Source organism: Paramacrobiotus metropolitanus, unplaced genomic scaffold (genome assembly GCF_019649055.1).
Source record: "Paramacrobiotus metropolitanus isolate TYO unplaced genomic scaffold, Prichtersi_v1.0 Parri_scaffold0000013, whole genome shotgun sequence".
NCBI lineage: Eukaryota > Metazoa > Tardigrada > Eutardigrada > Parachela > Macrobiotidae > Paramacrobiotus > Paramacrobiotus metropolitanus.
This window is the reverse complement of record NW_026570233.1, coordinates 940379-1007018: the sequence shown is the minus strand read 5'-3', so window position 1 is coordinate 1007018 and position 66640 is coordinate 940379. Positions and strand designations below refer to the sequence as shown.

The following is a 66640-nucleotide window of genomic DNA, read 5'->3' as shown; positions in this document are numbered from 1 at the left end:
TTTCTAACCAGGGAACTTAGGCCGGCTCCAACTTCTGAAAATTCTCATCTTTTACATCAGGCGTTAAAAAACGAAGCATTATAGTTACTTCTATTGTAAGGGCGGGACGCCCCGCCCTCCTGAGTAGCTATTCGCTGTTTCTGGGGATTTCCCCCCCGCACATTGCTGCGCTGTTTTGACGGACCTGCAGCACAGTTGCACTGGCTGCAGGATCCTTCCTCATTAGTTTTGGTGTTGCTGCGCCACGGTGCGCATTAGATTCGGCAATAAAGCCTCATCCGGGTTCACCGCTGTTCGCTGTCGAGGATACGCGTGGCGCCCATACGGTCCCGCGTTATATGGTAGCAGAGCGTGGTTATCGTTTCCAGCTGCGCGCGCTCGTCGCGCCCGCAGCACCTCTGAGTTATGAACCCCATTTAACCCCGGGGTGTGGAGCTACATTCCCACCCCCCACGCGGAACGTGATGGATCCTCTCCCAACTGACGGAGATGGACGCCTCCCCGCGACGGATGCCTCCCAAACTGGACGGAGATGCCGCGGAGCGAGAAACGCCTCCTGCGATGCCGTGGAGCGAGAATTGCCTCCTGCGATGCCGACGGCGAACGCGACCCGGACCAGCGGGAAACCAGAACGGATACACCGCCAACAGCAGCACCAACTCCGATCCCAACGGCACGGATCGACCACCAGCACCACGCCGAAGAATTCCCCCACCAAAACACTGCCCGAACTTCCTGGGACGGCAACATCCCCCCGGACGGAGCAGTGGATTTCACCGCGGATTTGCGTGCTTTGTTTTTTTGCAGGGGTCACGGGCCACATAGACCCCAAACCCCTGCCCAAATTTCCCCAGAACGTGACCTTTCCCTTGCTGAAGAAACTACGGAATTCACCCGTTTCCGGGTTGGACCCTGGATCTGGCGCGACAGTGCGTTGACCCAGACGGTTGACTCGGACCGAACCGGAGCCGACCTGACCCGGAACCCAACCTGAGCCGAACTGGATTTGAGCCGACCAAACTGGAACCGAGCCGACCGGATTAACCGCCCGAACCGGACCGAACTGACCCGGAACCCAACATGAGCCGAACCGGCGGGGGGGTGCGGATCCTCCGAATCCTGGGAGATTTCGCTCCGAGGACGTAGCGATGTATAACGGGCAACGGAACCGGCTGATACTGCTCGAAATATTGCTAACCCAACGACTGAGGATACCACAGGAAATACAACGCTATATATACTGAACCGCTCGTACAGGAACAGGAAACACAAGAGGCGGGACAACCAGCACATACTCATACATACTAATACATAAGACAGGAATCCCCCGTTACACTCCCCTCTTACCAGACTGAAAACAGAATGTTTTCAGGAAAAAACAAACAAAAACATATAGAAAAGAGAATCAATGTGTGCAAAAACATTAGAGAAATCACGCTCAGATTTTTTTGGGAGTACAAAACGTAGATTTAGTGCGAAAACATTATTAGCAAAATTAGAATTAAATATGGCAGGTAACATCCGAAGCGTTCCACGTAAGACGATAGTTGCTGTATCCGACTATCCGTCCGGTTCCACGTAAGACGTTAATTATTGTATCCGTCTGACGATCCATCCGACGTTGAAGAATGACCACTTAGTCCACACAGACATGCGACATCGGGGTTCATAATGGTCTTGGGAAAGGAAGTGTAATATCGATGTCCACGATGTCAGTATTCCAGTAGAAAATCATTACAAACTTCTGGTTCTGAAAAACTTGAACACACATTGACGCAACCCTACCTATATTTACATGTATTTTTTTTCGTAATTTTGAATTAACGCGCTAATTTAATTCAAGGATTCAATCATTGCAATTTCCGCAAAACAAATCGGATATTCCCGAAACGCAATCTTTAAAAAAAATCCTCGCCAAATTCTTACAATCAGTGAAGTGTATGAGATTGTATGGCTTAATAATGCGACGATGATTCATGAATGCACAATGACAGGAGCGAGATAAGAGGACAATGCGGATGAGATGGGTTAAGAAGACAATGCGGATGAGATGGAGGAAACAAAGGCACGAGAGCAATACTGCGTAAAGCGAGCGCGTTACAATGGGGTGAATCCGAGTGATGAGTGGCAAGACAGAGTTATGAGGATCAGCAGTGCAGACAGAATGATAGGAGCAAGAGATAACCTTTGCTCTCAGTTTGTATGAAGAGATGCCACGGGTCTGCATGGACATATGAGAACTGAGAGGCGTGAACAAGAAAAAAGATAGAGCGGGGAGAAAGCGAAAGAGAGGAGGGAGAAAGCTGGGAATTGCAGTCGCCTAATATCGGCGACGCGGAGAAAATGCTGGGAATGAGAGGACTTTGAAATTTTCTGTGAGGCTTAAACAGTGAGCTAAGGATAGGCGCCATAATTATGTAAATCTGTACAAAGAGTAGTGTACTCAGTAGGTGCACTTATGTTCGAAAATAAGTATTTTGTTTTTCGAATTTTGGAGAAACTTTCCTAATAAAATCGAGAGGTGCTTCATCGGGCCAAATGGAAAACAAGTATTCAGCAAATGCAGTGCTCTTCCCTGTTCTGGCTATACAGATTTGCTGAGAATAGCACGACCGGATGAAAAAGGTGAACGACTGGTATGGCCAAGATTAAAAAAAATGGAAAATAGCGGACAAGATGTGACATACGTTTGGCTGCTAATAAAATTATGAGTGGCAGGAAATAACAAAAGATGCAGACCGTTAATATTACGGAAGTGGCACTACTCTCTGTTAAAATTGCTGTTCTTCAGTTACTGAAAATCATTTCCGCTTTTACACTATGACATAAACATTAACGAGACAAGCACAAAAAACTTTTAAAAAGTGAATCGATAATGATACTACTGTTGCCTTCCGCGGCTTTATGAAAATTTATCCGCAGAGTCAAAGTCAAGTCCAAACAATATCAGCGAAATACCCTCACACAATGCATGACTTCAGAACAAAAACTTTATTGTACCCGTACTATGGGAGGGACGCCCATCTTTCCAGTACCGCGATATACGCACGAAATATAAAAATTTTTTTAGACAGCTTTTACGTTTTAAAATAAACAAAATACTTACCTTTAGAAGCACTGTGCAGCAGCGATGATGGTAGACTACCAGCAGGCGAGCTCGACCGGGGTAACACAAAGTTGCCAGAAATTATTCGCTGTTGTGCATAAGGCAAGTGTTTCCAAAATTAGATGACTTTTTTAGCATTTGCTCATTGAAATCGTCAGATGTTTAGGGCTTAATTGAGAGAATTGAACCAACAGGGACCGTTTATAGGCGCACCTGGATGACGACACGATTACAATAGAGACAGAGGGCACGGACAAGGGCAAGCGTTTATAGCTGTGGCCCGTCTATATGATCTAGCATAAGATTACCACGCGACAAAACAAGGGTGGGCGTTTATAGCACGCACCCGTATATGAGCGAATATAAATAGGTTGATGCTCGTGCAAAGCCCTTTTTCATAAATTGTTGTTGATCTTCTTCAATTTCATTTTACGTGATTAGCGTTAATCAATTCAGCACAAATACTTACTTGAGCTGCCGTGGTATACAAGGGTGACCAAGCTGCGGCTTCTGTTCGACGAGATTATTAGTTAAATAAAAGAGCGCAAAATGTTTACCATACACTTTACAGTTTACACAACCATAAAATCGAACCATTCAGTTATTTTCTTCGTAGTCAGAACGAACATTCATAATTGTCCGTTGCCCAAAATCCATGCGCATATTGCCGTAGTAAAACATAACTGCACCAGTTAATGGGAATTTCGAAAAATAATATTTATGTTTTTGTGCCAAGTATGCCGTCATGTGTTGTGAACGCTGACATTTAAATTTATGATCTTGTTTTCCCTGGAATCGAAAAGCTTTAATTTATTTTTAACTTTTACTGGCAGTACATCTGGATTTTCAAGATTTTATTCAAAATTATATAATTTAAGTTGACATTAACGATCTCTGACTGCCCGAAACAAGACGACAACATCTGGCATTTTATGTCATTAGCCGAACCAGCGGCGAGAATTAATGATAAATAAGATTTAAGCGATACAGCACATATGCGATAACAGTTTAAATATATCCCAAAATCATTTCTGCACATGACATTGACATTAACGATTACCGTTACCATCGCGAGGCTTTTCACATCTGGCCATCATCAAACAAATCAAACAAATATTCAGCGAATCAGCGCTGTCAACCTCAAAAATTTCCTCACTCATCTGCCCTCTCCTCAATAACAATAAATACTGCTGCAGCCTTCAAAATCAACGGGCAGGCATCACTAATATAAAACGCAATATTGAAATACGAACAAAAGTTTCAAGAGCACGTAAGTCTACGAAACGAAAACAAATTCACACGAACGAACGACAATTAGACCAGAAAAGTTAAATCTGCCATCTCGAATACGCCGACTGTGCACTACCGGTGTCCTGAGATTCTGCAGACCTAAACTGTTGCGCCTGAGATGGTCATTTACCGGGTGTGTTAAGAGCCAGTTGCTGCGTCGTTGGCGGATGCTGTGCTACACCGAATGACATCGGATAACGATCTTCAGAATCTTGTTCTGCCTGTGCATACTGTGCCTGCGTAGAGTGGCCACCTCCAAACGGGCAAGCATACGAAAGATGATCATAGTTACCGCAATTAGAACATCCATTAACCTGGCCTGGCGCATCTGTGAGTCGAAGGGTTGACCGGTTCGCATTACCCGTTAAGTAATTCTGGGAAGGATCGTAACTGCCCTGTGATTCGTTATTCTCCTGTAAACACTTTATTTGTTCAGCAAGATGCTTTAGTCTTTCATCCAAACCTTTCATCAGGTTATGAGCGACAATCTCTATCTGATTAGAGCTGGGCGCTGTCGGCGAGCTGTTCAGCGACAAAAGACTTGACTGACCTGCGACATTGTTTAACAGTTGATACGACGAGTTCTGATTATGCAGCGAGAGTTTGTATTGTTGTTTAACGGACACATCACGTAAACGATTAAAAAAATCGGCTACGGTTCTGGGGCTGTTAGTCACGAATGCCGGTTTAAATTCAAGGGGCAAGGCTTCGAAGAGACGAACTGTTTTTTCTGCTTCGGTAGCTGCGGGATTACTGGCTTCCACGTAATCAAGGACACGGTGGACAAAAGTACGAGGATCTGTAAATGCTAATGTACGACAACCTTCATTCATAAGATCAAGTTCAAAACGAGTTTTTCCAAAAGCTGTTAAAAAATGTGATCGGAGGTCTGGCCATGTGATACCTGCTGGTTCTGCGGTATACCAGCGAAGAGCGTTGTTCCTCAAACAGAGCGCAAAATGTTGGATTCTGTTAGCTGGTGTGAAATTATTAGCAACGGCCATCGTCTCAAACTGTGTTAAAAAGTCCTGAGCGTCTTCGTAAGGAAAACCACCAAACTTCGGCAAATCACCCATTTCGAGAGATGTTATACGGGTAACTGCAGCGGCATTCTGGTTATTCAAAAAATTCAATAAATTCTGATGTGCAGTAGCGTTATTCTGTAGGCTTTGCTGTAAAGCTGCATTCTGCTGAGCGGAAGCGGCATTAACGGTGTTAAGCATATTCTGCAGTGCTTGCGGGTCTATAGCCATGATATTGACTTGCTGGTAATTAGTACTTATTAATTATTGCAAACAGCCTGCCAACTGCGGAAAGTTGACTATACGATCGTTAATTAAATTTTCTTGAAAAATGGCGCGTTAATACCGAATTCGAAAATAGTATTAGGATCGGTAACAGTTAAGATTGTTCTTTTTGGGCAAAAAATTGGACGTGATACATAAGGACTTACCTGTTGAAACAGGGAGGCGGAGGGGTAGCGGTGGTAAAGGCTAAAGGGCACTGTTCAACAGGGAGGCGGAGGGGTAGCGGTGGTAAAAGTTAAAGGGCACTGAAACTGTCGACTTGAAAAAAATTTCGTTCTCGGTATGCGACTCCAAGTATAACGGGCAACGGAACCGGCTGATACTGCTCGAAATATTGCTAACCCAACGACTGAGGATACCACAGGAAATACAACGCTATATATACTGAACCGCTCGTACAGGAACAGGAAACACAAGAGGCGGGACAACCAGCACATACTCATACATACTAATACATAAGACAGGAATCCCCCGTTACAGATGCCTGCAAAAGGGGTGTAAGGGCGGGACGCCCCGCCCTCCTGAGTAGCTATTCGCTGTTTCTGGGGATTTCCCCCCCGCACATTGCTGCGCTGTTTTGACGGACCTGCAGCACAGTTGCACTGGCTGCAGGATCCTTCCTCATTAGTTTTGGTGTTGCTGCGCCACGGTGCGCATTAGATTCGGCAATAAAGCCTCATCCGGGTTCACCGCTGTTCGCTGTCGAGGATACGCGTGGCGCCCATACGGTCCCGCGTTATACTATGTAAAAAATTAAGCCGGCAACAATCAGTAACCATCCAGCCTAAGGCCGGCTGGCGTTGTGCAAAACTGCTTAAAATCCTTATAATTTTTCCACCGAACAGACCCATCTAGCTCATTGCATGCGCTCTTGTCAATTAATCTCATTAATCTTCCAAAACCATGACATGCCAGACATGGGCTGCAAAAACACAGGAAAATTTTTTGGCTTTCCGGCCGCCTGTCTGATAGATGGTAACCAACAAGGTAGAGCCCGGGATTACCAGCTTTTTAATTTGCTCTGCCCAGTTAACTCTTCTGGTCCACCAACAAAAACAAGCGGATTGATCAGCATAAGTACAGTTTGACCTAAGAGAAATGTGCGAGTATGTACGGAAAAAAGTACGAGGTTTTATACGAAGGCGATACATTCGTCGTTCTACGCGTGTGTACAATTATTGCCAAAGGCTTAATACGCTTGTGGACTGTATTGCCGGTACGGCCGTTAATACCAATACAGATATATATCAGTTGCGTCATCCAAAAACAATTCGTCAACGACCGCATGCAACGCATTAATTTTTACATATACAGAAGTCAAGCCGTAGTCGTACAAATTGTGCGCTCATCACAGTTTCAGTCATATTAATTTTTTCTTTAAATTTTAAATATCTGTCAGTTCTTTTGCAAAAGAAATCACAGATCCATCCCGACAATCGGCAGTCGTCTGATCGATAGCACTGAGTGCATCCGCGAGTGTTTATAAACCACTATTATCCTTTTAGTGCTGTTCCGCAGTAGTGTTTGGCTCGCTGCAGAAACATTTTAATTACTAAAGGTATATTTTTACGTATGATTTATCTATTATTATTAGGTAACCAAATATAGAAGGTAACAAACTCGGTTCTGCTGTTATTTTTCACGGCCGCCACTTTTTTTTCAGATTGTTCACCGCCGTCCGGCGTCGACCTCAGATAGAGCTCTCCATCGGAAGGACTTTCAAGAAAACAGGAATTTTGTCGGTCACGTCGGTCATGCATGTCGGTCACGCATCAATAGTTTTAAGTAAAATATGGAAGAACACACCAAAAATTATTAAATAAAAAAGAAAAATTATTTTTAGATATAAAACAGGTATTTTTAAAGCAGTTCAAGTTTTAAAACAAGCTCAGCAACCAGTTTATTCAAACTTGGTTTCCGGCTTAACTTAGTTAGTGCAAGCCAACAGCGGTGAACTTTCCTAGTATACATGTAAGACCATAGAGCCTTCAGTACGGAATCAGACGGCGCTATAAAATTTTATACAAGCGAGAGCGCAGACTAGTCTAGTGTCTAGACGGTATCGAAAAATTTCTTTGAGGCACCAGGCAATGGAATCGGCATGGGCCGGTTTTCACTTTCGGCCATATTTTTTGCTTAGGAATCGGCATGGGCCGGTTTTCACTTTCGGCCATATTTTTTTTGCTTAGCAAATTAGAGCATCAAATAAACCTACGATAAATTATGTGGATCAAAAGATAGGATCAGAATTTTAAAATCTTTTTGCACCGTGAGCCGTTTATACTGTACTTTATAGCACTTTTGCCATTTTGAGCCGTGTTTGCGCGAGCTGTTTTGAGCTATAGTAGAATCTGAAATCCACCCCTAACTTGTAAGCTGTTGGACGCCCATTGAGTCGGATGAACAAGTCGATTTTTTCTTTTTAATTCATTTTATGAATATGATGATAATATTAAAGCATCAGAATCCGAATTGCTTGCACAGCGAGCAAAAATAAATTCGATTTAGTTCAGGAACAGTTTGGCCGGCTTCCGACAAATCGCGCAGTCATGTTGCACTTATGGCAAGCTGTTGAGATCGAACAGCTCGTCATAGCATGGTGAAGCGCTTAGACCACATTCCCCCGCTTTAGTATCATCACACTCACTACGGGTAGACGTTCGCCAGCCCGATTCACTGAACCAGAATTTCATGTCCACATGGCATTCGATAGCCCTTAGTGTGTAGATGGCATATCAACCATTGGCGGAGAACGTTTTCTGAGACGTTTTCTGAGACGGAGAAAAAAGTTTCTCGAGGGCCCGGCGTCGACGGAGTTTCCGTGGTCACGGATTTCCGACGACACGGTCACTCCGACTCACCGCCCCGTCGTGGTGATCGAAATATGTATTCCTCATAGTTGTCCGTGCTTCGGCAATATTAGTGACGCCCTTTTGACAGGAAGTAGGCAACCGCCCGCTGCAACGGTATGAAGTCACCGCCCAGGGCGGTTGTTTGCTGCATTATGGCAAGCCAACATTAGGCTTATGGCAAGCCGAGTATTATTCGGTATTACAGTGCAATACAGTGTTAACGTCGATTACCAGTAGCATGAGTGAGTAAAGCCTTTGCAATAGATGAAACAACATTGCAACAAGTAATTATGTACTGTACTTGCTGCCTAATTTGTCAAATCTGATCGTGAGAACCTAAATTTTTCGTAAATTTTCGATTTGGCAATCTACTCACTCCATACTGATTTTTGGCACAAAATACCTCATTAGTAGCTTTCCATATTTATTGGTGTCCCAATTCAAATGCCCTTGCAATACTTCACACAGCTGCTCTGAATTCCGAGTTTAAAGGCAATAATTTTTTTATGCTGCTAATGATTTACGAGGCATTTTGCCACAATGTAGTAAGCAGATGTAAAACTTACGTAAAACTTTCCAAATGGCTCACAGATGGAAAATCATGTTACTTGTACTGACTTACAGATATGGAAAAATATACGTACAGATATAATTATTTTAGTAATTAAAATGTCTATTAACAAAAAGGGGTTGTGTCAGATGTGCATTATGTAATAATTAGTCGGTACAAATTATATGCAAGATGTACAGGTACATGTACAGATGTACATATGTACAGGTACATGATATAAGAGTATCTGGGCGTCCAGGTGGGCAGTGGCCACTTGGGCAAACGTATGTATGATTGGGCGAAAGCAAACGGAGACTGTATTAGGGAGGAGCCATCCTCTCCTACACCGAACAAGTCGAAATCACGAATTTCGACGACTCGGATTCAACACGATCATGTTCCCTCATAGTCATCCGTAAAAATGGGACGGAGAGTCGAGGAATGGTGTCCTCATAGTTATTCGAAATTTGGACACCTTTTTAGTCGAAACTGCCGTTTTCGGTGAACTATGAGGCGGCCTTTACGGTGTTACGGTTCCACCCAATAACGAGCGACTTATTTTGGAATCCGATAACTGACAGGTTCACATCATTTGTATTGCCACCGCTAAAGGCCAAAGAGAGCAAAGGAGCTTTTTTACACGGCGACTCTTCATCCATATACAACATGGAAATGCGATTTATGTAATGGGTACAATTCCCGGTTAGGATAGCATTGATGAAGTGTTTGTGTTAAGAATTCTTTTTAATACTAAGTTTGTACTTATTTCGTGATACTCATTAAAGGCTGCATCGTTCACATATAAAGGAGAAAGTACTCTGCTATTAGTTAGTAGCCACGTGGTAACAGGTGCAGAATCTCTCCCACAACTGTAACAAAGATTTTCATCCCAGTTTACCGTTCCAGTAACTGTATGTTTCCTTTTTCGAATGCACATTCACATTCAAGGGGAACAGGGACGGCTGGGGCATGGATCTATGTAACACCAAACTTTTACTCTCCTGTACTTCCATTCAAACACTTTTATACTGTACACCGCATGCTGCATATTAGTGCAGTATGTTGCATGTACTCGTACATTCGTATACACCGTAGTGCAAAACGTACCGGGAAAACATTTTCTTGTGTGTTACTGTATGCTAAGGATTTGTCCTTACGTTACTAGTAATTGTTATAACATTCAGTTAATTTAACATAAATTATGCGATACTGTCGACGTTTTTCATGGCATTTATTTGTTATAGAAGATGACTTTGATCGCTTACGACTTCCCGTCGGGATATGTTGAATCGGAAGAATCGATCTTGAAATTGAGAAAAAAATCAACCAAGAACATAGAACGTTACCTTCAGGTACGGACGCCATTGCACGAGCTTGTAGAGTAGATTCGTACAGTTTTAATTGTTTTAGGACATCTTGGCTTCGCTGGAATCCGAAGGCCGTCGGTTGCTCGTTGAGAATGTAAGCCTGCAAAAGTATAAGGAACAACTCGGACTGGCTTCCGCTGTTAAGGCTGACCACAGTACCGACGGATGTTTCCCGCTCTTCCGAAATCATTTCATCATATCACTGTGGTACAATGTGCGCCGGGTATTTGTTGGAGGATTAAGGCGCCGTCGGGCAGCCAACGCTGCGGGAGAGGACGGTGTTGTACGTGAAGAGCTTTCGGGCATTCTGCGAAAGGACATTACTGTGCAAAAGTTGCAAGCATTTGGGAAAAAACGGGCGACGGTCGAAAGTATGCTGAGCCGGCTGGAGTCACAAGTGAAGGACTGGAAGTCCTCGACCCATGTATTTTCTAATATGCGGACTACCGTTCCGGACGACGTTCACGGTAGGTATTCACCAGAAAGTTGGTTCAGAGTACCGGGCCAAATCCCTTAATACGTATGTATGCACTTAATGCATGATTAAGTACGTGATGAAAATCAGTTGTCGTTTGGCCGATACTTAATACTGGGTTTACATTAACACAATCACTTTATAAAAAAATTTGATCTTTGTACTAAAGTTTTTCTGGAATATGAACATATTCAAACATGCTTAAAACCAACTTATAAAAAACTTCCCAAAAAACTTCGTCCATATATCAGACGTGCGAACCCATTGTTTTTGCCTTCGCAGTGCACTAAAACCTCCGCTTAATTAAGTCACCTACACAGCGCGAATAGTGGTGCCGCCCAGCATTCCTGTACTTCACTCGTCTGTGTTTTTGTTTTGCATACCTTGACTATTAAAATTTTCTTTCTCAGGAGGAACAAAGTTAGTGAACGGTATAGCAGCGCTTGGCCTGTTGGAAAAACGTTGCGTGGAAATTCAAATTCTGCTCCAGAAACAAGCGGTCATGGAGGCCAATATTCTGGAAATTCTCGCTGGGCCTAACGCTAATTAAATTAACTGAGCCCTTCCTGGACTGTTCTCTCATGGCGACGTTTTCGTGGTTTACATCCTAAAATTTACAGGCATTTTCTGGTTTTTCTGGTCCGCTTTATCTGATCTGTATCACTCTACGTGATGTGATTTCCGGTTCCAGCGCTCAACTACGGTTAAAAGAAAACGGTGCATTTCTCATTGGCCAGCTTTCTGTGGCCGTAAACTGTGTTCTTTTTGCATCTTCTGGTTCCTGCATTGACTGCCAGGACTTATTACAAGTGTGATCAAGAGATCTCTCATCACCTGGGTGTTCCGCTAGCGTTTGTACTCGTTCATTCTGGAACTGTAATTTTAAATTGTTCATAAGCGGCACTACAGCACTCGTACAACGTTAAAATGTTTCATAAGGTCTACCGAGTAATAATATTATGTAAGTCCGCCCAATCACGAGGTTAAAGTGTGTCCACACGCAATAAATATACTTCGTCTACTCCATCATTTTTTTAGAAGTTTTTATTATTGTTCTAATTGTAAGATATACAGCCGATATGGTACAGTATGCAATGCGGCAGTTAAAAAATTAAATTAAATACTGAACGCAGTGCAGCGCCAGTTGTACTGTTTTTTACAAGTGAACATGTGTTGTATTGTACAGACTTCTCACGTAATTTCTGTCACATAACACAGCGAGAAATACAAATTCACGGGTTGCGCCAAATTCAAAACCACGGTGAGCAACTCCAGATTGATGTTTGACTAAGGCATGCCGGATATTGATCTCAATTATAAAATACTAACTTTTCTACTTAAAAATTATCTTACATCTTGAGAGGAGTAATTTGTCATTGTAGTAAAGGTAATGTGGTGGCAATCGTGCATAACGAAACTGCGTGCTAGTAGATATCATCTGCACCTTTTCGACAGAAATTACGGGGCAAGCTTTTGCCAGAGCATGCGTTTTACGAGCAGGGCGTACCGGTTAGATTTGAGCAAACTTTATATTTACAAAGTAAAGACAGCGTCCACTCACTAACAGAAAAACTAACAAGTAAAATTATAGCATTCCCGTAAATCATTGCTTTTATTTAAATTACTTTGTTTCTGTTTCCTGTATTCAGTAATGTGAATCGAATAATTTCATAGAAACCAGCCCCACCAGAAATCTTTGGCATGCAAGCAAAAAACTTTACCCAAAAGAATTAGAAAAATCAAATTAGAAACCTCAGAAAACGCGTTCACTCGTCTTGCTCAGCACCAAAATGGATAAAAAAACTGAATGATTTTCCTGTTAGCTGGACTTCTATTTCTTTTTGTATCCCCATCCGCCGCCATAACCGCCGAAGTCACCGAATCCTCCGAACCCTCCGAATCCACCAAACCCTCCGAATCCGCCCAACCACGGAAATCCCAGACCCCAACCGCCCAGGAACGGATATCCCAATCCCCATCCTAGATCATAGCCGAATCCTCCGAAACCTCCGTATCCACCACCACCCCCGTAGAAGTCGCCTCCATAGCCACCGCCTCCATAGCCACCGCCTCCATAGCCGCCGCCTCCGTAAACGGATACTAATATCACACACATAAACATTACAAATCGGAGATCCACTATTTAAATTATTTTACCATGATCATTTGGGAAAAATTGTAGTTATCTTACCGAGCAAAGCACAGGCAACGACCAGCACGATTGTCATGGAATGCATCTTCTTATTGGAAGTCCAGCTGAATTTTGTATCGACGGGTATGTAATTGTCAGCGGTGATGGAGCAGTAGTAATGAAACGTTTCTTGATGAATTCATGAACAACTGAAGGCGTTTATATATATGTATCAAAAACTATTGCAAGATATTGCCTTAAACTATCCGCTTTAATTTTCAAGTCTCATAACAGTGACAGTAATGATAATGTTATAAAACTGTACCGGATTCTCACATGATATTAGTGCTTAATTACTCTTCTGAATCATAGCTAGAACTGTGTACTGTATCAGTGCAGTTTATGTAATTACATAACACACCGGATATAATATTAAATTTTACGAGTCCCGCAGCACAGCTACTGCATTCGTAGCCAACTAACAACTGTAACCCAACGCACGCCGCATACACTATGTACAGAATTATACGTAACCTATGGGTAAGTTACCGGTGTCTACTGCGTACTGCACGAGTACGTGTGCTAACATCTGAATAATTGGTGGCTGCCGCAATTACATTATATGGTCCTCGATCGCTGCTTATATCAGATATAGGCTAAATTAAACATTAGTTGCTGCTGGTCTCACGCTGTACACATAACTAGTTATTAAAAAAATTAAAAAGTAATTTTATTGCTAATGCAAGAAAAAAAATAATTATCATGGTTACAGCCGCAGATATTGTCGGTTAGGTAATTGGTGATTATGCGCCTTTTCATTCTCGCTGCGCCATTTTTGCAAGAACAAAAATCGCGGAGAGTTTTGGCATTAATATTTTTTATTTCGTCAAAAAAAACTTTCGTTTGTGGGAAAAGTCATATTCGCCCACTCTGAATTTTTCTGTGCAGGGATATTCAAGCTAGAACAAGAGATTTCGAAACAAATTAAGGCTAGAAAGGGGAGCTAACCGGCGTAAAATCTGATCGGCATGTGTTACGTCGTCTGTTAGTCCAGGTCTTCCTGACTGCGACAGTTTTCTCAATACTTTGCTGAGACACACTGCAACAATCGGCATTTTCGGGACCAAACGTCGTACAAAGAGCGCGGTACCATCATTAAAAAATGTAAACTTCTCTGTGCAAAAGGTTACTTCACTCCGTGTTTCTTTTCTGGCTATACTGGCCGACTTCCGGATGATGATCCCGTTATTAGTCTTTTTAGTTTCTTTTCCGGCATTGCATGACAGGAAATGAGCGGATTCCTGGAAACAATTGCAAAAAATTTCCATAAATGGTGATGTATTTGCGGTTTTTCAGCAGCTATTGGCGGAGCGTTGGCAGCAGTGCATTTTTAAAATAACATAAAGCAAGTGCGTATACAGGTACCTATCGGAAACTTGTAAAAAGGCATTCTTTGGTACATATCGTAGCGCGGTGGTCAAACATATCACATCAGCTATGGTCATCTTTCGAATGTCATCCAACTGATCTGCAAAAAATCTTTGGATACATGATTACATAAAAATAATTTTGAACAACAAAAATTAAGCGATGACTTCATCTAAGGAATTAAATTTTAGAACATTGGTGATCCCTTACTCATTGAGAAAACCTGAGGATTTTCATACCACAGCCGATCCCCCAATTTCTTATTTCGAAACTCCAACCCAATAATGCAGGCAAACGTTGGTCCGACGCTGGCCTCTTCGTTGATCACATTTTCCAATAACCCGCCCACCATTAGTTCCTACATAAAAGGTCACGCCAGTAACGTTGTAAAATCCGTTTTATAATATGTACACGCTCGTACGAACCACGTCATCAACGCTCCTGCAAAGCAAATACAACACATACTTATAATTATGAAAAAACAAATACAACAGTAAAGTTAGGGTCAAGAGCAATCGAGCCAACCTGTACAGCTGCTGGAGAAGCTCCACGTGATGAGCCGGCATGAAGCCCGTGGCATCGCCGAGCTGCTCAAAAGTCTGAGCCCGTCGGTATCCGCAAATTTGCCGTATATCGTTGTAACTGGCTAAACCTGAGGGATTTGGACAAGCAGAATATTTAGCAAAATGCCAAATACGAGTACAATTTAATTTGGATTCAATATTTTACCGTGATCGCGACCGCGCTGTATATCAATAGCCATCAAGTCTAGCCCGAACGGACGATGCCCACGAAATAATCCGCCCTGGAGATCGCCGGCCATCTGCGAATCGAATGCGAGCGCCATTTCTTCCAGCATTCCGTTGATTAATGCATCCGCATTTCCTTCTGGTTTCAACAAGTACATTATATCCGTTAATACAGGGTGTATTTAAATACTGTACATTGCGTTGGTACGAGTGACAATACACTGTATAAGTCTGTATTATATACCTTCATGTAAAAGTGTTAGGTTGTTAAACTGACTGGACAGTGGGTTATCTTCCGAAAGACCGGTAACAAACAGCAACCGTGGTACGCTTTCGTCTATTAATGTATGCAACCTACATGCAAATAAACAATCAGATTTCATATTTATTTCACATATTCTCGTATTATTTTCAGCCGGAAAGTGGTACCTAAATGCAGACGACGTGAACTCATTATAAACGTGTGGATTCACCGCATCGTCGTAATCCCGAAAATATCCGCCCTCCAACGGCTGCAACTGCAGTCCACCCTCCCCATACAGCGCATTCCCGGCAACCTTACTCCCCAACAATACAGGCAAGAACTCCTTATAAACGATATTCTGCCACACTGCAATCAGCAGCTTCCGCGCCTGTTGAAACACCTCCTCATCCATTTCTGGTGTGTTTTCTCCCGGCTGCGCTCCCAACCCAGCGGCTAGACTAGTCGCCAAAGTATTATGGAACCGCAGCAAGATGATGTGGATGGCAGCCAATAGCGGATGCTGGTTGACGCGGTTATCCGCAGCCAGGAAACAGCGGTTGGGCGTAGGACAGGGATAGGGTGGATTGTGCGGCGGTAGAGGAGGAAGGACCTGTTTGGTTATATGGGCACGCTGGTAATTGTGCATGCCGGTCTCGATATCCATGAAGCTCAGCTGGCCGTGGTACAGGTTACGAATCCCGCGGTTGACGGTGTCGGTGGTGCCGTAGAGAAACGAAGAATCCAACCAGTGGGTGGTTTGGGAAAATTGCTCGCGTGGTTGCTGAGGATTTTGTCCAAAATAGCCTGTAGAATAAACTGTGAGGACGTTTCTATTTATTGAACTACAGAAATTGCAATTGAATTGTTTAACTCCTTATCACATGTGTATGACTGCGTATTTACATGTTATTTCAAACTGGCAGCGATTGTATGAGTGTTTAAGTATACTTGTTGTCGTTAGCGCATTTTAACTCTACCAATAATACTGGATGTTCTTTTCTACTTTTTATTATAAATTAACAGTTAGTAGGTGCCGGATATTTTTTTGAATTTTTTTACGCTTTGTAGTCTTGCACTCTTACAACCAGATTTAAAACGCTATATATATTATGGTAATTAATAAGAGTTCCATTACTTCCTTCACGTGATTGCACAAATTCATTAATTTATACTTCTACGGTACGAGTACTTTGTAAAAATAGCACTGCCCGTACTATGCATACCGTTACTGCATGGCGAGAAGGGCGTTGACCGTGAGAACTGATGGCAGCTCACATTAAAGGCCGAGTACAAAGGATCCTTTCGGTGCAGCGAGAACTGAAAGCATTCCGGAATGGAGCAATCGGCATTATGCAGGCAGCAGTCGATGCTTTTCGTGTCTTTGCCGGAAGTCAATGATGGTGCTTACAAAGTGAAAAGGCAAAATGCAAGAACGTTTTTTAATAAGATACTCGTACAGTACTTCGTTAAGGCAGCTGCGGATTAAATTGCAAATTATTGATAGTTTTAACTCACTATATGCCAAATCGGAAGCAATTACTTGAGCAACAGCCGGCATTAATAGATTGGCCGTGGAATGTGGTCGGAGGACATTCTGGCTTAATGCCAGGCTTATAAAACGCGGGTTTAACAACAATTCCCTTTCACCGTTGCGTTTTTTCACGGAGTACAATTTTGGTCGGCTTATTCCTAGGGAGAAATCAGGTTCCTGCTGGTTTTAAGAAACGTCTTGTTTATAAAACATCTTCAGTTATTCCTTTATGTGTCATACATCGTAATAATAATAAGTGAACAGTTATCTGTTTATTAATTTTTAAATGGTGTGAAAGTATATAATTGTAAAATAAAGTTGCACTAACTTTGAATCATGCCTTTTTCAGAATATACTCGCTGCGTCACCGCATAAAAATTGTAGAAAAAAACCATTAGTCTGCCATCATTTAAAACTAGCCTGTTGCGTAACAATACCGTCGGAGTAGGCATGTCGTCCCAGCCGTTGGTACGGCTGCATGGTGCTGCCCCACACCGGATTACGCAGATTGTTACAAGTGCCGTCAAATGAGCGGACAAACAGCTGCTTGTCACCCGTACAGGCGATCAGCGGCTGAGTATCCACGCAAGGTCGTTCCGGTTGATCCAAGGGATTAGCCACATGTAAGCTGCAAATAATGAGATAAAGTACAGCCATCCACCAACACAATCGCATGTCAAGCTTTACAATGTGCTGGACGCTTCTTCCATCAGTGGTGGCTGTATTCTGGTGTTCATCATCTGCTGGAACATGGTGGACGCAATAGTGCCCAGTGCCAAGATTTGCTGGAGGTCCCTCCAGTTCGGAGCGAAATGCAGCGGTGGCGGTAAACCGAAACTGCGGTACTGGGCACCGTTTCGTGGCCGGTTAATACTGGGTGGGAATATGTGACGCGGTAGCGTATCCAATAAATCCGTCACAACTAACATATTAGAAAATGATTTAAAACAAAACACTTCTAGCGTAAAAAGAATCAGGTGATGTAAAGAGGAAAGAGATACACAAAATTTATCTCGGGACCACCACCTGATGGATCCAATTATACGATAAAGAAATAAGTATTTGATGCCGTTATATTTACTAGAGATAAGCGATTTAAAATAGAAAAAGAATACGCCTATGATACGACTCGTATGTGTATCACATTAGTAAGTGAAGGAATAAAATCACAGACACTCGCGTAATACATTAGCTAGACACTTGCAGATAAAAATGTCAGAACATGTTACACAAGCAAATACAGCGAGCGCTGCCCGTGATGACGTACTGCAGCGATCCACATCGCTCATCCTATCTATCATCGGGAAAAGTTGGCTGTTTTCCGTAGCCGCGGTTTCCAGTGATCCTGGGTCTTTTCTAACATCCCCACGCAATAACTCAGCACTGGTCAGTGTCGTTGCTGCTTCCTGCACACGACGCCGTGTCTGTGGTCGTACAGTATCTGGCAGAAGTGTACGATACTGTTTGGAGGATTGCACCGGCAAGAATGCTCGGCCGGCAGACGGTTCATTGCCAGACTGTAGTAACGGTTCTTCTGGACCGATCTGAGAGTATGGAAGAGTGCTCCATGTCTCCGAAGGAGGAACCGAGCTGACAATGATTACGCGCAAGATGCTAATGAAGAATGCAGTTATTATCACCAGGGAAAAAATATCGCACGAATACATGTCTTGGATGAATTAGTGATTTATGAAATTCAGCCTGCTGCACTTGCAGCCGTTAGGTGGTAGAAACAGCTGGTGGTCAGGTAATGCCATAATGTCGTTATCGCATTGACCGTGAATTACGATGAATACTACAATAGAAGTGGCTCAGACCGGAAAGTTTGCATTTGGGCTTTATTCGCTGAGGTATTGTCTACCGGCATTATCTGGACAGCGCTGCTACGGTAGTAGCGGTACAACCTGGTAAAGCTCATATATCTATATGCACGCACACAGCATTAGCGAGTAAAGCATCGTACCAGTACAGAAGTTGAGTATGAGACACCAAAACAGAAGTGAAATGCTGATTGTAGAGAAGTTAAAAAGGGCTTCGTCTTGGGGTCACATTGATTTATTTCAAGTGCTGCTGTATTTTGTACGAGAACAATAACATTCACGGATTTCAGACAGACAGTACAAGAATGTATACAGCAAACAAACCCAGCATGCAGGAGCTCCTCGAGGACAAACACATCATCAGGATAATACGACACCGTGTTAAAATGATCAGCCGCATCCTGTTCTCTTCTTCAGCAATAAGAAAATCCGCAACAGCAGCCTATTATGTCATACTGACATGATATTCGTGCCTTCCCTAAAACCCTCGGAATCCTCCGTCCAATCGCACAGTTGTCGCATTTATCAAATGGTTTTCAATGGTGAATTCCACCATATGTGCAAACTCCTGCGGCTTGCCCGGCCGCATGGGAAAAACGGTCTTGGCTGCGTGACCTTTCAGTACCCAGCTGTACTCCTCGTTTTGCAACATCGGAGTTTCCGACGCCCCTGTTTTTGAAGTTCAATGTTAGTGGGTTTTATACATGTCCTTTACTTAATAATAATATTAACTTTTTTTGTAAACAATGTATTTATTTCAGTGTAGTTTTCTCTCATTATTTCTAGTAAAAACATCCGTCTTATTGCAAGGTAGTTTACTGCGATATCATCAGCAAATTGTTGATGTTCAAAATAAGCAGATCAGACGGGTTGAGATGTGTTGTTCGTTAACTAAGTTTGTCAATCCAGAGAATCGTCTGACTTACCCGGCGCAATGGCCACAACACGAATTCCAACCGCACCAAACTCTCGTGCCAACGGGACGGTCATCGCACTGACAGCGCCTTTACTGGCGTTATAGGCAACCAGTCTTGCCGCTCCGTCTTTCCTAGCGCGACTGGAGGTGTTGACAATGACACCGCGCTGTCCATCGTCTCCCGGCGGGTTGTCGGCCATCAGTCCCACTGCATGGCGTATAACATTGAATGTTCCATACACATTGACCTTTATTCAGCACGGATCGGTGTTAACCATGTTATGTATTTCACTACTGCATACGAGGATGTTTACTTTATGAAAGTTTCCCTATAAGTCACTTAGCTACGCAATATTATTTCACATAAGAGACCCCTCCTCGCATTTGTTAAATTCCGAATTTCCTCACAATCCTTACCCGAAATATGTCCATGAACATTTGAGTGGAATGCATCGCCTCCGTTTCGAAATCGTACACCGGCTCGACATGGCCCAGAATCCCGGCACAGTTGACCACAAAATCCAGTCGGCTGTGCTTGAATTTGATTTCACTGATTACATTGGCAACGTCGTCTTCCCTGGTTACCTGTATACCCGTCAGTGATAAAAACAGGTTTTAACAAAGCGCTCATACTCATATTTTCAGTGCTCACATCACATTTGCGGTACTTAATTAAGCCCTCCCGTGGTTCCTCCTCTTGATCGGGAATTACTAGATCCACCGCGTAAACGATGGTTCCCTTTGCGGATAAACGCTCGGTGGTTGCTTTTCCCAAGCCGGACGCTCCGCCAGTCACCAGCGCAACCTTTCCCTGTAGAACGGCTTCTAGATAATGCAACGTGTAGATATATATTCCTTTACAGTCTACAGATCTTGGCAGTTATACTCACCATAAAAGAATCTGATGACATTTTTGTAAAACAAATTTTGCAGCGTGATTTTACTCGGTTATGGCTGTGCTAAGTCTAGAGAACTATCATTTTTGCAAACAAAATACCACAATTTCGCGGGGAACTAAATATCTGCACAATAATTGCAGTAGCACAGCCTACCGGTAAACAGCTGAACAAAGATAAGCGTTGCTGCAAACAACAGTCAAAGTGATGTTATTGCTTTCAAAGTCCCTGGAGCCATATTGATAAGCGTTGTTTATTGCTTGCACTTACTTTCCCACGATGTTTGTCACTTGTAGTTCTATTAATCTACCGTAGCGTACCTATATGCGCCCGATCTAAGACTAAGCTGCAAACGTATGTCGGCGGACTACGATTGAGAGCTCTTAATTTCTCGATCGTCACACGTCACTGAAACATTAAGCGGTGCAATACAGATAACGAAATGGCAGATTTATAAAATTCTGCTTAACTGTTGTAACATTAAGAGTTTGGGCGATGACCGTCTGCTATAAGGAACAGCATCGCAAAGGAAGTTGTAAATCATAATTTTGTCTTTGATCACAGGATCATGAAGCGAGCCGATTCGCAAAACGGGCGAAAGTATAGCCACCAGTCAGGTAAAGTAAAAAGCACAAACTTTTCCGCATCGAAGACATACCAAATGTCGTCAAGCTGCTCTCTTTAACACTGCGAAAAATTCTTTAAAAACATCGAAATCCTCCGTCCAGACGTACGGTGGTCGCATTAATCAGATGATTCTCGATAATAAACTCCACCATGTGGGCAAACTCCTGTGGATTCCCCGGTCGCTTAGGGAACACCGCTTTATCGGCATGACCGCTCAGCGCCCAGCTATACTCGTCGTTTTGCAGCATCGGAGTTCCCATGGCCGCTGTACGGGCAGTGCATTTCACAGATAATTACCGTAAACACTTTCCACTAAGGGTGTAGTGTTAGCTCTATTACCTGGAGCAATCGCCACCACCCGAATCCCCACCGCGCCGCATTCGCGCGCCAGTGGAACGGTCATGGCGCTGACGGCGCCCTTACTGGCGTTGTACACCACCATTCCTGGTGGGCCGTTGCTGCGTGCGATACTCGAGACGTTGACAATTACACCGCGTTGGCCGTCGTCATCTCGCGGATTGTTTGCCATCAGACCCAGCGAATGACGGATGATGTTGAATGTGCCAAAAACGTTGACCTGAATCGAGTGCTTATGTATTACTGTATTAGTAATTTAGTATGCCATTATAACCCACGTGCAGATAATCTTTTTTGTCATAATTACGTTGTTCGTTGCGAAATCGAGCATCGTGCAAAATTTATTTTATTTTATTTACTAGAAACATTGTCAAGCAGCTTACCCGAAATATATCCATGAACATTTGCGTGGAATGCATTTGCTCCGTATCGAAATCATACACGTTCTCGACATGTCCCAAAATTCCGGCACAGTTAATTACAAAATCCAATCGGCTGTGCTTGTACCTAATTTCGCTGACCACATTCGCCACGTCGTCTTCTCGTGTAACCTGCATGTACCGATGAGAAATAAGCAATTAAAAACAGCAGCAGATTAGGATTGTTTACATCGATTTTACGATATTTGATGGACCCATCCCGGGGCTCTTCGTTATTTTGATTGGGAATTTGCAAATCCACAACGTAAACAGTTACTCCCTTCGCAGCTAAACGCTCAGCGGTTGCCTTTCCCAAACCGGACGTACCACCGGTAACAAGCGCCACTTTCCCCTACACGAAATGAACCATCATGGGCTATATATGCAGTTACAAAACCAAAGCCTGCACTATATATGGTATCATTTTACACTAACAAGGCGTACCGTGAACGAGTTTGTCGCCATTCCTTATTTTTATCAAGACTTAGATTTCTTTCTCTAACGCAGAGAGGTGAATTACTTTTTGCAGCTACAAGGTAGAAGAAGCGCTTGTAGTGCGTTTTGCCATTTTTGCTCGGGGCTGTCCAGTTTTGCAATTGTTTTGTGGAAAATTGCTGCAGAAAGTACGGATAGCAAAAGGAACCGGTACTGAGAACGTGCACCGGATAAGCAGTGCAGTATGGAAGCGTCTTTAGTACTCATAATGCTACACATACAAAACCCTCCAGGAGATGATGTTTTTGTTAACCGCTTACCAGACAATCCTTTGTCGATCCCACCCACCCTCACGTCCAAAGAGGTTCGACGGCCGTTTCGGACAAAACCCGACAATCTACAGAAAATCTGTTAATTCAATCTACGATATTTCTAGGAAGAAGATGCAATAAGGAACAGATGAAATAAAAGCAGAAAGATATCAGCTGATATTCGGACAGTAGGTTAGCATGGAAGTGTAGTGACAGAACGCAGTATCCATATCGAGAACAACATCACCGGTGGCGCGTTTTCTGGCGAGATTCTTAGTTATTCGCCCGCATACGACCTGTACACGTTGAACGCAGCGCTGCCGATACAGAATTTGTATCATTAACGAAAATTTTTATAGGCATGTATGACACAGAAAATCGATTAAATTTTTCAACAGATTGGACAAAGGCGATTCATTACAGTACATGCTGCAAATAAAATTAAATTATTGCATATCCGCGCACCGTTTGGCCATATACATACATACACAGGAGTACAAATGTGCACAGAAAATCTCGTTTTGAAATAATTATTATGCAATGAGAGGTTACGTGTCAGTGCAACTATGCACATACAGTATTGCCGATTTTTTAGATCAACTTGTATAATCATGGATGCATCCGCAGTCGAGCAAGCACTTGGGCAAATTACGTAAACTTTAAGTACATATAATATTTGCCGTTCGAAATAAACAGTTACCGCAGATTTATCTGTAAATTCCAAGCCCCAAAACTTTGCGATTTGCGCACCTGCAAGTTAATTTCCTTCAGTTCATCTGAATATGCGGATTCCGTTTGCGATACAGATACTTTTCCTAGCGTTAGCATTAAACACCGGCCGAGCAAGCCGATATGGCACGGCATATAGGCAGAAAGGAATAAATTATCTGGACAATATCCCACTTCATAACTACCTAGCGCCGCCGTACCAACCGGTGCCTTCCTACTTTCCCAGGCCCTACGCGGTATCGGAGGTCATCGGTCCGAAATGTTATCCTGATTATCCAAAGAAAAGCACTCATCTTGCCGGCTTCTGTCTTGCAAGGAGTGCCGTTGATCTGTGCCAAAAAGCTAACCTGACAATCTCCGTCTCCAGTGACTGCAACAACGTCCAGCATGGTGACGCCGTCTGTTTTATGGTAAAGGCTATAATTACTGTGGGACCTTTTGACCAGCGCTTCAGTATCTTTTGTTAAACATTCTTTGTGGTAAATTTCTACACAGACGACCTAACCTCATCGTGTGGAAGAAATGAAGCGCTATTGACAACCTACCAGAACTCTCATTCGGCTTGTGTACAAGGGATGCAGTGCGGAATCGCCAACATTGATCCAAAATTGTTTGCGCCATTAGAAAAGCCTCCACGGTTCCCCTCGAGAAATATGACCAACGATGCCTCACGGTCAGCCTTACGGTCTGCCATCAGTCTACAGAATAAATTTCAAAGTTACCTTGCGCGTGCAAGCAGTATGCTGCCGACACAAAATAGAATTGTCGGTGGATTTGAAGCACCCAACGGAAGTGCGTCACTTTGTTGGCAGGTAAAAATAATTAACTGCAGTAACGGTGTCAAAGAGACAGTCAGACTGTTTTTGTAGCAAGCTGGTCAGAATACATACCCGGGTAGGTAGGCTGTACCGGTCTATCCGAAAAAGCCAATCTGTATCATTCTATTTTTCGTCTTATTACGATTCCTTACTTCCTGCGCATGAAACGATCTTCTGCTTAAAAACGTGAGTGTGTAATCTGGTGTTTTCGGGATTCCGCTAGACACATTCATAGCTGCTTAGTGACCTTACAATTTACATAGTCTTCCAGCGTGCATAGCTGGAAGCTCTCTCGAAGCGCCGGAATATGTCAGTTAAGGATTAGCAGAAATTAAATTACCGCTGAATTCGCAATTCCCTGTACTCACCGGCACCGGCGCCGGGCCGTGTGCTATGCATTGCTTTGCTCATAGTGTGTGTTCATTCCTGTCGCTCATTTACGCTAAAATTATTCCTTACTCCTTTTCGGTTTTCGATTATTTTGTACTTTCGATCTTCCACGATCAAATTACCTTCCAACCTCCGGAAATTCGTTCCCACCATCATGCCGCCGAAAAAGCCTGCAGCGCGCGCTCGTAATCCGAACCCACGAGGCGCCCGCTCTGGCAAAGAGCCCGCCACCACGCAGCAAACTAAGTCGCGGCCTAGTCGGAAACGCCGCCGATCGGAGTCGCCCGCCCCCACAATTCGGTCGGAAGTAGTCGTCGTAGAACAGCCGCAGTTCGACTTGAAGTCGATGATGGAGCGCCAGAATCAGCAAGGGCAGCAAATCCAGCGCCTAATTGACATCGTGACACCGCTGGCATCCAGAGAACCAGTGGGTTCCCGGCCGAAATCTCCGGCTACAGTCAACCCCGGCCTCCAGATTGAGTCCTCACTCGACGGAAAACGAACGGTGCGCTCCAGAGATCGCAGCCGCTCACGTGACCAGCATCACAAACGGAGAGGTAAGAGTCGCAGTCACAGTGAGTCGTCCTCTTCTCGTAGCCGCTCCCCGGTTCGCCGCCCGATCGCCGAACGCCTGGGTCCTCACCCGAATCGGCCTCATAGTCTGGAAGACTACTTCGGAGCTTCCACGTCGGGAGGGCAGTCAAAAGGCGGAGCAAAACACCTGGTCTCAGTTCCAAGTAAAACCCGGCGACGGCTCCTCGACCCATCACGTTATGTCGATTTCGACGACCTGCTATCGAAGAATCGAGTCGAGAAGCCTAAGCATGGAGGTTCAAAGCTGCTAATGTCAAAAGGCAGCGTTCTTCTGAAGCCAAACGAGACACGCGCGGTCGTCGACTCCTTCGAATCCTGGTGTGACGCGTTCGCGGTGTTTATGGCATACCGGATCAGCGTTATTCCGCAAGTCGCCGCTGCCATGTGCCGATACTTGTCGCTGATAGCAGCGTACGTCCGGCGTGGGGTTCCTACAGCCCACTGGCTGGAGTACGACCGCCAGTTCCGGTCCCTGATGGCAGGACATCCATATGAGTACGATATGTGGGCTCGGCAGCACGACGACACCTATACTGATTATATCCAGAACGCCGTCCCGGAAGAGGGCACTAGCGACAGCGGAGCCGCGCAGGGAGCGAAGAAATCGGCCGCCCCATCGGACAAGTGTCGAAACTGCGGACAAGCGGGACACTTTATCGCCCAGTGTCCGTACCCGCGCAAAGGCCAAGTGGGGTACCAGCAGCCCTTTCGCCCTGCCCCAGCAGTGGGGGGCGAAGTCTGCCGCAACTACAACCGATTTAACTGCGCCGAACCCTGTAGTGCTGGACGCCTCCACGTCTGCGAGCGGTGCCACGACAAAGACCACAAGTCCCCACAGTGCAAATACGGTGCTCGGTGATCAGGTGACAGTGCCCGAAAAAGCTCAGACGCCCTTGCGTGCTGAGGCTTTTGAGAGACTGCTCGCTGATCACCCCGACGCTCACCTTCGCCGTTTTATTTCCGACACACTACGCCTGGGTGCCGACATTCGCTATCGAGGCCCACAGCTTTCCCGCAAGACGCCTAACTCGCAGTCTGCACGCATTCACCAGTATGCGCTGCTCCAAAGTGTTCAGAAAGAAGTTGACTTGGGTCACTCAGTTGGCCCTTTCCCGACGCCACCATTCCCGCACTTCGTGGTCAACGCTCTCGGGTGCCGGCCGAAGAAAGACGGCGGTCACCGCACCATAATGGACCTTTCCCAACCGTCGGGCAGCAGCGTCAACGATCACATTGACGGCCGTGAAATGCCACTGCAGTACTGCTCCGTGGACGACGCCGTTCGACTAGCGTCTTCCGCGGGCAGATACGCCATCATGGGAAAAATGGACATAAAGTCCGCGTTTCGGCTGATACCCGTGCGGCGGGCCGACTGGAACCTCCTGGGATACTGTTTAAATGGTAAGTACTATTTCGACATAGTATTACCATTCGGTTGCCGCTCCTCGCCCTATATCTTTGAGTTCTTCTCCGCCGCTGTTCACTGGTGCGTAGTAAAGAAATCCAGACTACCGTCCATGCTGCACTACGTGGACGACTACCTGTTCGTCGGCTCTCCGGGCACCGACGATTGTTCGACTTTGATGACGGCGATGCGGGAAGTGTGCGAGGAGCTTGGTGTCCCCCTGGCGCTCGACAAAACCGAGGGACCCGCTACTCGCCTGATTTTTCTGGGCATCGAAATCGACTCCGACGCGCAAACACTCAGCTTACCGGCCGGGAAGCTGCAAGAAATCAAGGCAACCCTCGAGCGATGGCACGAAAGGTCAAGCTGCACGCTGACAGAACTGCAGAGCCTGATCGGAACACTGACGTTCGCCTCGAAATGCATCCCATCGAGTCGACTGTTCACCAGAAGGATGATACAGTTACTGTCAGACCATCCCCCACGGAGTTTAATAACCCTCGACATGCAATTCCACCTGGATCTTGACTGGTGGCGGAGATTTCTTCCGCAGTGGAACGGAACTGCGTCTTTTCTCCAGCCAGACTGGACCACCTCAGATGTACTGCACCTGTACACAGACGCGTCCGCCACGCTAGGACTCGGAGCATTCTGCGAAAATGAGTGGTTCCAATCTAGGTGGCCGGAGTGGCTGTTGCAGGCAGCACCGTCGATTGAGTACCTTGAAATGGTGCCCATTCTACTTGCCGTCCTTGTTTGGGGGCAAAGATGGCGGCGGAGAAAGATTATCTTCCACACGGACAACGCCGGCGCTGTGGAGGCATGGGCTCACTTGCGCTCCAGCAGCCCGGGCGTTCTCGACCTAATGCGTCGCATGACCTGGGCAGCGGCTACGAATAATTTAACGTTGACACTGAAGCACGTTCGAGGCGTTGATAATGGCATCGCTGACGCGCTCTCTCGCTTTCAGATGGAGCGGTTCCGAGCGCTCGCTACTGCAGCAGCTCCAAAGGCGATCACGTTTCCGGATATATTTCCGGACCTGCGCAGCACGTTCCGCCCAACTCCACGCTGCACAGGCTCCTAAATGCCCACATCTCTGGATCCTCCAGGAAGACGTACGGGGCATCGCTGAATCGTTTCGAACGGTTTTGCAATGAAAGCGGTTCCACGATGTTGCCCGCAAAACCATCTACTGTTGCATCCTTTGTCGCTCAGCTGTTTGATGAAAAGGCAGCCTTCCGAACCATGAAAGTTTACCTTGCGGCCATCCACAACAGCCACAGAGAGGCCGGGCTGCTTAACCCCACCGCCGACGACTTGGTCGTGCGCGCGGTGAGCGGTTTCAAACGGCTGAACAGCCCGAAGCCTGACCGGCGTCTACCCATTACATTGGACCTCATGCGCACATTGAAGACTCGGCTGAAAGCACACAACGACGAGGACGAAGCTGCCATGCTCTGGAGCGCCTTCTGCACGGCGTTCTTCGGATTTCTGCGCATAAGCGAGATCATCTCGAAGTCGCAACACACTTACGACCGCGCATCCACCCTGCTCCTACGTGACGTGAGCATATCCGACGACGCAGCGGTTATAACGCTGAAACGGACAAAAACCGATCAGAACGCTGAGGGCTCCAAGATAACGCTGACGGCCACGAATCGTTCGGTCTGCCCAGTGCGCGCCATTAAGACGTACTACCGCTACCGTGCCGAACAGGGACACCCCATGTATCCGTTCTTTCGATACCGAAATGGTGATTACCTCACCCGCGGAGCCGTAAACCGGTTTTTAAAATTACTGCTGAAAGATCACCCGGATTGCGCGCGGCTTAGCACGCACAGCTTCCGCATCGGAGCCGCTACGGAAGCCGCAGAACAACAACTCCCAAAAGAGGAAATCCAGCGCGCCGGGAGATGGAAGAGCAACTGCGTGGAGCGGTACATCCGGCCCCGCACACTCACCGGACCTGACCTCTACAGACGAGCAACTTGTTTGGGGGCGAAGAAACCGGGCACCGGCGGAGGGTGCCGGCAGTGAGCGACCTGTACCCACAGGTAAGATCCTCAGCTGCAATTGCGCACCTCCGGCCATGCCGGCACACTTCAAACTCCAAAAACCGCACGCGGAAGTCGCCTCGCACATCACTGAACTCCGGAACCACATCGCGAATTCAAGGTTAATTTAAATGTCAGTTAAGGATTAGCAGAAATTAAATTACCGCTGAATTCGCAATTCCCTGTACTCACCGGCACCGGCGCCGGGCCGTGTGCTATGCATTGCTTTGCTCATAGTGTGTGTTCATTCCTGTCGCTCATTTACGCTAAAATTATTCCTTACTCCTTTTCGGTTTTCGATTACCACCCGCCCGCCCTTCTGGCACGATTTGTTATTCTCTTCACCGTTACTGTCTTGTATGTCTGCTGTATCAAGTTCAATAAAGGGGGGCGAAGAAACCGGGCACCGGCGGAGGGTGCCGGCAGTGAGCGACCTGTACCCACAGGTAAGATCCTCAGCTGCAATTGCGCACCTCCGGCCATGCCGGCACACTTCAAACTCCAAAAACCGCACGCGGAAGTCGCCTCGCACATCACTGAACTCCGGAACCACATCGCGAATTCAAGGTTAATTTAAATGTAGTTTCTGTAAAGCCTATATGTAGCCCGAACATGGAGAATCGATTACAACTTATTCGCCTTGGTCATATCGATATGAACACTATAGTGTACAGTGTGGCGCCTCATTTTTTCAATTAGTCCTAATCTGTACCAAGAAAAACACGTTTATTTCTCAGGTATCGGTTCGAGCTCGATCGCCCGTTGTTGACGCATTCCTCTGCGGTGGAGTCATAATCGGAGCACAGACCATTGTTACCGCTGCCCATTGTAAGGGCCTTCCCGTTAATATGACCATCGCGGGTGGTGGTAATGCGTCCGATGTCACCTGGGTCGTTAACATTGGCACCGAGGCGGTTTCGTCACGTCCCAATCAAACTTATTTTTATTCATCGGTCGTCGAAGGCTGCTCCCGCGAGTATTCAGTACGTGAGGTCATTGTGAACCCAGACTACGACGCGCTAAATTTCAACCACGACATCGCATTGCTAATACTGTCGGAGCCTATCGATTTTCGTCGGCATAGTGCCTGCGCTTGTAAATTGTGTTTAACACCGAAAATCCCGCAACCAAGAGACAGATGCGTCGTATCCGGATTTGGAATGGAATCCATATTGGACTTGAGTAGGTGTTAACAGTGCTCAAAACAATGACAATATACAACATTAACAGTGAAAATGAAAAAAAAACGGTGGATCTTGTCGACAAAATAATTGTCGAATGTCTTTACCAGATTACACAATTCCCGATCCACAGCGCTCTTATGTCCCTCTGAAGTACGTGCAACAGATCATTGCTCCGCGAGAAGCCTGTCAGCAAAGAGATTCAGATCTGCAAACTAACTACGACATTGTTATTTGCGCCGGTGGTATTGTTGGTGAGGAGGTATGCTTTATGGATAGCGGCGGACCTCTCACCTGCTACGATCACAAAACCGGCACGCAGTACCTGGCGGGGATAGTGGACGCTCTTAACGGATGTGGATTTGGTTACCCCAGCTTGTACACCGCAATCGCTCCGGCTTTACCATGGATCTTTAATACGGCTCCTCTTGGCGATATTACTGTCATGATTTAAAAGCGAGTCATGAACTGTGAATGTCTGACGGTCTGACCTTTCGCTCAATCCGTAAAAAAGACACGGCAATTAGTTGTTCCCATTCTGTTATCACTAGAGTAGTTATTCGCAGCCGTAAAACACTCCATCCAAAATCGTTGTTTTCGGAGTACTGAGTTAATACCGTGCGAAAAATTCAAGTCAGTAAATACATATTGTGAATTATGTTTGTTATTTGAATGGCGACAACAAATGACAAAATCACATTGAGTTAAACCAGAAACCGGAGTCTTGCAAAAGCAAACGCCAACAGAAAAATAATTAAAATAACAGTCACTTTATTAGCCAATATAAAGGGTATCTGAGCAATATAGATGTCACACAAAGTCATTTAGAGTGGCCTGATTCATAAACTGCAGTTTGTTCTTGCGATACTTCTTTTCATAAATATAGATGAATCGAAATATAGCTTCCGTTGTGTAATCGTTTTCCATCGCAGCAGCAAAGACGCCCCTCGGGTTTTCTGTAAGAAACTGAAACGGCCCCACACCGTCGCTTTCCCGCTTCTGCACGAGCGCATCGATGTCATCGTGATGGGTAATGGGCGTGCCCAGCTCCAGCTGCTTCACTTCGTCATACACGTGAAAATTGTACACATTGGCCAGATTTTCTTCCGGCTCCACCCAGCGGACACCGTTCTTATTCGGCACCAAGTGGATCTTGGGCTCGCTGCCAGCTTTTGGTTGGTAGAGCCTCCAGAAATCACTGGACATGACAACGACCATAGGATTACTAATTCCCAGCAATTCCAACGTTGTCATGGGCATATCGATGCGTTCATTGCAGAATACAATCAAATCTTTGGGAAGACCCTCGTAGATCATGAGCACCAGCAGCTTCAGCACTTCTTCCACAGTCCACGCCCGTAGTCCGATGGAATCGATAAAACCCGGGACATGAATAATCTCGACGGTCCCGTCGCGCATGGTGCGCGTCGGCATGTCACCTTTACCGAGCAACCACAAGAAGGTGCTTTTACCTGTTCCTTTAGGTCCGAGAAGCAACAGGGAATCCTGCTGACGAATCTGCAGATTCAGTTCATTAACAAACGCTAGCTTCTGTTCGCGGTCTTTGGTGGGCTTCTCCAGCTGCTCGGTCATCAACTGGGCGCGTTCGTCGGCCTCCTGTATGCTGTCATTGAGAGCGGCTAATCGTTCTTCGTACAGCTGCTTTTCCTGTGTCCATTTTTTCTCTTTCTCCTGCTGCTGATTCTGGAACTCCTCATTCACCCTTGCCTGCTCCGCCTCTGCGACGGTTTGCATTTTGTCGAGAATTTGCTGTAGCTCCAGATTCTTTTGCGTTTTTTCCTTCTCCAGCTCGTGTTGCCGCTGCTCACGCAGAATCTTCACTTCATCTTTCAGCTTCTTTTGCCGACGACGGAATTCTTGCTCCAACTGCTGGCGCGCATCTGCCGATGTGTGATGCATTTCCTGGAGTTGCTGTTCGAAAAGCTGATAATCACGCTCGCGTTGCTCTCGATGTTCTGCGTCTTGGTGGTGCAACTCGCGTAAGTGTTCTGCCTCTGCCTCTTCCTGTTGACGTTGGAATTCCGTTTGAATGCGCTGCCGTTCGACCCGTGCATTGTCCTCCATCACCTGCACCACTTGCAGGTGCTGTACTTTGTTCTCTTGGCGGTCCATCTTGAACTGCTCTTCCCGGCGTTGACGATCTTCTTCTTGAGCCAGCAGTACCGCTGCCATGTCGATTTTCGGCTTGAACGAATGATTTTGGGTGCCAAACAGGCTGCGAGTAAAACGTTTTAAACTGCTCGGCATTTTTACTTAGATGCTAACTGACGACAATTGTCAAAACGTTCAACTGAAAAATGATTCTGTCTTTCAAACACTGTGCGCTCCAGATTCCTGACAATAGATGGCGATTATTGTGTAAAATAACACTGGTGTGTTCAAAATCACATCCATTAGCGTACGCACGTTTTGCAGAACAACGATATTCTTATTTCGATACTACTGTATGTAATCTCGCTCAGAGCCACACCTTGTAAGCCATCTGCTACACTATATGAGTATGCAAGCAAACGTTTTATCCTTATTAGGTTTAAAGATCATGTACTGATGGTGAGTTGCGTTTGCTGTGTAACTTGTGTTAAACTGGTATATTGACCTTATCGGCATCCGTTCAGGAAATTAACAGTACTGGCATTTGGTAGAGAAAAAACTATGTACTACGACGGTGCGTGCGCAATCTGAAGACACTCCTACTATAGAAACCCTTGTAATATCGCAATATACCAATATTTTTGACAATTTCCTAATAAGCCTTAGAGTTACGCTTACTGAATTACGTTATGTTTGACTACGTATACTTCGACTTCGAAGTATACGTAACTCGCATTAAGTTAAATACGTACCTAACGTATCTAACCTAAATAAATACGTATTCATACAATCTTACCGTCCAGAACGAAATTAACCCTAAGTTTGTTTTTTATGGACCCGTCAACGCGTGATGTCTACCCCAGTGCTTGAGTGCCGAACGCGAATACACGGGGCTACCTTGTACAGTATTGTAGTTAAAATAAATCCACACGTCTACTGTACAGTAAAAACGCTGTAGTAATACAGCATTAAGTATTGTGTCACTATAATATTATGACATACTGATGCAGTGCATGTACTAGTAGTTGAATCGCAAACGTATCTCTTGTTCAATGTATGGCAAGCAACCAGGTAGAGAAGCAACTAAACCCGAAGATTCGGGATGGAGATGAATTAGGAAACGGATGTCGTTAGAAGTATAATTATCAGAATGAAAACGCACGAGAAAAGACAGCAGTGCAGTATCTTATGTACACTGAGCAAGTACAAGACTCGTATTAAACATCCTACATCACATCAGCCCACACGTCACATTTTCTTGTCCATCACTATCGTAAAGCACCACGCAAAAAGTAAAGTAAGAACAGAGTGAAGTTAAACAAAATCCTGCAGCGTTGCATGGTTCATGAACTGCAGCTTATTTTTCCCGTACTTTTTTTCATAAATATAAATGAACCGAAAAATGGCCTCGGTGTGGTAGTCGTTCTGCATGGCCGTTGTAAAACCACCTCCCAGTTTCTGTTGAAGAATCTGAAACGGCCGGACACCGGCATATTGACGGTTCCTAACCAGCCCGTCGATATCGTCATGATGTGTAATCGGTGTGCCCAACTGCAGCTGCTTGATATCATTGTAAGCCGGAAAATTGTACACAAAGTCCAGATCGCTTTCGGGCTGCACGCGCCGGACACCATAACTAGTCTCCGTCAAATGTAGCTTGGGCGGCCGCCCGTTAGGTGGCTGGTACATCTTCCAGAATTCACTGGACATGATGACAATCATGGGATTGCTGACGCCCAACAGTCCCAGCGTGGTCACCGGCAGGTCAATGCGATCATTGCCGAACACGATGACATCTTGGGGCAGCCCCTCGTAGATCATCAGCACCAGCAGTTTCAGCATTTCCTCGACGGTCCAGCCGCGCAGTCCGATGGAGTCGATAAAACCCGGCAGCTGAATGATCTCCACGGTGCCGTCGCGAATCGTCCGTTTCGGGATTTGACCTTTACCCAGCAACCACAAGAACGTACTCTTACCGGTGCCTTTTGGACCAACCAACAGCAGGGAATTCGTCTGGAGTATGGGCAACTGCAGTCCGTTGACAAACGCTAATTTTTCCTCGCGATCCTTTACCGGTTTTTCCAGTTGTTCGGTCAGCACGCGTACCCGCTCCTGCGCTTCCTGCATACTCTCCTTCATGGCCGCCAGACGTTCTTCATGTCGCGCTTTATCTTCCGTCCACTGTTCCTCCAGGCAGCGTTGCCGGCCTTGGAAATCCTCCTCCATGCGCTGCTGCTCCCTAGCCGCATCGCTGCGTAATACCCCCAGCTTCTCCTGCAGCGCCAGTGCGTCACGTTCCCGCTGCATTTGGAACTCCCGCTCGCGATTTTCCGTCTCGGCCCGGCGAACGTCATCCAGCCGCTGCTGTTCCCGCCGGAAATCATCCTGCATACGCTGCCGTTCTGCCGCCGTGGCATTCTGCATTTCCATGTAGCGTTGCTGGAACAAGGCGTTGTCTCGCTCCCGTTGCTGGGTGAATTCCTCTTCGCGGCGTTGCATCCAGGCGGCTTGTTCCGCTGCCATATTCTGCTGCTGCTGCCGGTATTCTTGTTCCAGGCGTTGGCGTTCCACGGCGCCCTGCTCGGTCAGATCGCGGATCAGCCGCAGCAGTTGGGCGTGATCTTCCCGGCGCTCGTTTTGGTACTGCTCTTCTCGCCGCATTCGGTCCTCGTCCTCGGCGCGCTGGATAGCCGCCATATCCAGGTTCTGACCATCGGCGCTGCTTGATCCGCGTAGCGATCCGCCCATGAGGGACGTCAAAAGGCCGACGCCGGCACTAATTAAGGGAGTTATATAATCGACTGGCATGATCGCTGCTCTTAACTAAAAACAGAGGCTGTGCGTCTGAAAATTTTAATATAACAGGGAAACAATTAAAGACGCAATACAGACTGTGTTTTTACTATTATTATGCTCAGTACTATGCAATAAACCAGCTAATTTTGGCACTTTCACCGTGTGTAGTTGCTTGAACTTGTCTAATCAAAAAGGAAACGTTATGTACTACAAGTAGTCGCACTTAACAAGTTAACATATTACTCTGCATATTTTGTTATGGGTAACTGTTAGTTTACTTCAGTCCAGAGTACAAGCTTTTTAAGACAGCGGCGCCCTGGTCAAACTCCACGGATGTTTGCATTCTTTCGTTGATGACGAGTGGTTGAACAACGGACGCATCAGCCTTTGTTTTATTTTATCATACTTCCGTTCACAGGGAACGTGAACGCGTCGGTATTTTATCTTCTAAAATGATCATCCTGTCTGCGCATCACTCGTTTTAGGGCACGTACTGCGTTTCCGCTGACAAAAGAATTCTGAAAGTCGTGACCAATGCCACCATTGGTCACGACGGTGGCATTGGTCACGACTTGGTCACGGTTAACAAATATATTCACCAAAAAAGCAGCCGGCAGAATTTAAGAAAATAATCGGTGGCTCCTGGACTTGGTATGATTTTTACAAAAGCGACATTTCACTGTAGATACTCACGGTATCGAGAAAATACCTAACTGATATAATAAACCGATACAAACTGATATGAACTAATATAATTCCATAATATTTTTTTCAACAATAGGCATGTGAAGAGTGCAAACATTCGAGGGCTGACAATCAGCTGCTATGACTGAAAGTTTTGTTAACAAGTGTAGACAAAATTGGAAGAACATCTCGATCAGCTAGACAGTAGTATCAAAAGCTGCGAAAACGAATATGCAAAGACAAGCACTTGGGGTATATGACATGCAATGATAAGTTTCAGAGTTCTGTTCCACACTAGATAGCCAGCTTGCCGGCTTGAACGACTTCACATCACGAACATGTCTCATCAGCTGGCTTAATTCACGTAGTTAAAATCCTGCAGGGTGGCACTATTCATAAATTTCAATTGATCCCTTGCATACTTCTTTTCGTAGATGTAAATGAACCGGAACAGAGCCTCCTTATTAGAATCATTGTCCATTCCCACCGTGAAGATGTCACCCAGTTTGTCCATCAGGAATTGGAAGGGTTGAATACCGACCTCTTGACGTCCTCTGACGATCGCTTCAATGTCGTCATGATGCGTAACCGGCATACCCAGATGGAACGCGCGGATGTCCTCATACACCGGCATATTGTACACATACTCCAGATCCTCCGCCGGCTCCACCATCCGGACACCCTGCGCGTTCTCTCGCAAATGGATCTTCTGCTTACCACCCGGTGTTGACTGGTACAGCTTCCAGAAATCACTGGACATAACGACAATCAACGGGTTGTTAATACCCAGCAGGCCTAAGGAGTTGATTGGCAGATCAATACGATCATTGCTGAACATGATCAAATCTTTGGGAATGCCTTCGTAGATCATCAGCACCACCAGTTTTAGTAGTTCCTCCGGTGTCCAGCCACGTAATCCAATAGAGTCCACAAAACCGGGTAACTGGATAATGTCCACTGTCCCGTCCCGGATGGTCCGCTTGGGAATTTTTCCTATGTTCAGCAGCCATAAAAATGTGCTCTTACCCATCCCTTTCGGACCGACTAACAGTAGCGAGTTGTTCTGGCGAATCTTTAGATTCAATCCGTTGACAAACGCCACCTTGTTCTCGCGATCCTTAATCGGCTTTTCCAGTTGTTCAGCCATCTCTCTCACTTTCTCCTCGGCTTCCTGCATACTTTCCGCCATATCGGACAATTTCTCCTCATAATGCTGTCGTTCACCGGCCCATCGCGCTTCCATGTTTTCCTGCTGCCGGCGAAAATCTTCCTGCAGCTTCATGCGTTCGGCCTCCGTGGCGCCCTTTAGATCGTCCAGTTGCTTTTGAAAGATAATTTTTTCGCGTTCCTGCTGGGCCCTGTGTTCGGCATCACGGCGGTCCATGGCCGCTCGGCGTTCCTCCTCGAGACGCTGCTGTTCGCGTTTAAATTCTTCCTGCATCTGGCGGCGTTCAGCGGTCGAGGCGTTCGTCATCTCTTGCAAGCGCTGTTCGAACAAAGCCCGCTCCCGCGCCCGCTGCTCCTCATGATCCTTGTCGCGGCGTTGCATCTCGGCCATCCTAGCCTCCAAGTTCCTCTGCTGCTCGGCACGATTTTCAGCTTCCAGGCGTTGCCGTTCGGCATCGGCTCTCTGCTGCACTTCCAACATTTGTCGCATCATGGATTCCGTTTCGTGCTTGCGCTCCTCCCGATATCGCTGTTCCCGCGCATTATACTCCGCTTCTCTCTGTCTTCGGAGTGCTTCTAAATCGGGACCGGCTGGCTTAGATCCCCAAGGGCCCATGGTGAATATTCGGCGTAATGCAGTGCAACAGTTTTTGTGCTATTTTACCGGCTACCGGCTGTGCTACTACGCTGCAAACGGAGAAACCTAACAACTGTTACTACAAAAAATACGTTACCGTACAGAGCATGCTGGCTCCTCCGCTGTACCCAATGCTAGCGCTCATAACGGCTAGCAGAAATTAATGTATTCGCAATTCTGCCAACAGAGGTGATGCTATCTGCAAGTTTATTCATCATGCCAATGCGTAATCTATGCGGGCGAAATTTCCGTGCTTGTCGCTTTGCGGAAGCGTGTTCAGCAAACAAACACTGGCTCGCCTTTTTTGCACTTTCCTGTGCGTCGTGATAGCATACATGTACTTCTAGCGGTTTATTATGCACCAGCCTGGTTTTGAGCAACGCATTTCAATACGAGCACTGGGGAAAAACCACTTTTTACGCCCAAATTCATACAAAAAGAATGAGAGTTTCTAAACCTTCGAGGGGAAGATCGCATTACGCTGTCACATCGGGCTCTTAGTATTGCTCCAAGCACCGGACGTCCGTGAATTTTCTCCATTTTGATGTCAGTTCAAACCACGCAACACACGCAGCACGCCTTGATGTCAGTTTTCCACGCAACACATACAGTATGCTCGTACTGTATGTAGTATGTTTGTAATGCGAGCAACAGCTTTCAAATGATACATCCTAACCGTTATAATCGCCAGCATGTAGCATAACAAGAAACAGGTCCAGAAGCCATACCTCAGTAAGCATCTACAGAGTACAGAGTAAAAAAAAACACAGCCGGTACTTTGCGATTGCTTTATGCGGCTAGTTGTTTCGAAAGGCAGCGACGAACAAACACCTTATTTAATCACAGCTTAACAGCGGAATTATAAGGGCCATCCAGTGCAAACGAATTTTTGTATGAACCAGAATCCTCTACATCCGGCTTATTCTGAAACCACATCCGCTTTTGCGAGAACCTCGTTTGGTTACCGGTGGCATCGCTCGAACCAGATAAACTGCGATACTGCGCCTGGTAGCCGCTGGGTATTTGTGAAGGATAGTACTGCTCCTTGGCATAATACGTCGGATGTCCGCTATAACTCTGGGTCACGGGAGGGGATACAACTTGCGGTACACCGTACCTGCAAAGTAAAAACCGTTTCCTGATTTTTCGGTCAGTCAGTATTCTGGCATAACTACCCCAGGCGACAACACTGAATCCAGTCAATGTTATAACCCAGTGAACTAGGGTTTAGCTTCTTGGCCATTCCCGTCATCACATTCCCCGGGCTGCAGTAAACCAGGAACATAAAGTTGGAATCGTAGAATTCCCCAAATTGGTCGTGCGTTGGAGAATAATCTGTTAATCATACAGAAAAGGTCAACGTTTCATAACACAGTTCAAAAGACAATATGGATAAACGTGCCACCAGTCCGTACAGCAGGATCCGTAATCGATGTAGTACCCTTTAGGTGTCGTGCAGCATTTCATGGCGCTGGTGTCGTCGGGTCCGATACGCCAGGTAAAAAAATTGAGATCATCATCCCACACACCTAGTAATAAGTTAGCAATGTAAAGTAAATTTATTCAACAGTGGGAAATTTATTCATTGGCCGCATCACAGCTCTACCGGTTACGAAGCTGTTCATGCTCATAGTTGAATTGTTCGCATTGAAGCAGTGAAACTGTGTGGTGTAGTTTCGGTAGAAGCAGCTGCAAAATTATTACCCGTGGTTTACCAAGGTACGAGTATAAAAAGGTGCTAGTATAAAAAAAAAGTAAGGTGCTAGTATATAAAAAAGGTGCTAGTATAAAAAAGCCATATTTCTTACTTAGGATAATACGGATACACTCCTGCCGAGGGCGGCTTGTAAGGAAACATGAACTTGCACCAAACTTCTTGTAGCCGCTGCATTCGCACAAGGGATAAACATACTGCATTTAAATAACATGAAAAGCCAATAGACTATAGCGTAATTTCTTAATTATACTTTAAAGCGGAACTTGGCCGTATGCTTACCTCAAAATCATCAATCAGATCTCTGGAAAGAAAATAAGAATTACAGTAAAAAAATAATTATGCGACAGGCAGATCCGCAAGAAGTTGTCTATTCGAACAGGTCGCTTCACTTATTTTTTTGTGACAATGCAAGCGTTTTGGTTCTGTTCCGTCTTATGATAATTGGGGCAAATTCTATATTTTTTAGCGGTCCTTGTTTTGCAAGGTTAATAAATTGACTGTCCCGTCCTGACTTACTGTATCCCTAAAAAACAGTCACCGGATGAATAAGGATCGCCTATACGGCTATACGTATGTACACTCTAGTTTCTATTACGAATTAGTTAGTCTGCTTTACCGACTGCAGCTTCCCCATCCAGACACTCCACCAACCATTTTCGATGGGGAAATCGTGACCCACCATGATTATGCAGTGTATAGATGATTGTGTCCCCCTGTTTCGCGAATCAGAGCGTGAATGTAATTTAAGTTTTACAGTAACTGAATTGTAGCTAAATTTGGTAAGAAAACAGACTTAGGCGATCTTACGGTTGCATATGTCTGGTAACTTCCAAGATACCGATAAGTTGCAGAGGCAGGAGGAAGGAGTATAATAAAAAAGATGTCCCATAAATAAACACAGACCACTGATAATCGACATTCTACAATAGGGAAAATCCATGTGAACACACTTAAAGAACTTATACCAGGAAACTGATTTTAACAGTTTAATGCTTTGCCGTAACGCTTTTTCTACGTGCCATGTTTTTTTCACGAGAGATTAGCCGGCTTCATATTCATTGATCTCGCATGTCAAAAGCGTCCTTTTCTTACTAGTTGAAGCATCCGTGAGAATTTGAAGCGGCACACGGCAATGCGGCGGCATCACAACAGTTTTACTAATAAAAGCTTCAACCGCAAAAAAATTTATGCCCGCTGGGTTGATGTTGGCTTTTGTCGTTGTTTTTTTTGTGTAGATACCTCTTTGTTTTGCGATTAGGATGAAAGCTGATTGACAGTTTGGTATTACCGGTTATTGATCCCTGCATAAAGAGTTTTTTCGAGCCCGGTCTGAGCGTCATGATGTTCTCCAATCTCACCGGTGAGCATTCGCACTAAATCATCCGGAAAACGGAATTGCCATGTCTGACAGGTTGTTGCAATATCGTTGGCCATCTTCTTTGTTGAGACAACAAAGCGACGTTTTTTTTCTTGCGTATGACGGACAAAGATGGCTGGCGAGTTTATTGTCCGCAGAAAGCTTGTCTGGATGATAACAGCAGGCAGGTTGTAGTTGTACCCTTCCGACAGACACACGTATGTGGGTACTGGCCAGACAAACAGGAGCCGAGAAAGATCATATTTAATTATTGATCACCCAAAAAATACAAATTTGGCATAAATTATTATTTTATTTAAAGGTGACCTGTCGTGTAGCCCGCTTTACTATCTGCAGACGCATATGCAGGTTATAACCAACGACTTCCTGGTGGGTTGAGGGCAGTAGGTTCTAATTATTCGATGTCGCTATCTTTTACAAGTTATCGTAATTTCTGATATTTTTCAACTACCTGTATAATTTAATTTGTATGTCAGGGTAATGCAAACGCACAGTATAAAGCACTAGCGAAAAGCGTAAGCTTATTTTTGCACATTGATAACATCCGACGCTATGTTGCGACTTGCTATCATGGATTACCTGGTAGTCTTAAAAAGGAGTACAGATACAGTACAATCATATCTATATCATTACAGAGTATTTAAAATACCGGCAGTGAGCTAAAGATCGATGGGAATCATTAGCAGCTTTCGAGCTTTTGAACAAACTTGACGCCTGTCAATCAAGCTCATTCGCTAAAAGACAAAAATTAATATTAAAGGCGCGGAGCCATCTTTAGCACAATGAGCAGTGTGGTATGCGTACATAGCCTCAGCTACTACAGCATGCAGTCTGATTTCTTTTGAATAAAGTCGGCCATTTGTAAACGATGTACGGTACTCCGTGTAAGAAAGCCCAGTCGACTTGGACATGTTACTAACAAGAGAGCCGTACAACAGTCTATAGACTACCTAAATTATGCTCTACACAACGTAACTGATTGCACCTAGCTGCCACCACGAGCAATGTCTATTTGTCCGTCAAAACATGGCTTGTCGAGCAGCAAGTTCCGCCGGCGAAATACGTTTTCCACGCAGGACTAATGGTATTTTTATTGTTTCCGGCACTAACTTACATGTGTTACCGAATTAGCATTATAAAACCGCACATTTTACTAAGCTTGTGATTTGTACCAATCTTGGTACTAAAATGCAGGAACCTACACCTTTCTCGTTTTTATTGCAGTAGTAATTTGTACCCACAACGTATCTTGGAGTTACGTACGTGATATACAAAATCTGCTGGAATTTTCATTTCTATCAGTTTTTAGTTTTTGTTAAAGATCTCTTCTGGAGTTTTAGGGCTATACGGGCATATACAGCAATTCTGTGACGTGTTGCTTCTCTAGCGTACGTATTACTGGTGTTTAACGAGTTGTGGTGACTTGACTAGCCTTAGCATATTTGATGTTCTTCAACGGATAAGGATATGTGATAGTGCCCGTTTACGGGCTTGGCTACTCGAAATTAAATCAATCAATCAATCAATCAATCATAGTAACGGGGGCCCGAGATTTCCGCACCGTGACAAGCGCCAACTTTGCTTTGTACCTTGTCGTTGAGATTAAGTAACCTAATTGCCAGCTGCATTTAAACAATGCATCCACTTTACTCATGTAATTCCAGTAAAACTAAACAATCATCCAATCGGGAGCAATTTAAACTATTACAAATTTCTTACGTTTTGACAACGGTTAAATGATAATTAATCAATTTTGATATAAAGCGGACGATGGATGAATGTCCTCCGAATTTAGGTACAATCTCATTAATGGATCGCTGGCTTCCCATCTCCACAATCGTTCAAAATCCTCAAGTTTCTTGTCGATGGTTAACCCATTGGCTTTCGTCAGGATCACAACGGTTTCCCGTAAATTTTTTTCTCGCTGATACGATTTGTATCCCGTGACGACAACGGTGTCCAGTTCAATTAATTTTCGCGGGCAGACCGACGCCGTTCGATTGATGTCGGCTTGCGTTAGGATCGTTGCATTTTGATCGATCTCGTTATCGGATAGTTGGCATATCACCGGATGACCTTTGTCTAGCAAATTTTGCACGAATATCCAGTCAGCTGACGAACGCACCTCATACGTATGCCTACTTCCGGCCGACTGATTCAGATTATTGAGGAATTGTGCAAGGGTTCCAAATGATAGATAAACCGGAAAACATTTTCGCAGCATGAGCTTCGTGTAATCACTCCAAAATTTCAAGTCTGCCAGCCGGGTCTTCTGTTCTGATTCGGTTAATGCAGCGTTGAATGCACTGCTAGATAGATAGTTTCGATACATGTCTAGCTGGTCACTGCGAAAAGGGCATTCACGCAACGTCGCTGACAGATTGCCGGCCGCAGTGTCATACGCGTGAGGACTATAATCGGCGCGCCGCAAAAAGTGCATAAGAAGAAACCGACCGCATTCCATGCCGCGCCGCCACTGCCGTTCGCTGAAGTCTTCTTCGTCGTCCACATCGTCTGCGGTCGGTGACCAGCTTTCGTGGCGATGTAAATAGATGTCGTTGATTTTATTCCTCTCTACAGAAAAGCAAAAAAACTTACTAGGGTCACAACAACAAGTTACGAATCGATAACGCATTGGCTTGTATACGTTGTGTACAAAGCTACAAATCAATACCCGCTCTTTAGTATACTGTAATATTACTGAGTAGCTTTTACAGGTCGTAGGTATGTTATACCGTAATTAATAGATCTTTTACTCTGCTCCCGCAGTTAGTATTTATCTGTGCGTTTCATTTAAATTATAGTATTTTGTTGGTACGGGCATAACTATGAATTTTAACTAGGCAGGTATTTCCCAGGTGACATAAACGCAGACACATTCACATTGCTTATTTTAAAATGTTGGAAAAAACAACTAAATTAATATAATGCTTATGTTCTACTGAGTTACTAAAGAAAGTTCTGTCTGCGGCGCAGTATTTCCATTAACACCAGCCAAACTAAAACCATGTTCAGGATAAATACTGTACAGAGTACTTCAAATTCCGAGATTAGCAATACGTACTTCTGCAAAGTAGCACTTCCATAATGCTTCTGCTATTTTCAGTGCCGTTCCAGAGTGAGTGTTCCTTACTCAACCACGGCTCTTTAAACAGCGCTTGCGTTCGAGCGCGCCGAGCTGGGTCCACCGTAAGGCAAGCCTTTAGAAAATTACGGCATTCAAAATTTCTTTTGTAGTTTTCCGGAACAACGGGGACCGATGGCTTTTTGCGATTCGCTGCATCGGCCCGGTTCATTTCCCAATAACCAAGTTTTTTCATTTCCGGATCAAACGGATCCGAGAAATGGGCCAAAATACACTCAGGCTGTGGACCAATAAACAGGAACTCTTTCCCGGTCAGCATGACCAGAACAAGACAGCCATAGCTCCAAATATCCGTTCCACGTCCAATTTTGGTTTGGGTGAGCATTTCCGGTGATTGGTACTGTGGGCTACGGTCAACGGAACTGGCATCGTGGCCCGTTTGCGTCTTGGATTTACTGAGCGCGGTATGGTAGTCCAGATCGGCAATCTTCAAGCACACTCCGTACCGCATGGACGACTCGGGAAACACCAGAATGTTTTGCGGCTTTAAATCTCCGTGAACCATAAACGAGGCATGCAGATAGTGTATGCCTTGCAGTAGCTGGTGACTGTAATGTTGTACCTCGCAGACATCCAAGCATCCTCTGGCTTTCATGTAAAAAGCCAAATCACCCTCTAACAACAAGCAGCGCGGAATGTATACATATTTATTATTTCACATCATAATAAATTAAAATTAATAAACTAATCAAATCAATTAAATGCTTATACTTATACGGCTGTATCTACCGTGCCTGTAAAAGCACTTTTATTGGTTGTTAGGAAATCAGAAACGAGCTTACCTGGGCTGTATTCCATAATCTGCGTGCCCATCAAGTAGCTTGTCTTTAAAATCAGAGGGTCATCCTGATCCCAATTCAACTCCGCCGAAACGCAAGATAAAACGTGAGGATGCGATAAGCGGCGCATTCTTTTCCACGACTCCTTTATCTTTGCTATTTGTCGACTTCTTTCCTCTGCACCGTTGGCATCTAATGTGTACTTTACATTTTTTGTAACGAAATCTTTGACCTTTCCAACTTTTCCGTTAAGCAGCTCTTCCGCTCGGTAAACACCTCTGTCTATCCAGAGTTTTTCGCGGAAACAACACGGAATTCCATCGACTACCACGTTAATGTCTTTCATTGTGCTTCTCTCGCTCCTTCAAAGCTAGCTAAAAAGCTACGGTAAGAACAACAGTTTTTATAAACTAGCCATGACAACTCTTTTTTCCAACTGACCTCAACCCGGAAAAGCAGTACTTTTTTAAGCGCACGGGAATAACGGTAAATTCGCAGGTTATCAACGTTACTGAAATAAAATTAAAAATTTAAGGTTCTCAAACAAGAGGAGTATCCAGTAAAAGGAGAAAAGCTCTAGAGTAAGTAAAACATTAATCCCCACAACAGTCTGACGGTCTTATATGGTATACTGTTGCAATAATCGAGTGCACAATCTACAGTATAAAAAGCGTACTTCGTATAAAGAATAAGCACACATAATGTAGAAGCGCACCTTATCGCAGCCAAATCAAGAGCAGAGTGCAGACTGGTACTAAGATAACAACCGTAGCTTCCCTGGGAAAATCTGCACTCTGTCGGCGGACTGTTTCTATAAAAAGCAGACACTACCGGTAATGACAGCATGAGTAGACGGTAACGACATTCTACACTGCCGGTAATGACAGCAGTGTCTGGAGGCATGGGCGCTGAGGTTGCAAAGGTCTTAAAATAGATGCAGTAAAACTTGTGCAATTTGCACATACATATATGACTTCGCCAAAAGTGTTTAATGTAACTGCGACTGATCAGTAAACTGTAAAGTGTAAACCTTAATAAAGCGTAACGTGTACTTAATCTTTATATTGCTCATTGTAAGCCGCTGTTCGATATTCGCAGTATGTACCATCTGCAGCCTCCTACCCGGGTGTTTGATACTCGCAGATGTATAATTTTCGGAGGTGTTCAATCTCCCAGAGTTAATGGTAATTCGCGTAAACAGTTACTGTAGCAGTTACTGTTACTGGCTGAAGCGTACCCGCAAATAACTAACCGAGACACTTTTCGCCATTTGGTGTGCAGTTTACAGACATGAAAGCGTACAGCAGAGATTGTTGCAGTCGTTCAGAGCCCGGCAATTCTCGGTCTCGGCAGATCTTTTGCAAACCCTGGCACGAAATCAGTCGTTAAAATCTATTTAGAAGCTTTCCACTTTACCGCACACTTGCGCTTACATAGCTTTTCTGCTTTTCCTGCTACTCTGCAGTAGCAGTATACGTTGACACACAGTCGTCCAGTTTTACTGAACGACTGTCTATTCCCATATTGCAAAAAACCGTTCAAACCGGTGATCAACCATGGAAGACCGATCTTCTCGCGCCGGTAAATACCTTGAATTTTTTAAGCCCTTTTATCCAGTTATTATTATTTTGTTTGTCGCGAGGTTCAGATGCGTACAGTTACAGACAGTAGTTAAAAAAGAATTACGAGTACTATTGATATATAATTAATTCCATCTGGCCTGCAGTTTCACATTTATAACGCGTAGTTTTTACATGACAAGTACCCTTTCATTGGTGAAAATTTTGAACTAATATCGCTTCATTCAGTGTGGGCAATTACCGGTGTTGTTCTGCAATGATTTTGGCGAAGATAATTATGGTGATACATTGATACTGAGCTTTAATTGTGTGCCAATGAAAATGATGTTGGCGAAACATTGTCTTGTAAAACTTTTTTATTTCATTAATCGCGGTGACATCACAGTTTCAGAAACAGTTAATCATAAAAACAAAATTTCATTTTGTCTTGTCGGTTGCAGGAGTAGCGCCGTCCTCCAATCAGTTTTGGACTCTGGATGTTGGTCCAAAGGGTACGGCGCAGATGCGCAAAGTCGAAGAATTGTGTGTTCCTTCGCGCGCATGGGTCCATCTTGTCGAAGAAATTAGTCCCGGTGCTGGCGTGTTTGGTCCCTCCAAGAGTCGTTATGCCCTTAAAGAAATTCCCCGAAAGGACGAGGCGATAACCGAAGAAAAACTGCAGCACTTGGCTAGGTTGCTCAATCTCCAGCACGACAACGTGTTGAAATATCTCCATGTACAGATAGAGAAGTGTTCGGTGCAGTATACCAGTCCATTGGATTTGGTCATTTTGATGGAATGGTGTCAAGGTAAGCAGCAACCTATCAGGAAATGCTTGTGCGCACAAAGTATACCATACATCTACTAGCGCTGGTACACGCCTGTCGACAAGGCAAATTAAGCATATAAAAATACAGCTACTAAGTTTGCGAATTCATTAGTTACGCCAATCATCATACCTCGGCGCACACAGCCCCATACTGATTACGCTGTTGCACGCAAAATATTGATGACAACATATTTGTTTACCCTAAGTCCTTCGCTTTCTATTAAGAACAGCATGTTATGGAACTCATTCCTTATAATATACAGTATTTATATATTATAATGAAATGTACAAATACTAATGTATAAATATACTAACACATATCATTATAATACTAAGTACTAATTTATCGTAATATAGGTATACTGTAACCTATATAGGGCGAAAAAGCAGTCTACTCGAACCATTCCCCTGCACAACTGCCGTCAGCCGGCTGGAGTTTTACGCTGTGGCTAAACATGGTGCTTATGTACCGCGCCTGATTTAACCATATGTACTGCCGTAACGTTACACTCCAGCCGGGTGACGGCAGCAGGGTCGTGAATTGGTTCGACTTACATGGTTTTCCCCCCTATATTAATTTGTCGACAGGCTTGTTATAGAGATGTCAGATATGTGCAGATATGTGCAGTGTATACACATGACCTTTTGCATAGCAACATAGAAGTTGCCTGTCATTGTTGTGCTTTGCTGACATTCAGTCAGCGACCTGCGAGTTCGATAATAAATATACATTTATTATCACGTCACGACAAACTGGCGTGAAGGACACAAGACCTCACGCGGTCTAATTCCCTACACACCTCATAATGTCTCTCACGACATCGACATCGCCTGCTTCGCCATCAGTCCCCACGACGTCCAGCGAGAAGGCTGGATCAGAACTGATCAAGTTTGAACCCGCGAAGATGACATGGCGATGGTGGCAATTCCAATATCAGAATTTTGTGAAACTGCGCAAGGTCACCGACCCGGAGGATCAGAAGTACCTGCTTCTGGACTCCCTTGGAATTGACGCCGGGAAATGCTGTTTTCAATGTGTTTGCCTACGAATCCCGACAATTTCACCACTTCGCAACTTGTGGACAAGCTAGAGCACGCATTTGTGAAGAAAACAAACGCTGCTACGGAGGCCAACTACTTTAAACTCCAGCAGGAGCAGGGCGAGTCGCTGCTAGAATTTTCGAACCGGCTGCGCCGAAAGGCATTTCCTGCGGATTCCTGCGGACGTGCTAGAAAGAATATGTCCGCTACTTTCCTCAACGGAATTTTGAGCGACACCACACGGCAACACCTCCAGTCCCAAACGTACAACACGTTGGAGAAAGCACTGGAGATTTGTGAAGAATATGAGCTGCGCAAGTCCAACAGGAAGGTCAGACAGCGCCGGATGTGGCGCGCGTCGACAATGCCCGGAGCGGTGGCGGCACCAGCAGAGAGACGCGGTCGTGGACGCGGCGGCATACAGAACCGTAGCAGCCGTCCTGACCGAAAGCCAGCTCCGCGAGAGATGCGTGCGATGGATGTGGCTCCATGCAGCACGAGAGGTCACAGTGCTGGGCGAAAGATCTTGCCTGCAGAAGCTGCGGTAAAAGGGCACATCGCGAAGGTGTGTCGGAGCGGAAAGCAACCTGCAGCGCAGCAACGAGAGAGATGGGCGGCGGACATTCCTGGTGGAGGAGGAATTCGACGTCCTGTCGGTAGACACGACGGGTGGACGATCCATCCACGTACCACTCAAGCTGAACGGCGTGCCCGTGTCACCCGTACTGGACACCGGATCCAGTGTGACCATCTTTACGGCCGACACGTGGCGATCAATCGGATCACCGAAGCTGTCACCGTATACGAACACTTTACGGAGCTTCACGGGGCACACGCTGAAGGTTATTGGTACTGCGACCGTGGAAGTCACCCACGCACGCACTCGCAAGGCACTGCCGATTGTGGTTGTGGCGACAAGGGGAAACGTGCTGGGTAGGGACTGGATCCGCTCCTTGGACCTCAGCCGACTGAATCTGCGGGACCTGCAGTCGACCATGGTGTCCACAGTTTCCGGCACACTGGAGGTGGAACAGCTGCTGAAGAAGCACAGTGCTGTTTTCCGTGACGAACTGGGCCACTGCAAACATTACAAGGCTCACCTGCACTTGAAGCCAGGCGCGACGCCTGTATTCCGGAAAGCTCGACCAGTCCCATTTGCCTTCCGCGAAGCACTGGAGCGCGACCTGGATCGCCTGGTGGAGAGGGGCATCCTTACACCAGTGGAACGGGCCGACTGGGCAGCTCCAGTGGTGACGGCGCAGAAAACAGGCTGGAGACATCCGCACCTGTGCCGACCTTAGCACGGGACTCAACGACGCTCTCGACGTCCAGCAGTACCCGCTGCCGACGCCCGATGAGCTGTTCGCGAAACTGAACGGAGGGAAGCAATTCAGTACGTTGGACCTGGCGGAAGCGTACGCCCAGGTGGAGCTAGATGAAGAAAGCAAGAGCCTGGTGGTAATAAACACGCACAAGGGGTTGTTTCGGTACAACCGACTCCCCTTCGGTGTCGCCTGCGGTCCTTCCGTGTTCCAGCAGATCATGGAGAGCGTCCTCCAGGGATGCGAGGGAGTCGCCATTTACCTCGACGACATCATTGTCACCGGGGCGACGGAAGAGGAGCACCTCCGAAACCTGGAGAAAGTCCTCCAACGCCTGGAAGAGCACGGTTTCACGCTGAAGCGCAGCAAATGCTTCTTCCTTCAGGACTCCGTGGAGTACCTGGGGTTCGTGGTGGACCACCGTGGTCGCCACATTTCCCAGGACCGCGTCAAGGCACTCCGCGACATGGCCCGTCCGACCAACATCAGCGAACTCCGAGCGTTCCTGGGTCTGGTCAACCATTACGGGAAGTTCGTTCGCGACCTGTCCGGGAAGTGTGCGCCGTTCCACAACCTCCTCAAGGCCGGAGTCCCCTGGTCCTGGTCAAGGACTGCGAAACGCAGTTCCTGTCCTTAAAGGAGCAGATTGTCCGCGCGACGTTCCTGGTTCATTACGACCCGCGGATGCCGCTGGTCCTCGCCGCGGACGCGTCGCAATACGGCGTTGGCGCCGTGATCTGTCACCGTTTCCCGGACGGAACGGAACGGCCAATCGCACACGCCTCGAAGACGCTCACAGCCGCCGAGAAGAACTATGGCCAGATGAAAAGAGGCCCTGGCACTGGTGTTTGGGTGCCGGAAGTTCCATCAATATATCGCTGGGCGCGAGTTCACTTTGTGCACTGACCACAAACCGCTGCTCAGTGTGTTTGGTCAACGGAAAGGAGTGCCGGTGGTGACTGCAAACCGCCTCCAACGGTGGGCGCTGATGCTGATGGGATATTCGTTCAGCATCGAATACCGCCGCACCGAGGAGTTTGGCCAAGCTGACGGACTGAGCCGCCTACCACTGCATTCGACGCAGCTGGATGGCCTGCCCGGCCTGGGGATAGACAGTGTGGTCAACGCTGTCCACGTCGACAACGTGTCGCGTTTTCCGGTGTCGGTGGAAGCGATTGCCGAAGAAACGGCCAGAGATCCGGAACTGTCCACCGTGTATGGATACGTCATGAACGGCTGGCCGTCGACGGTTGATGCCCTAGCGCGTCCCTACAAGCGACTTGAGCATGAGCTCGTCACCATCAACGGCTGCGTATGCTGGGGATCCCGGACCGTCGTGCCATCGAAACACCGGCAGCAGATCCTGGAATACCTTCATGGCGCCCACATGGGGGCGGGGAAGATGAAGGGTGAAGCGCGAGGATACTGCTGGTGGCCTAACATGGACAAGGACATCGAACGAATGTCCAGTGAATGCCAAATCCGCACTGAACGCGCGAAGAAACGGCCAAAGTCCCGCTGGCGCAGTGGGAAGTGCCGCATGCACCTTGGAAGCGGCTCCATATGGACTTCGCCAATCCATTTCACGGCACAATGCTGCTGGTGATTGTGGACGCCATGTCGAAGTGGCCGGAGGTGGTCCAGATGAAACACGCCACGTCCGACGGCGTTCTGGAGGCCCTCCTGAACCTGTTCAGCCGTTACGGAGCCTGCACCGAAATCGTCACCGATAACGGTACGCAGTTCACCTCGCAAGAGTTTGCCGATTTCTGCACGGTTCACGGCATCCGACATCTTCGGACACCACCTGGCCACCCACAGTCGAACGGCCAGGCGGAGCGCTACGTTCAAACTTTTAAGGACGGAATCAGCAAGCTGATGGCCGACCGGAAGCCATTGCCCACAGCTCTGCGGGAATTCCTGTTCCGGTACCGCAACGCGCCACAGGCCACAACTGGCAAGTCGCCAGCGGAACTGTTTCTGAGCCGCAAACTGCGTGGTCAGCTGGACTTGCTGGTGCCGGTGCTGATGACAACAATAGAGCGTAACCGGAAGCGTTACCAGCAAAATTTCGACCAACGGACACAGGAGAAGCATTTCCAAGTTGGCGATTACGTAATGGTACGTGATTACCGTCCGAATCGCGCAGTTGACTGGCAGCGTGGACAGCTGGTCAGACGTGAAGGTACCCGCATCTGGGTTGTCCTGGTCAACGGAATTGACCTGCGAAGGCACGAAAATCAGATGCGACCGAGGCATTGGCTGCACCCAGACGAGCGTGCACTACCGAATCCGCCAGCTGCACTTGTCGCACCTGCCGCACCGAAGACACCGGATGTACCGAAAGTACCAGTCGCATCGCCAGTGCAGACGGCTGCACTGCCTAACGATGCCTTTCCGGAAGCGGTCACAAAGCAGGATGCTGGTGGACAGATCGCTACTGGTAAAGCACCTGAACTTACATTACCGAATGTTGGTAGCGCCAAACCAGTGAAGCCAGCGAATGTGAAGAATGCTAAGAAAACGCCACGCGTTCCTGAAGCGATAACTGATACCAGTTCTCAACTGAAGCCACCGGAACCAGAAGTGCGACGAAGCGGAAGAGACAGAAAAGAACCGGATCGACTAATCGCGGATCCGAAATTCGGGCGCTAGCTTTGTTTTGGCTTTAGTTGAGTGGGTCTCCCCACTGGGGGAGGTGTCAGATATGTGCAGTGTATACACATGACCTTTTGCATAGCAACATAGAAGTTGCCTGTCATTGTTGTGCTTTGCTGACATTCAGTCAGCGACCTGCGAGTTCGATAATAAATATACATTTATTATCACGTCACGACAGCTTTCTATTAAGAACAGCATGTTATGGAACTCATTCCTTATAATATACAGTATTTATATATTATAATGAAATGTACAAATACTAATGTATAAATATACTAACACATATCATTGTAATACTAAGTACTAATTTATCGTAATATAGGTATACTGTAACCTATATAGGGCGAAAAAGCAGTCTACTCGAACCATTCCCCTGCACAACTGCCGTCAGCCGGCTGGAGTTTCACGCTGTGGCTAAACATGGTGCTTATGTACCGCGCCTGATTTAACCATATGTACTGCCGTAACGTTACACTCCAGCCGGGTGACGGCAGCAGTGCCGTGAATTGGTTCGACTTACATGGTTTTCCCCCCTATATTAATTTGTCGACAGGCTTGTTATAGAGATCTATACTTGTGCGTTAAAATTAAAAATCCCATTATTATAACGTGTATATTTAATGTGCATAATTCGTTTACAGTGGGAACTTTAGCAAAAGTTTTCAACATCGTGCCGGCCTGGTCGCTGGTCCACCAATTGTCCAGGGACATGCTAGCCGGCATCGACTATATCCACAAATACGGGATCATCCATGGTGATATTAAACCCGACAACATCTTTCTTGCTCATGGGGCCAACAACGACGTCATAGCAAAAGTTGGTGACCTGGATGATTCTGTTGCCTTGTATAAGGATGATAAGAACGTCAAAACTAAAGATGCCCTCGTGGGGACATGTATGTATCGGTCACCGGAGCGTCTCAGCGCGCGAGGCGACGCATCCGGTCGATCGACAAAGGGATTTACGACCAGCATCGATATCTGGAGTTTTGGCTGTACTGTCCTGTTTCTGGCTTCCCGTGCTGTTGTTTATTTCCTCAATCCACAGGGCGAAGAACTGAAGATAAAAAAAGATCAAAGCCAAGGCCCTGCACAGAACGGTAGGGAGCTAGAAGCTTTCCTACAAAACGGAGGCCGGCCGTGGGTCCCGAATGATACACCTGCACTGCTCCGATCTTTCATTCAAAGTTGCATCGCCGAGGATCCTCACAATCGTCCTGACGCTAGTAAACTCCTGTCGCATCCCTGGATGAAGTGGGACGCATGCAGTAGAGAAATCAATGGATGTAAGTATTACAACCGATGCTCCTGCAGCATTCCTGGTCAGGTTGATTCTGCAGCGCTTCGAAGGAGCGTCTATCTGTTTGAAATGAAAGGGCACTAGTGTAGATCAGATTGCAGTTACCATGGTTAAGCAAACACCGGATCATGCATGACTCTGTTACTAGACCTTTAGATTGACTGTACATGAAAGCGAGAAAAGTAGAGTTCCAGTTAGAAATAGCATGGCCAAGGTTTAGCCTTCAGCCATGCTAACCTTCAGTCATGCTAAGTTTGTCGCTCGTGGGAAGCCAGTCAGGGCAGGAACGCACAAAATAGCGTTTCTGATAAGACAACCGCTTTACTACTGCAACGCTTCGCTTTGTCTATACTAGTATGGTTCGTTATTGATGAGCAACGTCATGTGTATAGCACTGTATACAATATATACATGTATACACATGTAACTTAACACAGACATCTGTTTATTGACACATCATCGGTTTATGTATTAAGTACTTACCTATTAATCCCCGGAGGAGGGAGATCTTGGCTGTTTTTTCAATTTTTAAATCTTAACTGCAAACTACTGTGCCCGAATTTGCACGTTTTGTTAAGTACGAGTATGTACGTTGCTCCTATTTCGCTGGCTATCAAAGCCGTACAAAAACACATCTTAAGCACAACACACATACTAAGTGAACTAAATATAAGTGGTTTTTAGTTTGCCAAAAGGACACAATCATTAAATTACGGTCCAACTATCTTCTGCCGGTGCATGTCCGAAGCGAAAAAGAACTGGGTGATACGGCATGGAGCAACAGCGCCAACTGTGCTGTGCGAATTCTCGCTCACTTTCAAGCTCCCAAGTTCCGCCTGGAAGATGCGGATCGGCTCATCCATGAGTGCCCAAAAGGGCTGGACCCTCAGAAGCCATTTGATCCAAAGTATATTCCATTCCTCAAAACATGCCTAAAGGGTCTCTACGGAACAGGGATGATCCATCCATTGGCATTGGCCATCCTGGAGGACGAAGAGGAACGAGCGAGGTTCACGCGGGGATTACAGCCGGTGGGAGCTCCGTTTCCCCTTTTGGTCACGTGGTTAAATACGTTTGAGCACGAATACGAATATACCGTGAAGGACGGGGCTACGTGGTCTGACATTAAGGAGCAGCTGGATGAAGGTAAGCCTGTGCTGGTAATGACTCACAGTCGGATGATCAAGAACGCAACTCAAGATAATGTGAAGGTTTCGCTATTCGCTGTCGGTATGCCCGATACCATACCGGCTCTCCATGTCACCATCATCCACGGATACGTGGGAGCGATCGAATCTGATCTGGTTTTGTATTGTACGAGCTGTTCGGGTGTCATGGTCGAGGTAGATTTCCTGGATTTCTGGAAGCAGTGGGACTGGAAAATAGAAGACAACCGTTTCAACATAATATTTGAGTTTGCTGGCGTGCGTAAACGCAGCATGGTGTTTCGGCGGCGAAAACCATGTATACTGGAAGATGATGTGCTTGAATAGCCTGGATGTTCTTTCGTCTTCCTATAACAGGTTCGCAGATTACCACGTGATTCACATAGTCCCATCTGCAATCGCCTCCTGATAAATCATAGGATACACACTGAAATACCTTACACATATCAATTTTCTGCATTGTGTGGAAACTTGTACGTACTCGGATGCTTTCCTAGGAAATTTATCAGAATGACAGAAATATTTTTCTTTATTAACGTTTTGATGTTCCTGTTTTTCGACCGTTACTACATTTGTGGTAGTGGAAAACTGAATAAAATTACTGCCTATATGTAAATAATTATGTTCTTTTCGATTTACGACTACAACGGTACACTTTTAAGAAACGGAACGCCTTGCGTTTAATTATGTGGGGGTACAAGTATAATTGAAGTATTCGTATAGTATATTATCTATTATCTACTGTATATTCTTTCAAAATCTTATGTACAAAACGTACGTACAAACGTACAATACAATCCTGACCAGATAAAAATGATAATCAGCGCTCAGATTCTGAACTATTCTTTAGTAAGCTCCGTACGAGTTTCAAGAGACCAATTAACGTTTGCACGATAAAATGAGAGTGAAATGTTTGCCTACAGAGGCAGCGAGCTGCAATCCCATTAGTGCGGTACAGGGCACTTTACTTATATGAAACACGTTTGATAACTTTGATTGATATGAGATTTGTTTTCTTAATTATTGTACAGATGCGTAATTGAGAAGTAATGGTAGACGGTAGGGTGGGTGAACGAACACTGTGGCGTTCGTTAACTACACTTATATGGTGCAGAATATAGTACGACAGACACGTGAAGGTCGGGGACAATAACGCACACCAGAATTTGCTGAGAAAGCAAGCAACGCTCGAGGGCACCGTTGCAAAACAATGTCGAAACACGAGCAATACTGGTGCATACCACAGTAGTCGCGATCTACCACACACAGTCCCTTGGTTGGGTAACCTACATTAAATTCTATCGTCTCACCATGCCACATCTGGGATTCATTGCTATAATTTTCGCAGGTACGTTCTTTGAACAGACACATATCTAAAACTTTCCGGTACTTTTGTTTTCATCAAGTGGAAAGCGGCATTTTTATGCACTTTATGCAGTTTCTGCGGTGGTAGCGGCGGACGACGAGGCGACGGTGTGCCGCTTCTTCAGCAATGGCGACAAAGCGTGCCAGAGGAACTGCAACAAATTAGCCAGTGGCGATGCAGATGGCTTGGTCAAGAAGCGCAGCTCGCATGATGAGATTCCGCAGGACCAGATTGACGATGCCAGTGTGGATCCGCTGGTGTTGTTCAAGTGCACTGACGATGCACATATGACCAAATGGGATGTTTTGTCGGACGACATATCCAGTAAGTTGCCACTATCAGTACCCGTAGTACTTATGATTAGCCGTTGCACGCTCAGAAACCCTGCTTACCGGACATCGCAAAGAAAACGTTGTTTTTCTCAAACAGAATATTTAAAATCCGTACAGTTGTTAATTTCATTGCATGAAGTTAACAGCAGACGCACATTGACACCAACAAGTACCAGTAGGTACTCTGCGTTTACAGTGGTACTTATACAAAACTTATGCATTTCCTGTTTTGGAAATGGGCAGCACATAAAAATGTAATTAATATTAAACTTTCAAAGATTATGATATTACTATTAGTACTAATTTATTTGTTAAGGCTTTAAATCAGAATTAAATAAAGCGCTAGCATGGCCGTAAAAAAAGATTTTGGAAAACGGTTATAGATATTAACGTTAAACTGAAGCCGCGCCCGGCCAGAACCATCATTACTGGATTATATAATTACGCAGTATATCGTAACGTTCACTTAAACGCTTTACTAAATCTGTGGTATCCCGCTCCACTTATTTTTATGGCAGAATAAAAATTCTATGTAAACGAGTCAACAATTATGAATAATTTTACCTGGGTCCGAAGGCTCGGGTGTAAACTCTGTAACGGCAAAATGCTCTCAGTACGTAATACAAATTAGTGCAGTTTTATATACAAAACCGAGCTGGGAAGTGCACGGCGCTTTTTGTCACACAATAAATCCTTTGCTTGCCGTCACTCTAGATTTTTGTTCGAAATCAGTCAGCAGATTGCGTCGTACTCGTAGATTTTATGAGGCAATTGCAATAATTTTAACCGGCATTTTGCATTGAATAGCCGCTGACTTTACGGATGCTCTGAAAAACGCTAACAAAGATAAGCGGTCATTTGTCGGCAGCTGTGCCTTCCACAAGGATAAATCCAAAGGCTGGGACTGCCTCGGTGTGCAGCTGGACAATGGCCGAACCAAAATCGGCCGCCAGAGTCACCATGAATACTTCTTTATTAACAAGTAAATTCGGCAAATAAACTGCCAAGATTTCTGACGAGTGACGATGCATTTTTTCAACGAACTTGGAATGGGCTTCTGTTATACTGTACTATACATAAGTATGCCAGGTGGTTAGTTGAGTAATCCAATTTCTGTCATCGCAGATTTTTTTACCAGCGTTCGTACACCGAAAATTTGCTGGCGTGCCGCTGTTACCGCCATTTTTTGTATGCTCTGAATTAAAGCTCTTCAACTGGCTGCGATCCTGACTGTAAATTTATACTGACAATCGCAATTAAAATAGAAAACAATAGTTCATCAAAATGGTTCGTCAAAACAGAAACCAATGCGATGGCGATTCTTTGAAGTATGCAACACTAATCGCACCAAGTCCATATTGCGATATACGGCTGAACGTAGTACGATGGCTGGCATATCAATTCACGACATTTTATCACGTCAGCAGTTGGCAACTTGGCAATATGTACCATAATGAAGTAATCTGCAATCTGCATTAAGTTTTTCTATTTGCATTCATTTATTTTGTAATTAATTGTGTCTAAATTAGTAGTATTATGATTATCTCGCAATACTGTTATTAATCTTGCTTTTATTTCGCCATAATTCTTTGTACATCAACGGTACATTTCAATCATCACCAGAAGGAAAGGAAACAGTGCATTAACCAACACTGCAATTGTCGTCATTCGCACCATCCGAACGATCCATTTATTACAACGAAAAATATCTCAGTACAAAAGTAAGCGCTCCGTATAGGCGGAAAGGAACAAGAGGAGAGAAACACAACCAAAGTGACCATGCACATTGCACAGGGGAACCATCATCATCATCATCCGTACGTCATCATTGCCGGTCGTTTACGACAGCGCCAGCTTCTTGGCCTTCTCGAACATGCCCAGCGCCGAGGTGCGGGGACTGCGCGTGGCACTGCTGGCCTCCGACACGGCCGCCGTGGCCTCCTCCAGACGCATCCGGTTCTGGATGGTCTGGTAGTTCTTGAAGTTCAGCACATCCTCGGGGATACCTTGCCGCGAATGTTCGAATTCCGCGAAGGTTTTCTGCGGGACAACAACAGGGGATAAATAAATGCATTCAGGGCAAATGTCTTACTAATATTGTAATATTGACGCAGTGGTTTGAAACTGTTTGGTCAGCCGAGTGCTACGAAAGAATTATTTTGAAATGCAACATGTGCTTGTACCTCCTTACTTTGACAAGCGACAACATAAATTACGGCCACAAGGTAGTACAACGGCTAGTTGTGATTTGTGCGATAATAAACTGTACGTTCATCATGCCGATTACCGATTACATAATTATGTTCAATGAAATCAGCGAACACTAGGAAAATAATGACGCAAGGTTAGCGAAGGGACTGACCTTGATCAGAAAGGAAAGACAGTTCACTTGGTAGGAATGCAGTGTGCGATCGACTCGCTCCGTCAGCCAGTTGCAGATCATGGTCATCTGCGACGTGTACAGCTTCTCGAAGAGCGCCAGGGTGAACAGATCATCGATGACCTTCTGCCGGATCTGCTCCATGGACGAGCGCAGACAGTTGACGTATTCGCGGCCCAAATCGCCGCTGGATGTTCCACTCGTCGTTTGTTTCTGCACAAAACCAACAACGTCAAAGAATTTCTCGGTTTCTGCACTCCCATGAAATTTCTGCTCACCGCGAAGGAGAATATTGACGCTAACAAAGTTCCTTCATCATAACGGGATAGTTTCTGCAGTACCGTGTCGAGAATGGCGGTGAACTGAAGGAAGAACAAAGAATGGTCACCGGTCATCTTTAATAAATTTTTTGTCGCACTGGCTTTCCATCCTTCTCAACCAGACTGCTGATCATGGCGTGGGAGATCCGCTCTATGAACTCATCGATTTTCGTGTGATACTGATGCTACGAAAAATCATAAAGGTCATCATAAATCGATTTTAGTTCATTTGCTGAACAGCGTTATACTAAAATATTTTAGTATAACGCTGTTCAGCAAATGAACTAAAATCGAGGCACATTAGACTGTCAAATGTAAAATGTGTTGCATTATCTACAGCTACTGCTGCGATTAGCGCTCCATTTTACTTGGTACATACTCGTACTTTACATGCTCAGTGTAAATATAAAACACATGCTTACCCGATCCACACCAGCCACGGCGCATAACTTGAGCGACTGCAAAAATCAAAAATATGCGTTGTATAAAAAACCACTCCGCACGACTGTCGGTAACAAGAACTGCCGGAAGTCTAACCTCGCTTGTAAATCGAGGACGACGTTGATCATCACACAGACTTCCAGCGGGATGACGAAATCCGTGGACTTGCGCGCTCGCTGCATCCACGTTTCGTACGCTTCCAGCGTTCTCTTGAGCAATTATTATATTTAAACGGTTTCGTCAGAAATCCCACACGTGTACCGTGAATAAAAATATTACCGGTGTACGCAGCAAAGCTTCAGACTACGTACCTTTTAACACAGGATTCAATCATGTCAGCGGCCATCAATTTGAGCCGTTGCTCGAGATGTTTGGCAAAGACTTCATCCGGCCAGTGCAGGTCGGAGATGAATGTCTGCAGAGCGTCCAGTTTCCACAGCATATCCTCGGAGGCAGCGCAGCCATGCCTGCTGTCAGATGTACAATTATTCACTTCTGTTAGTCGGTTTTGGTAGTACAGATGCGAAACTTTCCCGAACTGCTGCGACAAGTGTTTATGTACGTTTCGCACGACATTTAAATATAAAATTACATATTGCGCAGTGCACTTGCTATCACAGTTGTTTTCACATGAAATTATACTGCGCCACGTAACCCGTTATACTGACCTTCAAGCTCAGCCCATTATTTGTCATCAAGAAATCGAGAAACACACAAATAACATATGGCTAGCCTAATATTAGGACTAATTTATCGCAAATTTATTACATGTGTGCAACTAATACACCGCCTCCGCACGCACAAAGTGATGAAGATCGTCATAGCTGTAGTGCAGTGGCACGTTGCTTCAAGGTGTGGATCATTGTGCCATGAGCAAATTTAATAACTACAAATTTGTGGATTGTGCAACATCAGGGCTGCTAATAATTTTTAAATAAACTCCAGCGATAAGTTAACTGCTGGGTTGTGCTTGTTGGAATACAAGCACATAGGTAATCGCATACTTTTTCGGCATACTTCAGTTTTTGCGGGACACCTATTGCCTTGTACTGTACGCAGTACGTACCCATGCGGTTTCCATTGTTCTTTTTCGAAGTTCTTGTGTATACTCTGAGCAGTACTGGACTCCATGAGATCCACATAGCGGACGACCAACGGAGCGAACATGTCCTTCAGCTGCTGGTGGAACCGGCCACCCGCCATCGAGGCTGCACAAATAAAATTACCGTATAAGAGAAGATCAACCGGTTTGCCTAATGATACTGAACATAAAGTAGCATTCAAACGTACATTAAATTTAAAAACAACGTTTGGTAACGTCACAACTGCTTACGGTGGTGTATGAGGTGGTCGTTGAGGACCTGGAAGACCGTTAATTATACGTTATACTCGTATAATTAACGAGAACAGTCAGCGATGAAATTTAGCGGACGGTGTATGTGTGATAGGGTAACATGCGGCAATAATATAATCATGCACTGGATGTATTTCGTACAGAAAAATTTTCAACAGCGAACCGTAAAACATTATGTCAATAGAAAAAATAAAAGCTCACCGTTCACCCGAAAACAATAGCTTTTGTAAGTTGAAATGTAGCGATCGAGTCAGAACGATCATGCAACTTGATACTCAATGCACAGTCGATGTTAACGCAAGGTACTCGTAGAACAGTGGCTACAATCAAAGCCCGCGTTTTCGGCCATAAATACGAAATTTTGTCATTGCAATTGTACTCGTACATATACTAACAGCAGCATAAGTGCTGAAGAAAAACAAATTTTTTGTCGCCCTAAATACTAATGTGAAACCGCAAGAATTAAAGCTGTCATTGGAAACAAACGGGTTTGCTAAACTGCAACAAAATAATTTTTCGGCAGAAACCTTATGTGTTCAATATATTGTTATACTTATGTGTTCAATATCCAAAATCAGTTTATGCCTGTTATTAAAGTGTCTCACCTGCTATTATAGCGTCCGAATTTTCTCAGACCGTTTTTGGAGTCGGTGGCGCCTTTGGACACGGGAAGAACATCAGCAGGATGACGCCAGAGCAGAGTTCCTCCAGGAATAAACTCTCCATTTCCTTCACCACGAATCTGGGGAGTAATTTACGATTTTTCTCCATGGAGTTGACCTTCTGAATTTAACCGTCTAGCTCGCGCCGGATGGCTTCCGCTTGTTCGTCGGAATTTTTCAACTACACCACGCAGAGGCAAATCGTCACAACAACATTATTGATCGTCCGCCAGGCTACCGTTGTTTGTTTTTACTGCTAACAACACTAGAATAAATAAATACTAATGGTCTTATTTATTCATTAGTAAATAAATAAATAGTAATAAATAAATGCCAAACCTGTTGCACGACCAAACACTTCTTTTTTCGTCAAAGTAAAACCGTGCGAAATTCAGTATAAAAATTCAGCTGAAATTATTAAATTAAAGAAACGGGAGAATAATGTGCGATAACTGCCAAAACAAAACAAAAACGCTTGGAAAGTACAACTAAACTTTTCTACAATAATTTTACCGGAAATTCGACAGAGAATAATTTCAAAAAATAATAATTCCTTTCCAATAAATTTTCAAAAAGACAGCTGGGTAATTAAATGAAATAGCCCATAAATCGGTTGTATTGTAATAAGTAATCGTTAAATAGTGCGTCATGTCATGTCCATTTTATTTATTAGGTACAGTTACAGTCTAGAAGCAATATTACTCGAATTCATGATCGTCCTTCACAATATATTATCTTAAAAATTCTTGTATCAAAATAACACAACATTAACTGTCATTAAATGCTGCACATGGTTGTTTGCGTCGAATCCGAGGTCGGCAAATGAGTTTACGGGTTGCTTAAATCGCTGCGCTTACTTGAGTTCAAGATTATAGATCGATAGGTTTTGTTCCTAGAATACTGAACCAGGCCGGTAAAATTTCCACTGAGCCGATTAAGATGACACGATATCCGATGCTTCTGCGCCATAGTCACAATTTCACCGTGTTTCACAATGTTTCACAGTTAATCCAAGAGTTCCCGGTACACAAAACTGTTTTATATTGGTAGAGGTCAATTACATTTGGGTAACTGTTGCGCGTCGGGTAATGGAGAGACGCGTAAAAAATTAGCCATGACTCAGCAGAAAAACAATCGTCCAATCGTGAGTCGAGTACGCTTCCGTGCGAAGAAAGAAATTGAACACCGAAGTGGAACTGAAAAACTCATTTTTAATGCTGTAATGTAGTAAATGTGGTATTACGTCAAAAAAGTTAATTATGAGTTTTGGATTATGACTCTCGGTCGTTGGATTTACTTTTGGTCCAAACACACAAAAATTTTGTAGATCTGTGCAGGAGAGTTACGAGTTACTCGTAGTTTGGGTAATGGTTGCGCTTCGACGTCGAAGCGCAACGCTTACGCGGACAAGTAAGCTGAAAACCCATCCCAGATTTTGTGACAGCGAATCAGAATGTTTGCTTGGTTACGCGCTGCTACGTCACATTTTTTACGCGTTTTCCCGTTACCCGACGCGCAACGCTTACCCAAATGTAATTGACCTCCACCATTGACAGACAATCAGGCAAATTCACGTGTAAAAGGATACAACACTATAAATTTGCTGAATTTTTCACAAGTACGAGTTTGGTTGTCATATTTCAAGGCGTCAACCAGCGCCTTAGTTAAAGCAACACCGCGCGCGCAATATGTCGCGTTCAAGTGGCCGTTAATTTTCTGACCAGTGAGAAGTGTTTTGTCAAGTGGCCACTATTTTTTACATGTAGGCGGTCGTTTATTTGACACTAAGCCGGCATTCGCTGATCTGATGCATGTTGTGCGTATGATCATCCGTATGCAACAAATCCACTGGTCAACAAAACAAGCAACCGTTGTGACGCTAGATGATGGGTGTACTGTAGCCGCTAGATGAAGTGGCTCCACAGAGTCTGGTGTACGAGAAAAGGCACGACGTATATACATACGCTGAATTGAATAAAAAAATTGAATTTTTGCTGCATTTTTGATTTTCAGTCATTTTAACAGGTTTTTGAACCAAAATTGTGTACCTGAGCTTGATTTTATAGTGAATAATTGCATTTCGGCTGTGGATAGTATTTGAATCAGAGCTCTAATTTGTCGAAATGGGCCGTAAGCAGCGTAGTTATACAGAGGAACAGATTCGAGCATTTCTGATCGGTTTTGCTGCCGCTGATGTGAGCGCACGGAGTTACGCAAATAACATCGGAGTTCCATGGAGAACTTTCACGCGCTGGAAAAGGTACAGCTAGATTTTTAATTTATTATCTACTTGCGTGTTTTTGAAAGCAGCCAGTCTACCTGCAGCAGGTTGAAGAAGAACGAGCCTCTTCAGCAGAAACACAAGCGAAAGCCGGAGCACTCAGACATAGAGGACGCCTTGTACGAATTTCTCCTGGCCGAACGGAAGAAGGGTCTTATTGTGACACGTCTGGAGCTGAAAAAAAGAGCTAGAATTAGCCCAGGCGAAAGGAGCTCCTACCTTCAAGGCTTCAGACTGTTGGCTTACTTGCTTTTTGAGGAGAAAGTGCCTGCGATATCGTGTCCCAACTCGACATGCTCGCAAGTCTGAATTCACGGAGGAAGATCTGGTAAGTTGAATTTTTTAACATTATAAATGAGAGCTCTGACAATTTTCTAAAAACAGGAAGAAGAGCTGGAGTATTTTCTCCGCTTACACAATTCCATCGTTCTGGATGAAACTCCCGCTGACCGCGTATTCAATTTCGATCAGACGATGATTCGCCTTGTAGCGCCGAAACCGAAAACACTTTCTCCCATTGGAGTGAAAAGTAATTCTATAGCTTTTAATCAATTTATAACAAACATTTATAACAAAAGTTATGAGAATTGTGAGAGCTCTGATATTTTATTAATTTATTGAATCTGGTTTGTTGTGCTTTTGGGTGCCCCTGGCCACTGGGGGGGGGTGGTTCCTCTGGAAAGCTGACTGTGAACGGCTTTGCAGGTTACTGTTAAACAGCCTCCTGGCGAAAAGAAGGAATAACTGTGTCTTTAACGATCCGTGCGGATGGAGGAAAATATCCTGCTGTAGTGGTGCTAAAGGGGAAAGAATGGGAAGCTGTCAGAAGGGATAATGAACAAGCTGAAAGTTCCTCCTAATATTTTTGTTGAGAGCTCTTACTCTACTTGGTGGACGGAGCAGATGGATCTGGACTGGATAAAGTATACATTTCCCGAAGAAAAGCAAAAGCGTGTTTTAGTTCGAGACCAGGCACCGGTCCACAAAAAAGAACCATCGGAGCTCCTACTTAGAGAACGAAATGTCGAGCAAATCTTCGTGCCTGCTGGTCGCACAGGCGATTATCAGCCCCTTGACGTCAGCGTTAACAAAGCAATGAAGGCCTCTTTTCGTAGCGAATATCAGCTTTGGCGAGCAACTCATCATGAAGTAACAAAATCGGGATATCTGAAGAAGCCAGGGCGCCAAGACTTCCTGGATATGATCTCTCGTGCATGGCAAAGCGTAACCCCAGATCTTGTCCGTAAATCGTTTTCGCTGCTCAGGTGCTTAAGAATGATGACCGAGATCATGATTATGAGAGCTCTGAAAATGATTATGAGAGCTCTGAAATGGATAAGGAAAATCTAGTTGATGAAAGCGATTCTGAAATGGAGATTAGTTTATTCAGTGATAGTATTTTAGAGAGTGATGGTACCTGTGAGATAGAAAACGGTTTACCAAAGTAAAAGAGTACTAAAATAAAATGAATAAAATAAACTTTACGTGTGCGCTGCCCGTTGGCGGTAAGCACCGTGCTCAATGCCCGACGAGGGGAAGGCAGCGCCCGGATCTAACAGTGGAGCCACTTCATCTAGCGGCTACAGTACATACTCGTACTGATCGAGCACTGGGTAAAAAGAGGAAGAAGGTGGAATCGCCGGGGTAAGTTGAATATTATGGTCATTTTCCTCTTTACGGCAGTACAGTGATGGCAAGACCACACAGTTTGAATTGCAGCGGGCCAAAGCCTAAACAGACACAATAATGCCAAATAGCTTTAAGTATCATATTCCATTATACACATAAAGGAAAGTTAAGACGAACATCAGACGAACGTTAAAGTACGCAGTCCCCCTTGCCTTCTAAGCGTTTCTCCCGTTTCCCCTTATGTTGAACCCTGCGATCAAGCGTAGACATACGAGTACTGCTTGTACTTGGGATTATAGGAAAATTACGTATAAAATAAATCCTCATGTGTAGATACATACTGTATACACATCGATTAAATAATCAAATCCAGCACAGCTAGATATACGTACAGAATCATACAGAATAAAACGCTGTACACAATCGGTTTTATAAACAGACGTGCTCGCCTGTTTTTCCTTTTAATTTTCGCCCAACAATCCTTGCCCAAGGGTTTATGCATACTATTCACAAGGAATCAAACGACCGCCGTTTGGTTTCTTGTGCACAGTTTGCATGAACTCTTTGCATGTGACACGTAACGTCACCATGCTTTTTTCAGGCTTTGTTCGGTTGTCCGTGTCTAACTAATTATGAAAATGTTTTGCGGAATGAAAAATCAACGCGAACAACTCCTCAGAAGCATAGTATGCTTTTGAGTAGTTTTTCGCGTCGATTTTTTGATCGCGTTAAATTCAATTTAATTACTGAAACCGCCAAAAGCATACTGAAACCGCCTTTTGGCGGCTTCAGTATGCTTTTGAGTAGTTGTGGCGGATGTGGGGTCGACCAGAGAGATCTCATGGTGGCTTTAGCCTTTATGTTGCTGCCATCCTTTATCCTTTATAATAAAAGATTAAAAGGAGGTGTGGCCATCGTATCTGCGCATCCATCCCGAACGACCCAGTGGATCAATCTTTTAGCTTTGTATATTATTCGATAACCCAAATTTGATAGGTTTTTACAAAACTGAGAGATGTCAGTGGTCGCCCCCACAACTCTGTGGTTGGGAACCGCCTGCTTCTTAATTGGTAAGTATGTACAGACTGCAGATACTTTGCCCTTTAACCTGAGAGAAGACAATGATTGTTTCTCAGTTGTCTGAATTTTAACTACCCGGATGAAGTATTTCAAAACGCGTATTGTCGTAAGTTCCAACAGTATAACTTAGAAGTTTACAACTAAGCAAATTTTTGCTGGTAAAATAACATTATCAATATTAAATGAATATGAAACGCTGGCTGACTGGAAAAAATACGTTGTAAAGTGGTATCTATAATCTGCGAGAAAACGGAGTGAAAACTGGAAATAATTGGGAAAAGCGATAACTTGTAATTCTAATATGTTAATATGTCTGCTTATCAACCGTCTTAGTTCGGGCGAAATAGACGGCTTGGTTTGCTGCGTAGTTCCGTTATCTAGATACCGTATACAATTTTCTACCCGGTAAACATTATTTAGCATGTTTACAAAACAGGGGCGCCTGCATTGACATAATCAATAAAAAATTAATTTTCAGTTGCAATTTTTTGCACTTGTCGTGAAGTCTTGTTTTGTA

At 45.0% G+C, this 66640-nt stretch overlaps 14 protein-coding genes across 19 annotated transcripts in view; 4 read left to right on the top strand and 10 right to left on the bottom strand.

Moving 5' to 3' along the window:
• The window catches only part of LOC129584259 (uncharacterized), a 6861-nt gene extending 824 nt beyond the window's left edge, over positions 1–6037 (bottom strand). Inside the window, exons 1-2 of one of the 2 annotated variants that reach the window (XM_055476379.1) lie at positions 3576–6037; positions 1213–3319 (exon numbers count right to left, since the gene is read on the bottom strand). In XM_055476379.1, the coding sequence (XP_055332354.1) occupies positions 4519–5649 (1131 nt within the window). In that variant the 5' untranslated portion in view covers positions 5650–6037 and the 3' untranslated portion in view covers positions 1213–3319; positions 3576–4518. Of the gene's footprint in view, positions 1–1212 lie in introns of those variants that run through there. The other variant, XM_055476378.1, reaches the window with a different exon arrangement.
• A 6509-nt stretch (positions 6038–12546) lies between these two features.
• On the bottom strand, positions 12547–13287 carry LOC129584421 (uncharacterized). Its single transcript, XM_055476581.1, has 2 exons — positions 13139–13287; positions 12547–13047 (listed from the first exon to the last, which is right to left on the bottom strand). Exons 1-2 carry the CDS (start codon positions 13182–13184, stop codon positions 12779–12781), a joined length of 315 nt encoding a protein of 104 aa, XP_055332556.1. The 5' UTR covers positions 13185–13287; the 3' UTR covers positions 12547–12778.
• Positions 13288–14243: 956 nt separating this feature from the next.
• LOC129584437 (chorion peroxidase-like) lies at positions 14244–17574 on the bottom strand. The gene is made up of 11 exons (XM_055476596.1): positions 17468–17574; positions 17015–17188; positions 16717–16902; positions 15685–16273; positions 15500–15609; positions 15236–15394; positions 15032–15158; positions 14932–14947; positions 14717–14864; positions 14504–14606; positions 14244–14379 (listed from the first exon to the last, which is right to left on the bottom strand). Exons 1-11 carry the CDS (start codon positions 17508–17510, stop codon positions 14292–14294), a joined length of 1743 nt encoding a protein of 580 aa, XP_055332571.1. The 5' UTR covers positions 17511–17574; the 3' UTR covers positions 14244–14291.
• Positions 17575–18854: 1280 nt separating this feature from the next.
• LOC129584271 (3-hydroxyacyl-CoA dehydrogenase type-2-like) lies at positions 18855–20813 on the bottom strand. Its single transcript, XM_055476395.1, has 5 exons — positions 20657–20813; positions 20419–20577; positions 20184–20351; positions 19777–20014; positions 18855–19519 (listed from the first exon to the last, which is right to left on the bottom strand). Exons 1-5 carry the CDS (start codon positions 20675–20677, stop codon positions 19329–19331), a joined length of 777 nt encoding a protein of 258 aa, XP_055332370.1. The 5' UTR covers positions 20678–20813; the 3' UTR covers positions 18855–19328.
• A 237-nt stretch (positions 20814–21050) lies between these two features.
• LOC129584270 (3-hydroxyacyl-CoA dehydrogenase type-2-like) lies at positions 21051–22572 on the bottom strand. Its single transcript, XM_055476394.1, has 5 exons — positions 22510–22572; positions 22256–22417; positions 22030–22197; positions 21629–21866; positions 21051–21554 (listed from the first exon to the last, which is right to left on the bottom strand). The coding sequence occupies exons 1-5, from the start codon at positions 22528–22530 to the stop codon at positions 21364–21366; spliced, it is 780 nt and encodes a 259-aa protein (XP_055332369.1). The 5' UTR covers positions 22531–22572; the 3' UTR covers positions 21051–21363.
• Positions 22573–25609: 3037 nt separating this feature from the next.
• Positions 25610–27834, top strand: LOC129584213 (uncharacterized). The gene is made up of 3 exons (XM_055476332.1): positions 25610–27171; positions 27358–27501; positions 27568–27834. The coding sequence occupies exons 1-3, from the start codon at positions 25834–25836 to the stop codon at positions 27832–27834; spliced, it is 1749 nt and encodes a 582-aa protein (XP_055332307.1). The 5' UTR covers positions 25610–25833.
• A 161-nt stretch (positions 27835–27995) lies between these two features.
• On the top strand, positions 27996–28787 carry LOC129584212 (uncharacterized). Its single transcript, XM_055476331.1, has one exon. It carries the CDS (start codon positions 27996–27998, stop codon positions 28785–28787), a length of 792 nt encoding a protein of 263 aa, XP_055332306.1.
• A 1971-nt stretch (positions 28788–30758) lies between these two features.
• LOC129584211 (uncharacterized) lies at positions 30759–35136 on the bottom strand. The gene is made up of 3 exons (XM_055476330.1): positions 33418–35136; positions 32731–32749; positions 30759–32258 (listed from the first exon to the last, which is right to left on the bottom strand). Exons 1-3 carry the CDS (start codon positions 34903–34905, stop codon positions 30796–30798), a joined length of 2970 nt encoding a protein of 989 aa, XP_055332305.1. The 5' UTR covers positions 34906–35136; the 3' UTR covers positions 30759–30795.
• Positions 35137–35663: 527 nt separating this feature from the next.
• Positions 35664–37588, bottom strand: LOC129584278 (uncharacterized). The gene has a single exon (XM_055476406.1). The coding sequence runs from the start codon at positions 37358–37360 to the stop codon at positions 35933–35935; it is 1428 nt and encodes a 475-aa protein (XP_055332381.1). The 5' UTR covers positions 37361–37588; the 3' UTR covers positions 35664–35932.
• A 375-nt stretch (positions 37589–37963) lies between these two features.
• On the bottom strand, positions 37964–40198 carry LOC129584390 (uncharacterized). 2 transcript variants are annotated; one of them, XM_055476549.1, is made up of 8 exons: positions 39906–40198; positions 39715–39811; positions 39378–39399; positions 39190–39266; positions 38988–39070; positions 38797–38910; positions 38557–38716; positions 37964–38498 (listed from the first exon to the last, which is right to left on the bottom strand). In XM_055476549.1, exons 2-8 carry the CDS (start codon positions 39750–39752, stop codon positions 38222–38224), a joined length of 771 nt encoding a protein of 256 aa, XP_055332524.1. In that variant the 5' UTR covers positions 39753–39811; positions 39906–40198; the 3' UTR covers positions 37964–38221. The 2 variants fall into 2 exon arrangements, with proteins under 2 accessions (XP_055332524.1, XP_055332525.1); XM_055476550.1 differs by lacking the exons at positions 38988–39070; positions 39715–39811; positions 39906–40198 and having other exon boundaries at positions 39378–39671.
• A 1920-nt stretch (positions 40199–42118) lies between these two features.
• On the bottom strand, positions 42119–44996 carry LOC129584354 (uncharacterized). Of its 2 annotated transcripts, none has more exons than XM_055476510.1 (4): positions 44842–44996; positions 44404–44782; positions 43541–44236; positions 42119–43050 (listed from the first exon to the last, which is right to left on the bottom strand). In XM_055476510.1, exons 2-4 carry the CDS (start codon positions 44744–44746, stop codon positions 42224–42226), a joined length of 1866 nt encoding a protein of 621 aa, XP_055332485.1. In that variant the 5' UTR covers positions 44747–44782; positions 44842–44996; the 3' UTR covers positions 42119–42223. The 2 variants fall into 2 exon arrangements, with proteins under 2 accessions (XP_055332485.1, XP_055332486.1); XM_055476511.1 differs by having other exon boundaries at positions 44404–44774.
• Positions 44997–45777: 781 nt separating this feature from the next.
• On the top strand, positions 45778–54869 carry LOC129584277 (uncharacterized). Of its 3 annotated transcripts, XM_055476403.1 has the most exons (5): positions 45778–45981; positions 46421–46768; positions 52454–53098; positions 53797–54258; positions 54324–54545. In XM_055476403.1, the coding sequence occupies exons 1-5, from the start codon at positions 45957–45959 to the stop codon at positions 54410–54412; spliced, it is 1569 nt and encodes a 522-aa protein (XP_055332378.1). In that variant the 5' UTR covers positions 45778–45956; the 3' UTR covers positions 54413–54545. The 3 variants fall into 3 exon arrangements, with proteins under 3 accessions (XP_055332378.1, XP_055332377.1, XP_055332379.1); XM_055476402.1 differs by having other exon boundaries at positions 53797–54869; XM_055476404.1 differs by lacking the exons at positions 45778–45981; positions 46421–46768 and adding an exon at positions 52072–52134 and having other exon boundaries at positions 53797–54869.
• Positions 54870–55506: 637 nt separating this feature from the next.
• Positions 55507–57193, top strand: LOC129584418 (uncharacterized). The gene is made up of 3 exons (XM_055476579.1): positions 55507–55626; positions 55717–55968; positions 56784–57193. The coding sequence occupies exons 1-3, from the start codon at positions 55590–55592 to the stop codon at positions 56960–56962; spliced, it is 468 nt and encodes a 155-aa protein (XP_055332554.1). The 5' UTR covers positions 55507–55589; the 3' UTR covers positions 56963–57193.
• Positions 57194–57801: 608 nt separating this feature from the next.
• LOC129584245 (calcium-dependent secretion activator-like) lies at positions 57802–58795 on the bottom strand. The gene is made up of 3 exons (XM_055476361.1): positions 58635–58795; positions 58339–58569; positions 57802–58016 (listed from the first exon to the last, which is right to left on the bottom strand). Exons 1-3 carry the CDS (start codon positions 58749–58751, stop codon positions 57816–57818), a joined length of 549 nt encoding a protein of 182 aa, XP_055332336.1. The 5' UTR covers positions 58752–58795; the 3' UTR covers positions 57802–57815.
• Positions 58796–66640: the final 7845 nt, after the last annotated feature.

Bases quoted from the DNA above. Each gene is read 5' to 3' on its own strand.
- LOC129584421 (XM_055476581.1), bottom strand. From the start codon at position 13,184: ATGCATTCCATGACAATCGTGCTGGTCGTTGCCTGTGCTTTGCTCG. The intron at 13,048-13,138 runs GTAAGATAACTA...GTGTGATATTAG, and splicing joins CGTTGCCTGTGCTTTGCTCG to TATCCGTTTACGGAGGCGGC.
- LOC129584437 (XM_055476596.1), bottom strand. From the start codon at position 17,510: ATGCAGCCGTACCAACGGCTGGGACGACATGCCTACTCCGACG. The intron at 16,903-17,014 runs GTGAGTTAAAAC...TCACTTTGTAAG, and splicing joins TGCTTCCGATTTGGCATATA to CACCATCATTGACTTCCGGC. The intron at 14,380-14,503 runs GTACCTGTATAC...AATTGTTTCCAG, and splicing joins TTTTTACAAGTTTCCGATAG to GAATCCGCTCATTTCCTGTC.
- LOC129584271 (XM_055476395.1), bottom strand. From the start codon at position 20,677: ATGTCATCAGATTCTTTTATG. The intron at 20,578-20,656 runs GTGAGTATAACT...GCCGTTCTACAG, and splicing joins TGTCATCAGATTCTTTTATG to GGAAAGGTTGCGCTGGTGAC. The intron at 20,352-20,418 runs GTGAGCACTGAA...ACGGGTATACAG, and splicing joins TTAAGTACCGCAAATGTGAT to GTAACCAGGGAAGACGACGT.
- LOC129584270 (XM_055476394.1), bottom strand. From the start codon at position 22,530: ATGGCGACAAACTCGTTCACG. The intron at 21,867-22,029 runs GTAAGCTGCTTG...CACTCGATTCAG, and splicing joins TGTTCATGGATATATTTCGG to GTCAACGTTTTTGGCACATT. The intron at 21,555-21,628 runs GTAATAGAGCTA...CTGCCCGTACAG, and splicing joins GGTGGTGGCGATTGCTCCAG to CGGCCATGGGAACTCCGATG.
- LOC129584213 (XM_055476332.1), top strand. From the start codon at position 25,834: ATGAGTACGATATGTGGGCTCGGCAGCACGACGACACCTATACTGATT. The intron at 27,172-27,357 runs ATCCCATCGAGT...GATGTACTGCAC, and splicing joins TGACGTTCGCCTCGAAATGC to CTGTACACAGACGCGTCCGC. The intron at 27,502-27,567 runs GTTTGGGGGCAA...GGCGCTGTGGAG, and splicing joins CCATTCTACTTGCCGTCCTT to GCATGGGCTCACTTGCGCTC.
- LOC129584212 (XM_055476331.1), top strand. From the start codon at position 27,996: ATGAAAGTTTACCTTGCGGCCATCCACAACAGCCACAGAGAGGCCGGG.
- LOC129584211 (XM_055476330.1), bottom strand. From the start codon at position 34,905: ATGCCAGTCGATTATATAACTCCCTTAATTAGTGCCGGCGTCGGCCTT.
- LOC129584278 (XM_055476406.1), bottom strand. From the start codon at position 37,360: ATGGGCCCTTGGGGATCTAAGCCAGCCGGTCCCGATTTAGAAGCACTC.
- LOC129584390 (XM_055476549.1), bottom strand. From the start codon at position 39,752: ATGGTTGGTGGAGTGTCTGGATGGGGAAGCTGCAGTCG. The intron at 38,717-38,796 runs GTACGGACTGGT...TATGATTAACAG, and splicing joins CATCGATTACGGATCCTGCT to ATTATTCTCCAACGCACGAC. The intron at 38,499-38,556 runs GTAGTTATGCCA...TTTACTTTGCAG, and splicing joins ATTCAGTGTTGTCGCCTGGG to GTACGGTGTACCGCAAGTTG.
- LOC129584354 (XM_055476510.1), bottom strand. From the start codon at position 44,746: ATGAAAGACATTAACGTGGTAGTCGATGGAATTCCGTGTTGTTTCCGC. The intron at 44,237-44,403 runs GTAAGCTCGTTT...GCTTGTTGTTAG, and splicing joins GATTATGGAATACAGCCCAG to AGGGTGATTTGGCTTTTTAC. The intron at 43,051-43,540 runs GTACGTATTGCT...GCTTTTCTGTAG, and splicing joins GGAAGTGCTACTTTGCAGAA to AGAGGAATAAAATCAACGAC.
- LOC129584277 (XM_055476402.1), top strand. From the start codon at position 45,957: ATGGAAGACCGATCTTCTCGCGCCG. The intron at 45,982-46,420 runs GTAAATACCTTG...TGTCGGTTGCAG, and splicing joins AGACCGATCTTCTCGCGCCG to GAGTAGCGCCGTCCTCCAAT. The intron at 53,099-53,796 runs GTAAGTATTACA...AGTGGTTTTTAG, and splicing joins CAGTAGAGAAATCAATGGAT to TTTGCCAAAAGGACACAATC.
- LOC129584418 (XM_055476579.1), top strand. From the start codon at position 55,590: ATGCCACATCTGGGATTCATTGCTATAATTTTCGCAG. The intron at 55,627-55,716 runs GTACGTTCTTTG...CACTTTATGCAG, and splicing joins CATTGCTATAATTTTCGCAG to TTTCTGCGGTGGTAGCGGCG. The intron at 55,969-56,783 runs GTAAGTTGCCAC...TGCATTGAATAG, and splicing joins TTTGTCGGACGACATATCCA to CCGCTGACTTTACGGATGCT.
- LOC129584245 (XM_055476361.1), bottom strand. From the start codon at position 58,751: ATGACCGGTGACCATTCTTTGTTCTTCCTTCAGTTCACCGCCATTCTC. The intron at 58,570-58,634 runs GTGAGCAGAAAT...GGTTTTGTGCAG, and splicing joins CGTCAATATTCTCCTTCGCG to AAACAAACGACGAGTGGAAC. The intron at 58,017-58,338 runs GTCAGTCCCTTC...GTTGTCCCGCAG, and splicing joins GTCTTTCCTTTCTGATCAAG to AAAACCTTCGCGGAATTCGA.